The 72,089-nt window shown below is 38.1% G+C and overlaps 2 protein-coding genes across 7 annotated transcripts; both read left to right on the plus strand.

Annotated features, from left to right (window-relative positions):
* Positions 1-9,403: 9,403 nt before the first annotated feature.
* FMR1 (FMRP translational regulator 1) lies at positions 9,404-39,830 on the plus strand. Of its 6 annotated transcripts, none has more exons than XM_040572421.1 (15): positions 9,404-9,791; positions 18,261-18,313; positions 19,335-19,428; positions 20,338-20,409; positions 20,679-20,827; positions 21,976-22,069; positions 22,158-22,274; positions 26,563-26,733; positions 26,814-26,892; positions 30,904-31,013; positions 34,524-34,610; positions 35,138-35,333; positions 36,566-36,745; positions 37,208-37,290; positions 39,279-39,830. In XM_040572421.1, the coding sequence occupies exons 1-15, from the start codon at positions 9,741-9,743 to the stop codon at positions 39,438-39,440; spliced, it is 1,698 nt and encodes a 565-aa protein (XP_040428355.1). In that variant the 5' UTR covers positions 9,404-9,740; the 3' UTR covers positions 39,441-39,830. The 6 variants fall into 6 exon arrangements, with proteins under 6 accessions (XP_040428355.1, XP_040428357.1, XP_040428359.1 ...); XM_040572423.1 differs by having other exon boundaries at positions 9,409-9,791; positions 39,330-39,830; XM_040572425.1 differs by having other exon boundaries at positions 9,419-9,791; positions 39,284-39,830.
* Positions 39,831-44,248: 4,418 nt separating this feature from the next.
* On the plus strand, positions 44,249-55,529 carry FMR1NB (FMR1 neighbor). Its single transcript, XM_040572812.1, has 7 exons — positions 44,249-44,593; positions 45,672-45,749; positions 47,000-47,113; positions 48,592-48,729; positions 51,290-51,386; positions 54,597-54,735; positions 55,406-55,529. The coding sequence occupies exons 2-6, from the start codon at positions 45,674-45,676 to the stop codon at positions 54,697-54,699; spliced, it is 528 nt and encodes a 175-aa protein (XP_040428746.1). The 5' UTR covers positions 44,249-44,593; positions 45,672-45,673; the 3' UTR covers positions 54,700-54,735; positions 55,406-55,529.
* The last annotated feature ends 16,560 nt before the right edge of the window (positions 55,530-72,089 follow it).

Raw genomic sequence — 72,089 nt, forward strand, 5'->3', positions numbered from 1 at the left:
GGGAGCCTTTCAGTTTGGATTTTCAAAGCAAAACTGATGCTCACAGGCTTTTGCTTACAGTAGTATATCTAAATATAGCAATGAATTAGTCAGTGATGTTAGTTTTTGTTCTTATTGGCGAATATGCCATATAAATTTGGTGTTGAATTCCCTTCAGGTACAATACCACAATTTACATAAGAATTTTTGTTTGTTTGTTTGTGAAATTAAGTCCAGCAGTGCTTCTGCTTCCTATCTGTCTTGTACTATAGTGGGAAAAAAAATAAAAAAAAAAAGACTGGTCAATGGAGTCAAATACTTTACTCATATTTACACATACAAAAACCTAGCTTCCTACTAAAATGATAATACATCGGGATGAGAGTATGATTTATGTTAGACCTTCTGGTACTTTGCTATTGAAGAAGTACTGATTAATACCAGATAATCTACCTAAATGTATTTTTGTGGATAAAAGCAGGACTGACTATGGTAGTGATTTATTTAAGCTCAAGCTTAGTCAAATCTAAGCTCAAAGATATGTCATCAATATTTTAAAATACAGATTAAGAGATTTGAGGGAAATATTCTCTATGATACTTTAGTAATTCATACTGATTTTAAGAATACCCAGGTGTTAATATTGAACACAGGCCCAAAGTCTCCAATCATTACATGACCCACAGTGATTCTATAAATCAACACAGAACACTAGCAATATTCCTGATAATTAATTCCTAATTAACTTGATTATCAGTGTAAGTAGAATATTGTCTTCTTTTATAGCATAAGAATGTGACTTATTTTCTGTGAAAAATGTCCTGGTCTTGTCTAATAAGGTCAGGGCCTTGGTCTTATACCACATATATAATATATATAATTATATATTTAATTACATATTATATATTTTATAATAGGAATTTGCCTCTTCTGTAGTCAAAAGTAGAGTATTTTAACAGGTTACTGAAGTTAAGTTTTATGCATATGCTTACTCACCTATGTGTCTTGATTTCAAATTTTCTGAACAGTAAGCAGACCTTAATTTTTCTGTTAGTTTGTAAAAGTAGAGGGTTTTTTACTTGTTGTAAAAAGGTAGTTTAAATGTTTCAGATAAATTTCTGTTCCTTGTTTGATACCTGCCCACACTTTTTTTTTTTTTTTAGGTTAAATTAGAGGGGATGTTCCTTTAGCAGCCTTCCATTTAATATCATGATGGTTTTGCTGAAAATCTCATTTGATTTGGTTCAGAAATACATTACTGAAGGGGAGCTTTTTAAAGAGTAAAGAGTGCAGCACCAAAGTCCTTCCTGTGGAATGAGAACATTTAGTTGATTTTTCATTATAATCCAGTAGAGAGCACAACCTCACCCTCAACTTACAGTACATTTGATTTTCTTTGAAAGTCTGTGAAAATGAAAAAGAACTCTGAGCTGAAAGGGGCAGGACCGTTAAAGTAGAGTAAGTACTATCTAGTTCAAGAGGTCATAAGTGAACTTCAGGATTTGCTTGTGCAAAGCAGTTGATACTCTCCTGCATGATATCCTTATTTCTAAATTGGAGAGACATGGATTTGATGGATGGACCACTCAGTGGGTAAGGAATTGGCTGGATAGTCACACTCAAACAATTGCAGTCAACAGCTCAGTGTCCAGGTGGAAATCAGTGGTGAGTGGTATTCCTCAGGGGTTGGTATTAGGAACAGCACTGTTTAACATCTCTGTCAGTGACATGGACAGTGGGATCAAGTGCACCCTCATCACGTTTGCCGATGACACCAATCTGTGTGGTGCGATCAACGAGTGCTCTCATGAGACCCCACCTGGAGTACTGCATTCAGTTCTGGAGCCCCCAATATAAGAAGGTCATGGACCTCTTAGAACGAGTCCAGAGGAGGGTCACGAGGATGATTAAAGGGCTGGAGCACCTCTCCTATGACAACAGGCTGAGGAGGTTGGGGCTGTTCAGCCTGGAGAAGAGAAGGCTCTGGGGAGACCTTATAGCAGCTTTCCAATACGTAAATGAGGCCTACAAGAAAGCTGGGGAGGGACTCTTTGTCAGGGAGTGTGGCAACAGGACAAGGAGCAATAGTTTTAAACTAAAAGAGGGTATGTTTAGATTAGATAGATATTAGGAGGAATTTCTTCACTCAGAGGGTGATGAAGCACTGGAACAAGTTGCCCAGAGAAATTGTGGATGCCCCATCCCTGGAAGTGTTCAAGGCCAGTTTGGATGGGGTTTTGAGCAAGCTGATCTCGTGGAAGGTGACCCTGCCCATGGCAGGGGGTTGGAACCAGATGGTCTCTTCCAACCCAAGCCATTCTATGATTCTATGCATGTACTACTAAAGTGTTTCATAGTCTTCTCATAAGTGGATGAAAGAAATGGAAGAGCAACCTAGACCATGGTTTAAAGGACAGTTCTCAAAATAAAAATACACCTAGCAATAGTAATAAAAATCCTTACTAAATTTTAACATTTACTACTGTTTTTAATGTTTAATTTGGTTCAAATACAGTTCCTGTTTTTATGTGAAATATTGCTTAACCTGAACTACACTGTAGTCGGTATTTAAGAAACTAAGATGACATCTTCTTTCAAACCAACAGTGAAATTTTCAATCTTAAAACTTAATTAAATATATGGGACACATCAGCATTCTGAAGACAAATTTTCATGATCTCATGGTCATGCTTGAAGACAAATTGTCTTTGGGGGGCCTCTTGTGGTAAGATTCAATTACTGCACTTTAATTCTTCGAGGTGTTCAGAAAATGTTAATCTGTCTTCACACATTATTTTCTGCAACTTGTGAAGCTACAGAAGCAAGTTAATACTGAGTGTTTTTTGTTTTTGTTTTTGTTTTTGAAAACAGATAAAGGAAAAAAAGGTAAAAATACTGCTATACCAAATATATCCAGGATACAAAAATATAAGCATATAAATGATATGTCAAAAACCATCCAAAATAGCAAAGGAAAAAATGTTAGCTACCAAGACCAAAAATGCTAGCTATGTCAGCTGAAAGCAAAACAGTAAGCAAGGCAGAAAGACCATTATTACAGTCTGATTGCTTTTGCTTCTTTCCTCCCCCAAGTCACCTGCTGCCACAGTATAAGATTACAGTGTTGTTTTCTATAACAATTCAGTGGAAAAAATACAAATCTTTTAAGTTATACTTGCTTGTAATAGGGAGTTAAATATCTCAGTCTGTCAAGATTATGACATTTTATACAGGACTTCCATAGCAGTCACCATCAGGGTCATCAGGTCAATACAAATAATGTTAAGGCCATATAAATGTGCTAGCATATATAGCCTTTGAAATATAGACCTATTGCTGCTCAACATCATGGGGAATTCTGCTATGGCTTTGGAAGAGTCGTGTGATCTATTCAGTTTAATCTCAGTGAAAACTGCAGTGTGTTCAAGAGAGGCAATAATCAATCTTCATAAATCTCTATACCAGCTTTAGTATTGAAGTATCCTGCTCTTATGCACAGCAGAATGAATGCACTGCTAGGATCAGTACCTGATGATTGCTCAACTGATTTCCCATGGGTGCTAAAAAAATATGATTGCATTCTGTGTTATAAAATCAGACATGAAATATACTATAAATGTCTATCTATTGTACAAATAACACTAAGTTCTAGATTGACTAGAAATTTAGAACCTCTAAGCTTATGAGTTCCATCTTTGACATTGATGCTGATTAATACTGTCCTTTAATAAATATACAGGAGCTGGCTGAAAAATCCAGTAAAGACTCATAATGTGGACTGAATGTAGATATCTAGAGAGCAGCTGTCTCCACCTGAACTGTTAGCTAAGGCTCTGTTTATAGTCACAAAAGCATAGGGCTGTACTTGCCTCGCACTCAAGATGGTCAGATTAATTACAGCCATTTTGATGCCAGTAAATTTTGCATATGATTCTTAATTCTATGGAACAAAGTTATTCCTGGTGAGTTAACTTCTAATATATCAGTCTTTTATTCTCTAAATGGCAACTTTAATGCGAAGTCATGAGGATCATAGAAGAATAAGTTTTGGATCTTCCAGAGACATCAACTATTATTTACGAGCTGTATGTTCAGAGTACAGTTCACTTAACTGAAATGAGGACTAGTGTACGGATTACCACACAGTATTCATACGTATCTACCCATCATACATATTGTAGGGAAGCATCCATATGTTTATGGTCGTGAATGCTGTCTGACAACAAGACAAGAACTGAACATTTCTCTTGCATTTCATTCTAAACAGTTGTATTCTAGGTTGTCTGTATTTTTTTTTCTGTTTTAATTTGTTCATTTTCAAGACCTACATAATCCAGGGAATCTTTTCACTTTCATCTCAAATGCTACTTGGCAAATGATTAATTTAAAAAAAAAAAAAGTAGCTGCATAAACTGACATGCAGTTTTACATATGAATGCATGTGTCATCTATTAACATGGACCATTTACAACACCAATAACATGCAGGCTTAATGTACTAATAAATGAATTTGTAGAGTTACAAGTGAAATGTATAGAAATTCATGAGCAGGAGACAAAACTGAATAATTAAGCAACAAACCTCTACATGCTGTGCTTTCAAATTCATTATTAACATTGAAAAAGAAGAAAAGAAAATGCATTACTGAAGGTTGTGGACCAACAACAGCACACAGAGAAACTGTTCTGGAAGAATGAAGAAATTAATGTTAATTTTAAATGGGATCTGTTATTCCAAAAATAACATAACATGGAGCAAATAATAAAGAGATTAACCACCAAGACAATTATTTCACAGGTGAATTAAATAACAATGACAATTTTTTTTTTGGATGACAGAACTGAGCCAGAGCTTGATAGCTGTTACACAGAATTTTCAGAATACCTATTTTTAAAAGGCTGCATTTTTGTAAGTCACTGATTTTAATAGCCTTCTGAAGTTTAGATTCCAATATTTACTTTGACTCTTCATTAAACTGGAAAGCTTTTGAATTGCAGGCACAACATAGATTTCAATCCCTTGGGCTTCATTACAGATTCAGGTGAGGAAGATATAGTATACTGTAGAAACTGAAAACCACAACTGGAAACATATATCTACGTTAAAGTGTAATCTGTCACAAAATTAACCTTGGATGCATATCTATTCCTAACTTACTATGTGGAAACCTTTTTTCGTAGGAGAAGGAGGTGGAGTAATGACAGAAAAGAAATAAAGAAACATTCAATTTTAATCAAAGGTCAGCTCAATTAATTATGGTAGAAAATCAATACAGATTAATTGGCTTTTATAGCTAATATATTTTAACAACATTGAAGACAACTACCCACCGGTCTACACAGGTAAAGAAGGATTTGGGGTTTAAATAACTTTACAGTATTTGGTTTTGTCTTTTTGTAATGACAGTTCAGGTGGAAACGGTTAGAGACCTGCTACTCTACCTGGATTGTCGTAAGTCCATAGGGCCAGCTGGGATCCACACAAGGGTGCTGAGGGAGTTCACGGATGTGGTTGCTGGGCCGCTTTCCATCATCTATCAGTGGTCTTGGTCATCCGGAGAGATCCTGGATTACTGGAGACTTGCTAATGTGACACCTATAATGTGACATCTATAAGAAGGGTCGTAAGGAGGACCCAGCGAATAACAGGCCTCTCAGCCTGACCTCGGTGCCAGAAAAGGTGATGGAACAGGTCATCTTGAATGCAATCACGCCATGTATGTGGGACAACCGTGGAATTAGGCCCAGTCAGCATGGGTTCATGAAAGGGAAGTCCTGCCTGACCAACATCATCTCTTTCTATGACCAGGTGACCTGCCTGGTGGATGAGGGAAAGCCTGTTTACCTAGACTTCAGCAAGGCCTTTGACATGGTCTACCATAGTATTCTTCTGGAGAAGCTGGCAGCCCATGGCTTGGACAGGTACACTCTTTGTTGGGTTAAAAACCGGCTGGATGGCCGGGCCCAGAGAGTGGTGGTGAACGGAGTGAAATCCAGCTGGCAACCAGTCACCACTGGTGTTCCCCAGGGGTCAGTGTTGGGGCCCATCCTCTTTAATATCTTTATTGATGACTTGGATGAGGGAATTGAGTGCACCCTCAGTAAGTTTGCAGATGACACCAAGCTAGGGGGAAGTGTCGATCTGCCGGAGGGCAGGAAGGCCCTGCAGAGGGACCTGGACAGGATGGGTCAATGGGCAGAGGCCAATGGGATGAAGTTCAATATGGCCAAGTGCCAGCTCCTGCACTTTGGCCACAACAACCCCATGCAGCGCTACAGGCTTGGGGTAGAATGGCTCAAAAGCTGTGCAGAGAAAAAAGATCTGGGGGTGCTGATTGATGCTCGCCTGAACATGAGCTGGCAGCGTGCCCAGGTGGCCAAGAGGGCCAACGGCATCCTGGCTTGTATCAGGAATAGTGTAGCCAGCAAGACCAGGAAGGTGATCGTCCCCCCTGTAGTCTGCTCTGCTGAGGCCGCACCTCAAGTACTGTCTTCAGTTTTGGGTCCCTCACTACAAGAAAGCCATTGAGGCCCTGGAGCATGTCCAGAGAAGGGCTGAGAAGCTGGTGAAGAGCCTGGGACACAAGTCCTATGAGGAGCAGCTGAGGGAACTGGGGCTGTTCAGTCTGGAGAAGAGGAGGCTCAGGGGAGACCTTATTGCTCTCTACAACTGCCTGAAAGGAAGTTGTGGGGAGCTGGGGGTCAGCCTCTTCTCACAGGTAACTAGTGATAGGACAAGAGAGAATGGCCTCAAGTTGTGCCAGGGGAGGTTTAGGTTAGAAATTAGGAGACATTTCTTCTCAGAAAGAGTAGTCAGACAATGGAATGGGTTGCCCAGGGAAGTGGTGGCATCACTGTCCCTGAGGGTGTCCAAGGAAAAGTTGGACCTGGCACTTAGGGACATGGTTTAGTGGGTGACATTGGTAGTAGGGTGATGGTTGGACCAGATGATCTTGGAGGTCTTTTCCAACCTTAATGATTCTATGATTATACTTTTATTGTTTTTCCACATGAACACTACTTTTCAGAGGATTTTATCAAGACTGACAGATAAAGTTCACATTATCTATTTAAAGAACTGAATGATCAAACATAATATAATCTGATTTCTTGTACGCACACACTAAGACTTGCAAATCTCTGTTTTAGTTCAGCTTCTCTTCAAAAGTTCTGGGAATACCTGCTATTCTATACCATGATTTGGATATGTGTCATTTCTGGGTATCAGTTTAGTCAAGGACAACCTAATAAAAGTGCAATTCTATGGTGATAATCAACCTTCAGGTATTATTGATTAATCATAAAGCAACCTTGTCCAAGAGGTTTTTCATCTTTACATCTCTATTGATTGTAACTCTTTCTTGCAGTTGCTGACCTACTTACTATAACATTACCATTTCACTTAGATTACTGAAAGGCACTTTATTGAGACTACATCATATACCAACAAGAAAAGAAATGTGAACTGCATCAGAATACAGATCTCTTATCAGCTCATTTATCTTTCCTTAATTGTCAGCAGAAGCCTTCCATGCAAGATCTTCATAAAAGAAGCTTCAGTAGTGAGATTCATTTTCCAGTCATACCGTATAAGGGTCTAAATTCGTTGAGTTATAGAGATGATTACAAAATCATACTTTGTCCAGGCAGACACGGCTAGGTGAGGCTGATTAAGTTTAATATCTGGTGTTGGCCGAAAAGTTCCCATTCTTTGTTTCCATACTTTTATGTAAATAAAATAAAATTTAAAAAAAGGCAACGAACCAACCAAAAACAGTGTATGTGTTTTAACTATAAACCTAGATTGTAAATGAAGCACAGCTCAGCTAGTCCAGTGTTCAGACAGGTCATCTGAGGAACATTAACTCCAGCTGGTTTTGAAAGGGATTACAAATTCAGAACTTCAGATGGGAGAAAGGTGTTGATCATGAAAGGGGGTCAGACATGCAGAAGTTTGAAATTTGTGTGGATAAAGATATCAGTAGATATTTTAACACAATTTTTGATGGAAGAAATTTTAAATGGATACGGTATGTATTTAAACATAAGTTAACAAAAATAAATGTGATAGATATAATAATTAATATTAAAATATTTTAATGGAATTACTGAGATCTATTTTTAGTGTCACTGAGTTTCAGATAGGCACATTTAAAAGGATCTGGTAAATCTATGTAGGAACTAGTTAATTAGTGAACATTACATTTCAGAAGGGATGGACAATTCAGTCTGAAATTGTTCAAAGTAAAACAGCAGCAACAGTAAGCAATTTGGAAAATATGAGGAAAGGTTAAGAGTCAATCAGCAGAAAAACAAGAGCGCACTCTGGAAAAACGTAAATTGGTCTCATTAAGTAGACAGGGAGTAGAACATTCACTAGTCAAGACAAAATAAAAAAAAAATGTTGAATTTAAGCAATGGAAATGAAAAAATAAGCATTAGGGAAGATTATACAGTACAGCAGCTTTTAGCTTGGGGGTAAATGGTGAAATCAAAAGTGGAAGTCAGAGCTAAATTAGCCATCCTTATATTGTCTGCTCAGACATAACCTGCCTGTGCGACAGCAGTCTGCTTTACTAATTAGAGAATAATCGTAATAAAGAATGCCAAAAAAATATCAGCTAGCTTTGTTTTAGAAGCAGGCATCATCTCTCCAGGCAGATTGTTGAATGATTTTGTGTTGAACCATTTATACTGTTCCAGTGATGGTTTGTAGTTCAAGCAAATAATAGCGTATGTAATATGGTGAATATTTTTTCCTTTTTTAGCACACATAGAGCTGGCTTGTTGACCAAGGCCTGGCTGTGGTGTTGAGCAGCAGCACACCAGCTGTCCAGGCCTGCTGCTCTGCTCGTCTCGCCGCTGCCTCCTCACGGGGTGTACAGGTCTTTCACCACGACCATGGTGAACCCAATAAAAACTGGCACAACGATTCTGATTCACACTTTATTTTCTGATTCACTCCACTCTTGGTGATCCCCTAGGTGTTACGGGGGTCCCGCAAAGAGCGACAGGCCTACCCCACCCGCCTTGGCGCTCTCCCGCCGCCATGATGCCCCCGCCGCCATGATGCCCCCGCCGCCATTGCCGCGGCCCTTACGGGCCCGCCCACCCACCATGGCCAGACAGAGCGGGCCACGCCCCCTTCCGATAGGTCAGAACGCGAGGCGCACAGCGCAACCCGATTGGCCAGCGGGGCTGTCACTCAACCACGGGGGCGGGCCGCCGGCTTCCGTTGCGTCTCCCCGTTGCGGCTGCGCGGCCGTTAGGCTGTGGGCGCGCAGGCTGCGGCCCGCTCCCCGCTCCGCCCCGGTGCGTCACGTGACGCGGGTTCAGTGTTTACATTCGAAGCGGGCGACCCCGCGCCGCTCCCTCCCCCTCCCACCCCCTCTCTCGGGGCCGCGCGCGCCGCCCGGCGGTGCCCGTTTCGCTTTCACTTCCGGGCGGCCGAGGGCGAGCAGCGGAGGCGCGGAGCCGCCCGCAGCGCCCCCCCGGCACGGCACGGCCCCAGCCCCAGCCCCGGCCCCGGCCCGCCCCTCCGCGGCCCCACCCCCGCAGTGAACTGAGGTTCCCCTTCCCCTCCCCCGCCCGGCGCACACACACACCACACACACACCGAGCCTTCCTCTGCCTACTCCTCCTCCTCTTCTCCCCCCCCCCCCCCCCGTCCTCCTCCTCCTCCTGCGCCGAGGCAGAGAAAGGGAAGGGCAGGGAGGAGGCGCCGGGCCTGGCTCTACCCGCCCCGAGCCGCCGCCGCACAACATGGAGGAGCTGGTGGTGGAGGTGCGGGGCTCCAACGGGGCCTTCTACAAGGTACCGGCTGCTCGCGGCCCGCCCGGGCCTCCGCGGAGGGAGCGGGGCCGGGAGGAGGAGGGGGAGGAGGAGGCGGCGGCTCCTCCCCGCGCTGAGGGAAAGCGGGGGCCCCGGGGCAGGGAGGAGGAGGAGGAGGAGGAAGGAGAGCGGGGCTGGGGGGGAGGCCGCGGCGAGGCCCGCGCCGTGTGCGAGGGGAGGGGGCCGCGGCCGGGGGCTCGGCGGGTCCGGCCCAGGAGGGGGGAGGCCGGGAGAGGCCCCCGGAGGCCGAGGAGGGTGCGGGCCTCCCCTATTGTGGGGAGGGAGGCCCCGCGGCGCCGGGGCGGGGGAGGCCGGGAGGGCCCCGGGCCTGCTCTCCGTGGCGCCGAGGCCGGGCCCGGGCCCGGGACGTTAGCGGTGAGATCCGCTGCCGCCGGGACTCCGGGAGGGCCCCGCTCCGGGCGGGCAGGGGCCCGTTAGGTGCGGAGCCGGGCCCAGAGGCCGGCCGCAGGGCTCAGCGCCGCGGCTGGGGACGTCGCCTGCGGATATTAAAGAGCGTTGCTTGACCGAAAATGCGTGTGCTGAGTCGCTGAGTGCTTTTATTTATCTAACATGCATCTTACTGGGACTACTAGGTAGCATTCCATGTTTATTCCCAAGTCCTTGTGCTGAATAAAGCCATCACTGAGTTCTCCATATATTCCCCGAGCACTTAATGCCTTTATTAATACCGTGTAGTGCTGCTGCGGCTCTGCGTGTGTTGGGGGGTATTAATTAAGGGCCTATTAATTAATAGGGCGTAAGCTGTGCTTTTACGCTGTGCACAGAAAATCAAAGTTTGAACACTGGGTTTGGGCCTACCCTCGCTGGCATGTGCACCTGTTATGAATGTACCAGAAACTGTCGTGGATCAGTTTCTGAAAGTTTACTGTCATTTAGGTGCTGTAGTACTTTAAAATATGGGCCCAGCTATTGCGCGACATCCAATATTTATGTTAGCAATGAAGGCACGGGTAGAATTTCACACTCTGATGGTAGTGTGGCAGTGCAGGTTGGTATCCAAATGGTAGAGTTCCAACACCATTGAGTTGTTGGCTTTCTTCCTTTTTTTGTTTCAAAGAAAACGACGACAATTTTTTTTTTAAATCCATGAGATAATTTCATATTCTGGAAAGATCCTAAGATAAAGAAAAAGATAAGTATGAAAAGTTTGTAAATGTGATACACAGAGCATTCTGTGGGTTTGCAGTGTTGCAGCCACAGTCCTGTATCTATATATTGCTTCCTGGAATTAAATTTATTTAGCACTTACAAAAATCAGTTCTAAATTTTTGAAAATGCAGTATTTGCTCAGGAAGAAACATAAGGCATAATATGTTGCTTGAGAGAACTTCTGACAAGGCTTTTATCAAATTTCATGACTATATTTACACAAAATAGATGATAAAAATGATACTGTACATTCTTTAGTGGTCAATATTGTTAAAGAAACCTGGGGGAAACTGAAAGTTTCTGGAACTTTTTTTTTTTTGTCATGTTCGGTTTTGATATCATGATGTCCTTTTTCCCTGTCCTCCATAATATACCCAACATACTTCTGGTTGTGGTTTAGGTAGCAATCTCAGATGAGCATTTTTATACTCATGGGGATTTATTCATTATGTTTTAGTGTGGTTTAATGTATCCAAGTACACACAGACATTGCTTCCATATTGTATATTATGTTTGCCTTTTAACTTTTAGAAATTCAGATACAAGAATCTTTTTTTTTTTTGGTCTCTTAATCTTATCTAACCATGAGGGTTTGGCTAAATTATCTAAGGGAACTTAAATGGGGCTCTTAACATTTACTATCTGTCTAGATGGAACATCAAACTTCAGATAAATAGAGCAACAGATCTTTTTAAACTAAAAATTAGGAAATCTCATGCAGTAATATTCAGTGTACATCAGCAATTTTCTTCTAGCCTGAATTACTTAAATAAAAGAATCGCAACTGGAATTCATCATAACCTTTGAGTATCACACTCTTAGTAAGTAATTTGTTAGAATGTTTTCTTGTGAGTTTTATGCATGTCTTGCAGATCCGGAATTTGATTATAAAATGGATTGATTGATCCAGCATAACAAGAAGCATTATGATGTTAAATGCAGATTTAATGGCAAGATTTTATTTATTTTTGTTCAAGTTTCTTTAAGCAGCATCCTGAGAAATGTTTAGAGTGTTATTTTTGTAAAACAAATAAAACATTTTTTATTCCGTCTCATGGTTTACTGATACTTAGTTTCGTTGGCTCTGAATCGTTCTGATGATCTTCATTAGAGTATGTACATGTTTTGGAAAAACAGCTCCTACATCTTGGTATTAGGATGTGGAGGGGAAGAATATGATGCTGCTGGAGTTGTGAAGGGACTATGTGATACAAGTAGGTACCTAACAGCCACTTGAGGTTTTCATAGCCTTTTTGTAACTCTCTGATAAGACCCTATGATTTCAAGTCCCTAAACAGTTTAATTTTTGAGTGTTCCCAGCAGCATCTTGATCTTGAAAGTATAAAACCGGTGTCTAATTGGCACCTAGGCTCTACTGAGAGTCATAAACCAGGCTTTTCTCTGCCTGTGTTACCTGTGGGACTTGATCCAGAGCACATGCTGAGATGCATCTGAAGGGATCATGTTCCACACAAAACACAGGAGATGGTTTTGATACCTCAAGAGGCAGAGCATGCATTCAGCGTGTGGAAGATGTTAATTCACATTTCATACTGGTCAGGTGTGCTGTTTCATAGAGTTCTGGAATGCCTTGGTTTGATCCCCGCACTGGAGACTAGTTCTTCATGTAATTATTAATGCATTAATTCAAATATTATTTGGTGAATGCATCACAGTTTCATGAACTTTTTCTCCTTACCCATGTGAACTATTCCATGGAAAGTGCAGTGCAGTCAATAAGCATGATTCAGGAATAGTCAGTAATCTAGTACCTAGAGGTGCTTAGTCATGACTTGGTAGATCGCTTGGCCCAGAATCCCTGGAAAGAAAAGATTAAATCCCCTTATTTATTTTAAGAATAGTCCAACAAACAGCCAGGACTGCAAATCCTAAGGGGAGAGAACTGCCCTTTTGGAGCTCACAGCTAAGTAACTAAATCTTGAAGATGTGTGCCATTAGGGCATATCTTTTCACATCTTGTTGGTTAATATGGTGTGGTAAATGGATTTTTTAAGCTCTTGTTCTCAGAGGACAAAGACAGTCCCTTGTCTAATCTTTTAAGCACTAGCTTTAGATACTTTTTCCCTGTAAAAGGGTATGTGCTGGATGCCTTTCCAGCATGGAATTTTTTACTCTCCCCAGCTTGGGAGTGATTCTCTTGTATCTTCTGCTAGAGATAGAAAGCATCCTCGTTGAGGCAGATTGCTTCAGATACTTGCTGTTAACATTTGTGTGTTCTCTGTAATCAAGTTTTGCCACTTCTTGCTCTATAACCTTGTTACAATACTCAAACTCTTCTGATCCCAGTAGTTTCAGCACTCTGCCATTGTTTCGGTAGTTTTCTAGGTACTTCACTTTTTTCTGTTGAAGCTGCAATTGACAAAATCATTCATCTTAGTTTTTTTACTTCATGTCTATGTTAACAACTGTACTCAGGGCCTCCCTTTGCATTCCATACCAATTTTTTCTTTGCTTTCACTGTTCTACACAGATGTACCCTCAGCAAATAAGTATCTTCAGTCTCTTTGTACATTCTCAATCCTGTCTACTCAGTCCTTCTGAGGATGATAGCCTGTAACATTTTTCCTGATTTTTGTTGAGTGATTTTTGTTCTGTGATTTTTCTTGTTTCCTGGTCTGCTTCTTTGTATGGCGGTACGCCTGTTCTCAGATTTGGTAGCCATCCTTCCTTCCAACAGGTATAAAATGGTACACAGCTGTTATGCAAACAGTAGATGCGCGTTTGTATAAACATAACATTTTCATCTTAGAGCATTTTTTCCCTATTCTCACTTTTAAATTTTATTATCCTCTGTTATTAAAATGTTTGACACTACTTGCATCTAATGTAAGACTTAAAAATATATATATGTATCAAAATACTTAATGGCAGCTAGTGCCTTTTTGTTCCTTTGAAGTTTCTGTCATGCCATTTAGCACAAAAATAACAAATACAATGGAATTTCCAATAATTCTCATTTTGTATCTAATAACTCATACAATTTAGACCACATCTTTAGCATGTAACCGTTCTTACAATACAAATGGTCATATGTGAGAAAGACCATAACATGCCAGTGTTTGATTATAATCTCTTTTACTTAATTATGTCTGAAGCATGGAGATAAATGCTAATAGCTAATGTGACTGAAAGTCAAATTTGGTGTAGGAAACTTACCACATTTGAATCTTTCACATCAGAGAGGAACAAGCAGACTTGGCCATTGTTTCTGTGAACAGAAGCACATTTTGCAAAAGGAAACCTCTCAGTCATTTGGTTTTCTTATGTATTCTTACTTGGTATCGCTGGTAGTGTTAGTGATACCACAGCTGCTGTAGTCATTCAGTGTCCTGTCTTCTCATTTGAGTTTCATCTAATTTCAGTGTGTTTTTAATGTTTTTTTCACGTATGTGTTCACGTTTATCATAGCCAGTGTTCTGTCCCTTCTTGAGTGTGCCTTTCAAGCCCAAATATATGCACCTTTGGGTTTAAACTTCCATGCCCAACTTGTACTCTTTATTTCCAGAAAGCCTGATGAATGCTTGTTGTGCTTTCCATAATACTCAGTGTGAAATCAGTGGCTCTTCTCTGCCTTCAGTGACATCTGGGACCAGCTTGTCCTGTTACTGTGAATTTGCCTTGTGATGTTAATGGTCTATCACTTCGCTTTAGTATTGTGTATAGTATTATGCATATCACAGAATACAAAACACAATTGTGGTAAGTTTTAGTTTTCATAATGCATTAATAGTTGAGGTTTTTTTATAAAAAAGGTTTTTTTTCTTATAAAATTTAGAAATGTTTTGAGGCATTTAAATTCATACTTAGAAATGTAGAAAGGCTTAAGTGTTCAACCTTAAGTGTACAAATTAATTTTACTTACTAGAGATATTAAATTCTTATACCTGTGAAAAATAGAAATAATGCTATATGGACTCAGAAAAATGTTCTGGCCAAGGTGTATCTGAGGTCTTTTTCCTGTGTCACAAGATTGTAACTGCAGAACAAGGAAAACCAGCTTTCTGTGATTAGTTGGGATTAGGCAACAGTATATCTGGGCTATTAATGTATTTTGTCTGGTTAATTGTTTTGTAAGCATAAAATTCATTATGGAAGTAGCAGAAGTGTTGTATACTTGAAATGAGGTACTTTGCAAGGTATCCCTCTCCTTGTAAGATCAGCAAAGCTGGAAAATAAAGAGCAAATAACAGTGTTATGACATCAACTTCTTTGGCCAGGCTGGAGCAAAAGCCGGTGCTTGATCTGTTTCTGAACTCTGTAAACAAAAGAAACTGTTGATTTTATTATATTCACTATTGATAATCTATATTGATGCTACTTCTGTATGGTCAACAGGTATCCTTAGTGTTCCTGGTTCAGGTGTCTTTTTGGTTTTGGGTTGAGACCAAAGCAATGTTGAAGTCATTCTCCTTCCTTAAGAGGAGCTTTTGTAGTAGCTGGAAAGTGATAAAACACTATAATAATAAATTTGTAAACATTTGCACAGTGTTGGAATCATCTTCAGCCTAGTGGAGTCCCTCAGTCCCTGTGTCTGTCACAGTTAAGGAATGATAAAAGCTCTGCACCTGCTGTACTAGACCTTCAGCCTTTAAATTGGGCCATGATGCAAGTTTAAGGCAAGGATTGCCCATAGTTAAATATTCTTTTAATTAGCTGTATTTTACATTTTCCAGATTTTTAAAGTACTATAATGTTTAAAGGTGTTAGGTTAGTCTTCAGTTTGTTAACATTTGTTTGTGTCACCATCTGGTTTGGTTATTAATGGTAGCCTTTAGCATTAATACGCCCATTTGGTTATATTGCTGCACTCAGTAGGGTCTACTCAAGATGGTTTGGATGTTAGGAACTGTGAGGTCAGGAAATGAGGCATAGTCTTGCCTTTTACTGCTGTGCTGGTGCGTTTCTGTCATATCCCATAATTTGTACAGTGTTATTTGGAGCGTCTTTTGGTGTTTTCATTACCATAGAGGGGATGACTTCTCCAAAAGCATCTTTCAGAGAAGCAGCAATTTTTGCTATTTTGTGAATATGAGAAAATTAGGTATGAACAAGTTACTTCTCAAGACGTTGTACTGTGTTACTCCTACCCGTCTTCCCTTGAGGCTATTCAGCGCTCTTGGTGGCATTTCTGTAGGATTTGCTTTGTAAAATAACCTCTGCTTTTGCATACTGGAATGTTACTAATAATACTAAGTCCTGTCTTTTCCATTCCGTGGCGTGAAAGAGTTATGCCAAATATTTGGTAGTGATTACAGTATTTTCTTCAGGTATTAAAGGCATCCATTTCTGCTACATCCATAAGAATAGGTACTTCAGAGCTGCACATGACCAAACATTGGAAGAAATGTGGGAAGAGCCTTTGAAAGTGATGTGTAATGTTTCAAAACAAGTCAGGACTATCTTAGTATCAGTGAAGTGCATATTCTGTTCTGGGATTTTCTTACAGAGGAGACAGCAATATAAAACAGTAGATAAGTGTCTGGGGGTCATAATGATCAACTGGGAGTTCTGTTGCCTTTTTATAGAGAGCATTTCTGTCCTACTGTCAACATAATGCAGAGATACGGTTTTAGATCTACTTTGCATTACATCATTTCATAAAATGCAAACTATGTTTGTAATCCCTTTGGAAGGAATATCTTGGAACTTCAATATAAGTAATTACCTAGGTTTTGTTAAAACCATCCCTAAATCTTAGGGCTTCTTGAATAAATTTCCTTTGGATGCTAGTAGTAATAAACTTTCCTGTAACTTTATTTACAGTATTGAGAGAGATGAGCAAGGTATAAAACACGCTTTTGCTATTGTCCTTGTGACATGGCTTTGACTTCTGCTCAAGATGGCATTAGTTATTTTCAGATTATCAACCAGCACTGCACCTGTTTATTTTATTGCATGTCTCTCAGTGCACTTTAGATGTGTACTTGTGCCCGCATACCGCTTAATTTCATTACATCAGGTACTGCTCTTGTTTGATTCTACAAGTTACTGCTGCAACTTAGCAAATGCTTGGGAATACTTCATAAAGGAAAGTGTTGGTAGAAGTTTTTTAACCACTTAAACTCCATACCTAGAGAATTCTTACCTTCGTGTAAGATGCCAGTTATTTTTGTCTTAGTAACTTGAAATGGGAGGAGAATGAAAAGTTCCATAGTTCAGTAACTACAATTTCTAAAATAAATTAGTTACTGCTAAGTTATTTCCAACTTACTGAGAATTTTTAAATCTGCTAAGACTCATCTCCATTGGTAGAATTTCCATAAACTCTCTTGATAGCGCGTTTTCATCTACCTTGCAAGGGCATATAGAATAATATATAATAATACATTTATGTATGGACAAATACCAGTGGAATGCTCAGCACTTTGCCAGTGCCTGTTTTAGCAGTTTGTAAAGGTATTTTAAAAAGGAACAAACCGCAATCTTTTCAGCCTTGGTTGCTCTGTGACCTCTGTAATTTGAGGCTGTGAAAAATGCTTTCATTAGTGAATCCCAAAGCTCTTCAAGTAGTGTCTCAGTCTTGCTTTTCTGTAGATGGGGAAGTTTGGGCATAAAGATGGGAGTTGATCAAAGGTCGATCAGTTGAGTAGCATAAGTGTGGAAAAGCACTTGGGGTTGAGTCTTAGTTCTGTATTCTGCTTCGTGGTTGTGTGGGAGACAGCACAACTGCTGTCCATTACCCAGAAGGAAAGCGAAGGAAGGCTGCAGGGCATTTAACTTACGTTTGTGTGCTAAGGAAGCTGAGTGTGATGAAACTAATACTGGGAGAATTGTGCTGGAATGGATGTCGGCAAACTTTGCTAGTGTGATATTTAAGCTTACCTTGAAGTAAAAGAGAAAAGAGGCAGGATTGTTTTCTAGGAGTATTTGTTTTATTTCTATACCATAGTTTCCCTGGCAGAAAGCACAAAATGTTCATTATAAAATCAAATATGTTAAAATCAAGTTATAACTCACTATTCAGAATGATCTTGCCATTTGATAGTGACCTTTCTACTTTTTATAAGTAATGGGAGAGAATGTGTGTATGGCTTGGACATTGTGTCTGTACACTGGCAGATATGAATTCAAGGTTATCAACTTTCAGTATGCATTTTATATAGGACTATTGCAGAATTAAAAAGGCTGAGTCAACACCATACTTACGTTTTGAGTTCTGCTAATATCTCTGAAAGGAAAAAAAAAAAGAAAGTTTTAAAATTATTTTTTTAAAAAAATATGGACAGGCAGACCATAATTATATCTTTCTTTTCTTCACAGGCATTCGTAAAGGATGTCCATGAAGATTCTATTACAGTTGTATTTGAAAACAAGTAAGTATATTGCTGATGTTATACCTAGAAACGTGGCAGAGTTCCCATCTTGAATTTGATTAACCTAAATATAATTTAATAATGATGGACATTGGCATCTTTTAGATACTGTAGGCTTGCTGCTAGTGTGTTTTAGAATTGTGTTTGAGGTGTTTATTATGTTGTGACATTTTCATGTAAATGCTTTTATTTGTTTAAATATTTTTTAAGTACAAAACTACATTGGTGTGAGATTTCTTAGAAAGATGAGCATATTATTGAACTTACATAATTGCAACCAATATAAGTAAGCAGTGGTATCATGACTGCTTCTGTCTCATGGGAATATCTTATTTTAATTTACCGAATTACGTTAATACAAAATGTGTTTTATAGATAAGTGATAAATGCCAGTTTTCTTAGCTCTAATTTTCCTCATCATTTAAGGGCATTACAAGTTGACCTTCCATTATACTGTTCAGCTCAGGTTTTCTTTCCTTCAGGAGGGAAACAACATGCTGCTGTGTACTTTTTCCTGTCAATCTTCATGGCATCGTCTGTGGTTTTGGAAATTGTTTTCCTATTTCTCTAAAAATAAGTTATTTTTGTCATACTCATTTTATTCAGTCTCTGTTAAAGAACCTGAAAATTCAAACTGAATTCAGACTAAATCCGGATCATGTTTTCATGAGCTATAGGTAGAACCAAAGAAATAAGACTTCTTTTGAATGAAGAGTTCAAAAGGGTTATAAAACTTTTTAGTCTGTGTTTCTGATGTTAGGAGTAAAACCTATAACTGTAAACAGAAATCTTCCAGCAGTAGTTTGTACAAAACAGTGCAGGTGGCATCAAGCTATCGTTTAAGCTGCTTAATGATCACTTAATGAGTGTTTCTTCCAAACATTAATTTACCTTTTCTATAGATGTTTGCGTGCACAAGCTCTGCAAAACTCAAAAATTGATGGATTTTGAAAGCAGTAAAGTTTCTTTTTTAAAAAAAAAAAAAATGTGAATAGGCCATTCAGTGTATTTTTATTTGCAGCTGGCAACCAGAGAGACAAATACCATTCCACGATGTGAGGTTTCCTCCACCTGCAGGCTATAATAAGGATATAAATGAAAGCGATGAAGTAGAGGTACGTATGCTCCATTCTCAGAATTTGATTTGAGAAGTGAGAGAACTTGGGGTGGAAAAAATGTCAGCCTAGCCAGTTGTAAGGCTTGCCTCCCTGTTGCATGGCATCACTTCTTTAATCCCAAGTACTACGTAGAATATGATGTCATGCATGTCATCAAAAGAGATTTTTGCTGTGTTAGCCTGGACTGTACTTCTTTGACTACATTTAATTTTTAACTCTTTAACTACGCAGATGTTTAATAACATCTATATGTTAATAAAACTTAAAGCTGAATGAGGAAGATTGTGTTATGTGTGTATGTATACAAAATACATTTAAATATAAAAATATATATGTAAATACTGATGTATATGTAGAGGGAGTCTGACTTAAATATGGCATATTCCTAAAACTTGCCCACTTTATGAAAAAATATTTTTATAATTATTATTATTAAGAAAGTGAGAACTTGCAGCATTTATATTTTGGTTGCATGTTATTTAAGTTTATTTTGATTTGAAAAATAAGAAAATGGCAATTTTTTTCTGTAGATGTGGCCAGTATCATGTATGTGCTAAAGTAGTATAGATATACGTCCCCTCCTATCTTCACCCCCACTTGTAAAACCTCTTTGGACTTGTACACAATAAGCGTTGTTGATTGAATATTAACGTATTTAAGCACTGAAGCGATTATTACTGGTAAATCTTAGGTACAATATTATTTATGATATAATACACATAAGTTTATATCCTACCTGTACTTGCAGTAGATACTGCTGTGCAGTGCCTAGGTTGGAGACTTTAAGTATCAGTATATCTTGCTGGTTTTCACACATAACAGAGCTGATGATTATACTAATCAATATCAGCTTTTGTGATGTCTTTTAAGAATGCTACAAATATGTAATATATATATTTTATTTAGGTTTATTCCAGGGCAAATGAAAAAGAACCCTGCTGCTGGTGGTTGGCTAAAGTGAGAATGATAAAGGGTGAGGTAGGAATATGCATATGTACATATTTATTTACTTATATAAACTATTTTTTGTGTTGATTTCTTTTATATTGATGTGCAGTAACATAAGCTTTCCCCTCTTCACTTTCAAATAACTTCTTGATTAGGACTGTTGCAATTGCCATTAACATCAATGTAAAAAGTTCGAATTTGACTTTTAGAGTTAACGAAAGCACCTTTCACTTAATAGTGTAAGTCTTACTCTTGTCATAAGATGTGTGTCTTGGATGATTTTATTATTTTTATATCAGTTTTACGTAATAGAATATGCAGCCTGTGATGCTACGTACAATGAAATTGTCACAATTGAGCGTTTGAGATCTGTGAACCCCAATAAACCTGCAACAAAAGATACTTTTCATAAAATCAAACTGGAAGTTCCAGAGGATTTAAGGCAAATGTAAGTGCAAGAATTTCTTTATAACTTGTTTCAAAACATGGGTAACTTCTTGAGTGTGAGAAAAGAAGGAATAAAAATGCTTCTTACTGTTTGAAAGTAACTTCTACAGTTTTCATGTAAGAATGTAGAAAATAAAAATGTGAATGTGATCAGAAGTATAAAAATGATCTTTGAAATACAACTTAGTCTTGCAGGAAGAAATACTTCCTTTAAGGTTTTATGGCTTACGTGCAGCATAGATTAAGATTTTTATTCAGTACAATATGTATTCTTATTTGTATTCTTGTTCAGTGATGTACACAAATTAATATGAATCCATTCTTGGTCAACTTTATTGATAATTTGCAAATGGTCACTCTATCAGTGAAAGAGTATTTGACAATCTATCCAAGTTGGTATTTAATGACAATAGAAAACGTTGCCCTATATTGTAGGGCATAAGGTATTTTGGTGATAGCTCTGGAAATAGTTGTGCAGTAACAAAACCTCCCATAATATGGTACAGAAACAATTGGTTTTCTCCTTTAATGCTGTCATGTCTTTTTCTTCAAAATATAGCTCTAAAACCACGGATTAATACCATCTCCCCTTCTTTAGCTTCAAATAAATTCTTGCTTTTTTGAGATGCATTTTATTACCCCAACGTGAAATAAGCTATAAACTCAGATTAAACTCAGAGTTTCTCAAGTTAATGTTATAGTAAACAAGTTCACTAAGTAATGAGTATACAGAAGAAGGCTGGAGAAGCAAAACGGTGCATGAGATGACCATAAGGTCATTAGAATGCTGCAGTGGATGCAGTGAAGCTGCATATACTGGTTCATGGTGTGTTTGAAACTCAAATTTGCTGGATGTGACAATCCTAGCTTTTTTTAATGTGAAGTTTTCCTTATCTGGTTTGTCATTTCTTAGATGTGCATACAGATAAATTTTCTGAAAAAAAACTCTTTCTACTATTGTGAAAACCACTGGAAGTAAACGGAGTAAAGTAAATGACGTCAGAATGAAGCAATACCTGCATTAAAAGGGAGGACTTGGATACATGATTTTTTTAAGATTCATTGTATTAAGAAAAGAATCTTTTTTTAGCTGTGAACCATAAATGCAGCAATTATTATTTTTAAATATGTCGCATTTTTATTCTTTAGGTGTGCCAAAGAGTCTGCACATAAGGACTTCAAAAAGGCAGTTGGAGCTTTTTCTGTAACATATGATTCTGAAAACCATCAGCTTATTATTTTAGTAAGTATGAACAGTTAACTATACCAAATACAGTGTTTTGTTTGAAAGGTGCATATGTAAAATGCTGTTTTCTTTGTTAATAATTTAGTCAATCAATGATGTAACAACAAAGCGGGCAAATATGCTGATTGATATGCACTTTCGAAGTCTTCGTACCAAGTTATCCCTGATTTTGAGGAATGAAGAAGCTAGCAAACAGCTGGAGGTACGTTGTTTTTCTCTGAAGTATTTTTTTTAAAAGAAAACACGGGCACTTACTAGCTGTTAGGATTTGTATGGGGAAGAAAGTAATTATATACTGATGCTATTCTTAGTGTTAAAAAGAGGCAGATGAAGATGTAACCCTAACAAAGAGGCTCATAGTTACAGGGCCTCTTCTTACAAATAATCATTTTTATCCAACCTTATATCCAGTCCTGCCCATCAAGCAGGATCTTGTGTTAAATACAAATATGTATAAACATGCATTTATTTTGCATTTTGAACCATGGAATAGTCACTACGGCATGAATAGTGCCACATATTAAATAGCTTTTAGTAACTGTTTTTAAAAATAGCTGGAGTGAATATGGCTTGATAGTGAGATGGACTAGAACTGAATCTTTCAAAACAAACATAGTGAAAATGAGAGGTGGATCTATAGGAAGGGGTGAGACTGATGTTGGTAGGATGTACAGAGGGATTGGTTTGTCTCTAGATAAAATGTTAGGAAATTGTCTTACAGCAGGTACAGCTTCTGATATTCCTGTAACTGGAGAGTGGGTGTTGACTGGCAAGAAGTTTGACTCATATTTGTCCATGGAAAAAAAGGAGTAGGCTAAGAAATCAGGGGATCTTTGTACAGTAGAATTAACATATCTTTATGTTTTTACTCCTATCTACAAATTGGAAAAAAATAGCAACATTTCAAAAAAACTTTCTTTTTAGATTCATCAGCAAGAACTAGAAGTACCACCAAAACTATTGTTGTTAAAGTTTTACGTTGGGTGAATACCAGCTCTGTTATTTTGGAGCCAGATTTTGTTATTCCCACCCCACGACCCCAACAGGGATTAGACCAGTTTTGGTTTTAGCTTGAAATGGGATGTGGTGTAGTCATTCAGGACTCTTGTAAGCAGCTGTGTGTGTACCTACTGTATACAAGAAGTTCTTCCATTATTCTCATTAGTCTTTTGATTTCTGTATTTGAGAGGTGCGATCCAAGTTTCTTTGGGTCTTGGTCTCTTCCTGATCTTGAGAAAACTAGTCTCTTCTCATTGGTGTTCCTTCTTGAGTACAATCCATTCTTCTGTCTTCCTCCAGAACTGACAATTGTGTGGGCAGTTTACCTCTTGAAGTGCAAAGTATTATTTTGGAGGTGGGAAGAACAACAGCCTTTTTAGAGCTAATTCTCTGTACATGCTCCCACAAATGCATGCAGCAGCAGCTGCTGTAATTGATTCCTTTCCCAAACTAATGTGGGATTCTTGCTCTCATTCTAAGACTGAACGTTTTTTTTTTCCTGCTGTGAAAGACTGGACAACTTGATTTGATTCTGACTTGAAGGCCTTTATTCTACATAAGCAGTACTTAAATTAAGGTTGTTGTGAGAAAAATATATATGGTTATAATTAGCGTGACAAAAGTTGGGAGACATTTTTCATGTTGGCATTTGTTTCCTGTACGTCAAGAACTATGAAGTCAATTTCAGCTAAATTTGAAAAACTTCAGATACTAAAAATCATACTCGGAATTTCTGTTGAAACACTAATTGACATACAGACTGCACACGTCCATCTGCAGAGGAAACGCTTAGTGAATGCTTTGGGCTTTTACTGCATTATTATTTGATGGAAACAATGAACCATTAATAAACTCATTTTCATGCCTTGTACTCTTAATCTATAAGAGTACTCTTAATCTAAGCTATAATCACTACACCAGCTTTTTTCCTCTCTTCCCTTTGTTGTATTTTGTACCTTCTTTTCTGCATATTAGCTTCTTGACTTGCATGGCCTTCCTTCTCAAATATGGCTTTTAGAGCATCAAGTAAAACAACCAGTTATTTTTTGTTTGCATCCCTTCCTAGTAGGTGTGTCTTAGTTGTGCTTTTAATATTTAAAAAAAAAAAAGCCCAAATTTGGAAATGTGTTTTTGCATTCTGGTTTGTATCTTATTCTCTCTGAATGCAATTAAGACATGACCTCTATCTAGGTATTAAAACACTATTTGCATAATCGTTTCTCATTAATCTGCCAAAGAAAATAGATAAAGATTTTGCTGTGTTTAGATGCAGTACATCTTGTAATATATAATTTCCAGAAAAGCTAATGATATTTTAGTACATGCTATATAACTGCATCGCGACCATCATAGTCAAGGTCCCTAGGAATGATGTAGTTTCGTATTTTCTGTGTATCGTAGGTAGCTGTGTAAAGGACTGATTGACACCATCGTCCTGTTCTCTACTCTTCATTTGGTGGTCTGTAACATATCAAATAGTAAATCAGTTTTTGTATTATCAGTTGAAATGTAGATCTGTAAGCATTGCAGTCGGTGCTTGCTTTCTGAGTTGTCTGTAATCCAGTTAAAGAACTGCTTGATAGAGGTCCCCAAGCTTGTGAAGTATTTCATGACACTTGGATACTTTATGATTTATCCATTTTAGCAGATTCTGTCTGACAGTGATTTTCCACAGGGTATTTATCATCATCTTTAAGCTGATGAGGTTGGATAACAGTAGCGGTTCATATGGGACAGAGTAGACCATTACGTGTGCATTTCCATCATGTTTTTTCAACCTCTGTAGGGTTTCATGTTGCTGAGGTTAAACTGCTGTTAGTACCCAAACTAACTTAAAGTGCACCTGTGTACATCTTCACCACTTTGATTGCAATGCAGAAAAATGCACAGTTATATTTTGGCTTGGAAAAGATAATACAGAGCTTTCACTTTATTTTCTTGCAAAACATTCTTTCCATTTTACTTAATACAGACTTTCCATCTGTGATAATGTATCTTCCATAGATGCATTAAGCTGTTACTTTCCTGTGGTCTGTTACACGGTCTTGTGCTCAGACATTAGTGGATGGCACATGCATTTGTACATAGTTTTACTCATTGTGGTAATCCATGACTTTTTTACGTACTTCATATTTGCTTTTCTCTGTAGGTTTAAGTACTGTAACTTTGTTTAAATGTATGACAACTTCATTGTCATAAACAATGTCTGTGTTATTCTGTGTATTCGTCTCTTATTGGTTTCTCTCCATATGCTTCTTCTAGTTCTCATGGTAACCAAACTTAGTGGTCTTCCCATTTCATATAGCACAGGCATCCTTTAAGAAAACTGTTTTTTGATAGTATGAAGAGGATATGTAGGATAAATTTATCAGCCATTGTTTTAGTCTTTATAAACAAGTAATTTTTATGGTGTTTTTTTCTGTTTAGAAATAAGTCACCATTTATGTTTAGTGGCTTCCCTGCTTGCTTGGTGGGTTGCTGTATGCAATGCAGCACTTCCCAAGTATTTTTCTTTGTACCCACAAGGTCTGCTCATGCTAATAATCTGAGGTACCTGGGATGGGCAGAGGTTGTTCACATCAATACAGGATTGTATGATTCTGCCAAAATCTAGCTTTCCTACATGTTTGAGTACTTTCAACATGATCCATCTCTACAACGTGCTGCAAGATACTTCTCAAAAGCTTCCCTCTGTTCTCAGTTCTTTTCTGCATGCATGCTGTTTGACGGAAGCTTCATACAATTAGGAAAACATTGAAACTGTTTTATGTATGGGCATGTTTATGCATAATCCTGTAAGTTGGAGCTCAGTAACATAGCTTTCTTGAAAGCTTGGGGCTGCTTTACAGAATTGTTTACTGTGGTCAGTAAAGGTATCTTTAACCTGTTCCTTTCATTATTTTTGCACGTTTTATCCAGATTTTTAGCAATACTTTTTCAAAGCTATTTTGAATTATTTTTTTCTTGGTATCTTATTTCATATAGAAGATCCTCATTAAAATTCTGTAAGCCATTTTGTATTGTTCAACTACATCATAACAGCCTCATGCGAAGGTGATGAGAGTTGCAAAACCAGGTGCTTGAGATTACCCAAGCTTCAAAAATGATTGAGAGTTGTTATAATGGTATAGTTTTTAGTAACTCTTATTGACTTGGTGAAGCAGGGGATTTTCTTAGTAGCATGAATCTGAAGTTCTCAGGTTGATCCTTCTGTATGGGTAGAAGTGATTCTAGTATGTTTTTAGTGTGTTCTCTGGATCCAAACAGTGTATTGCAGTTACACCTTAATTTTGTGTTGTCTTGCATGGACAGATTTCTCATTTTATTTCTTTTATGCACAGTAGATACCTATATAGTTAACATTTTCTCTGTCTCTTTGTGCCTATTAACTGAGTTATTGTTCTTTCCCGTTAACAGTTGAAATGAGTGTGTTTTTCTGCCAGAGATCATGGGATTTGCTGTAATAATCTATATAAATGTATCCTTTTCAGAGTTCCAGACAACTTGCATCACGATTTCATGAACAGTTTGTTGTACGTGAAGACCTAATGGGTTTGGCCATTGGCACTCATGGTGCTAATATTCAGCAAGCCAGAAAAGTCCCTGGAGTGACTGCTATTGATCTTGATGAAGATACTTGTACATTCCATATTTACGGAGAGGTAAGTTCGCTTCTTTACCCTTTCAGCAGAGAATACAATAGGAGAATTTATCTCATTTCTCTCATATACTTGTGTTTTAGGATCAAGATGCAGTGAAAAAGGCAAGAAGTTACCTTGAATTTGCTGAAGATGTCATACAAGTCCCAAGAAACTTAGTAGGTATGTCAATTCTGGAGGATGTGATATTAAAGAAAAATGCCTTTAGAGAACAAGTTTTTACTTTTAGAATTAAAAAGAAAAAAAATGAAGTTTTCTTTGAATAGTTCATAGGTGGTACAAAGCTTGGGGTTTGTTTTTTTTCAAGCTCTGCTGAGTTTTCCAGTTTACACTAAGGAATTACCTACTGGTTTGCGGTTCAGAAAGATCTTCAACTAGAAGCAGTATGCTTATACTTAAATACGAAGTAGTAAAAGTAGTTTCTAGATTGAGCCAAAGAATTAAATTATTTCCTCCAAAGATGTGAAGAGATTTGTTCAGCTGTACAACAGATGAGTCATTATTGTTCTGACTTGTATTTGTCTTTTCTCCTGTGCTTTTACTTCTGAAATATTGTTTGTTTAGAAGCAGCAGTGTGGGATGAACTGAAGGCCTGGTTAAGGCACTCAAAGGTCAAGAAAACACTCAAAAGACAATTTAATGACTTCCATTATCAAGTATATCAAGACAGTCCACAAGAATGCATGCAGCACTTGTTGGTGTGTGTGTGTGTAAAATACTTTTAATGAGCTTCTGTTGCTATAAAGCAACATTAAAAATACATAGTGTAACCCAGTAGATAAGAGAAGGGAAAATATCATACACTGTAATGTACTTTGAAAGGTAGGTAATTTTAATAGCTTGTGAAGCAGTATATGAAATTTGGTGTGGAAGCAATGTGGAGTTCTGCAATGGGACAAGTACTTTTGAATGTGGCACCTCAGCTCTGGAGTTGATATAAAAACAGTAGCTTTTAGGGTAAGTTCTCCATCCCACTTCCTCACATTTCTGATGGTGGTAAGTGAAATGATAGGCTGCCATCATTATTTTAACTTGAAGTTTTATTTTCTTTGTTTCTATTCTATGTTTAGATCTCTGAACTTACTTCCGGTTTTGGCAGCTTTGCATTTCTAGTCTGTTTCTTGGCCTAGATCCCTCCTAATATAAAATTAGACCAACCATATGTAGTATCCAAAATAAGCAATGTTTCGTAATTTACTTTCTAACTTCTAATGATTTGCCAGAAAACTAAATAATTTTCATTAAAAAGGCAAAAGGCCCTTTTCCTACATTTCTGAAATGTTTGCATTTTCTTTAGGTAAAACAAAATTCAGCATCTGTTTTTTCTACTTAATTATCCTTTAAAAAAAAATCAAGCAACATAAAAAGTTTGTCTTTTTAAAGGCTGCATGAAAATTAATAACCTGAAATGTAGGTTACAAAATGTATGCATGCAGTCCATAATTTTTAATGAATGTTGTGTATGTTGATGAATTCTACCTAAAAATAAATACTAAATATTTTTTCATTGGCACAAACAATTTAATGTTCATTTTAGTGTTTTGGTTTACTTGACATTTTTATATACCACCAAGGCTTTTCAATATTTATTAGCAAGCTGTTATATTTACTGAAGGTGTGTAAGGGAATAAAGTATTCCAAATCAGCTTTTGACTCTCTGAGCAGGCCTTTGTGATCAAGGAAGAGCTTACTGTCCATCTTTTGTCATGTTTTCTACAAATGTGACGGATTTAAAAGTTCATGGTAGAAAAACTGAAATGCAGAAGTGAAACTTTATTTAGCTTTGAATAGTAGGTGTCCTGTGCGACTAAAAGAGGGTTATAATTTGCTCTCCAGGGATTAATTGTACCAACAAAACAGTAGCAGTCCTGTAGTCGGTATTTTCTGCCCTTATTTAAGTAATGTGCCTGCAAAAATGTTACATCCTAAGCTTTTCAGCAGTTTTGTTTAAGATTCTGTATTCCTGTTCTATGCAGATAACATCTTTGATATCACTCTTCTAAGCTTTTCTTTCTTCCTGTGATTGCAAGATACGGCCTTTCCTTACTCACCTCCCAAGCAGCTCATTTATCCTGTATATTTTCAGACAACAAGCTAGTTTGTTCAAGTTGGACAAAGCTAAACTTTTTATTGTTTCAAATGAGAATGTGGTTCCGAAGATAAATGTAGGCATTGCAGACATTAGAGTATAATTTTTCTGTTTTTAATCTGACTTTTTAATGAATTATAGCTTATTTTCAACTATCTCCAAAGAAAAGCTCAGTTTCTAAGAGAATCTATAATATAGGAAAACCTTAGCTAATTTTTTAACAAACTAACCAATGGTTTGGTTTTGTTCTCTACCTGAAAAGTAATGAAACATCAAATGTAGGTCATTGTAAAAGTTTAAAAAAATATGTAACCAACGAAGTTTCTTAAATGACTCTGAAGTTAATTTAAACATATCAAAGCAAAGCCAAATAAGCATGCAAGATAGTGAATAGTTCTGTAACTAAGATCATAGAATCATAGAATAGCTTGGCTTGGAAGGGATCTTACAGATCCAGTTCCACCAACCCCCCTGCCATGGGCAGGGATGCCACCCACCCGACCAGGCTGCCCAAAGCCCCAGCTATCCTGGCCTTGAACACCTCCAGGGATGGCATCCACAGCTTCTCTGGGCAACCTTTTCCAGTGCCTCACCACCCTCTGAGTGAAGATTTTCCTCCTAACTTCTAATCTAAATCTTTCTTTTAGTTAAAAAACTATTTCCCCTTCCTGATAGTCCTAACACTATCAGTCTGTGTAAAAAGTCACTATATGTTTTTTTTTATAAGCCCCACTTTAAGTACTGAAAGGCCACAGTGACATTTCCCTGGAGCCATCCCTTCTCCAGGCTGAACAGCCCCAGCTCTCTCAGCCATTCTTCATAGGAGGGGTGCCCCAGCCCCCGATCAGCTTTGTGGCCATTGTCTGGACTCACTGTAACAGCTCCACATCCTTGTGCTGGGGGCTCCAGGTGGGGCCTCAAGAGGGCAGAGCAGAGGAGGGCAATCCCTTCCCTCGACCTGCTGGCCACCCCTCTGTTGATGCAGCCCAGGATGCGGTTGGCCTTCTGGACTGCAAGCACCCACCGCTGGCTCATGTTGAGCTTTTCGTCCACCAGAGCTCCCAAGTCCTTCTCTGCAGGGCTGCTCTTAGTGAGTTCTTCTTCCAGTCTGTGCTCATGTCTGGGATTGCCCTGACCCACGTGCAGCACTTCGTTCTTGGACTTGTTGAACCTTGTTAGGTTTGCATGGGCGCGCTTCTCAAGCTTGTCCAGGTGCCTGTGGAAGTCATCCCTTCCTTCTGGTGTGTCAACTACACCACTCAGCTTGGTGTCATCTGCAGACTCACTGAGGATGCGCTTGATCCCACTGTCTGTGTCATTGATAAAGGTATTAAGCAGCACTGGTCCAAAGATGGACACCATTTGTCACCAGCCTCCACCTGGAGCAACTCTCTGGGTGTTGCCATCCTGCCAATTCCTTATCCACCAGATAGTCCACCCTTCTTATCTCTCCAGTTTAGAGATAAGGATGTTGTATGAGACTGTCAAAGACCTTACACAAGTCCAGGTAGATGACTTCGGTTGGTTTTTCCTTGTTGACTGACATTTACTCCGTCATAGGCTACTGGAAGGCATGATTTGCCCCTGGTGAAGCTGTGTTGGCTGTCTCAGATCACCTCCTTGCCTTAACATTGCTTCTAGGAGGATCTGTTATATGATCTTCCCAGGCATAGAGGTGAGGCTCACCAGTCTGTAGTTCCCCAGGTCTTCCTTTCTACCCTTTTTCAAAATGGGATTGATGATTTAATACAGAAGTACAGAATTGTGATTCATTTCCTTTGTTCTCTGTAGAAGCTTTGAAAAGGAAGGGAACTATACTCAGTTATGAACCTTCATAATAAAGTACCTCTCTTCCTGTATGCTGCAGTGATTGCTTTGGAACATTACCAAAGTTAACGTCCCAGGCTGCCTTAGACATTATAGTTCATAGCTCATTGACTAAATCTTTGTTGTGGAGTATTAAGTCATTTTGACAAGTTCTTGCACTGTTACTGAATGGTTGTGTTTAACTAGAATATAGTAATGCTCTCAGGTTTTAGGGGAAAAACCCTGAAAATGGAATGTTTTGTATGTTCTTTCTGTAGGAAAAGTAATAGGAAAAAATGGAAAACTGATTCAGGAGATAGTGGACAAATCTGGTGTTGTAAGAGTGAGAATTGAGGCTGAAAATGATAAAAATATTCCACAAGAAGAGGTATGTTCTTAGTTCATGTGATTTCTATGTATGTTAACTGATGGTTATATTCTACCCAGTGCTAAAATGAAATTTTCTTTGTATTTTCATAGTGGTAAGATAAAGTTCTGATTACTCTTCTTTTTCCTTATGGAATTGTATTTCCCCGTTAATGCTAAAGGGGCATTTCTATGTAAATTAGACTTGTTGTTTTTGTTTTTTAAAATGCTGTATGAAACTTTGTGATGCACCTTCTTAGAGATTTCATGTTATTCCTGTTAGAAGCAGTGATACTGTTTCTCGGCATGTGCTAAGCTGTAAATAACTATATGCAAATCTTCCTGTTCCCATTCATTAATTTGCCTCGAGACTGATTTCTTGGGGTTTTACCTGCTTTCAATTTTACTTACATTCTTACATACTTACATACAGTCCTTACATTGTAAGGAAAAGTTTGTGTTCTGTGTATAAACCCCTAAACCCTCTTTTTAAACATGATCTGAATTCACAGTAGCATGTGAATTGTAACTTAAAGGAAAAACAACCATGAACAATGTGAAATGGCATGTTTGCACAGAAAGGCTATCTAAAATGGGTTTTTTCTACCTACCAGCCTTGTAGAAGGCTTTAATGAAGTCTTGAACTTTGTAATTTAACAACTTAAGGCACTTCTGTGTGGGGTTATGTTGTGGGGGAAAGTTTACAGGTTTGAAAGTAAAGCTTTAAGCAAAAAGGTTTTAACATCTCAATTCACGAAAAGTCCCTGCACTTCAAATGTGAAATGTGCTTGAATTTTAAAGATCAAACTCTCTTACCCAAAAATTTTTATATGTACTCATTAAATAACCTTTGAATAAGACATGAAATAGATTTCTAGAACACTTATGTTCTTGCTTCAGTAGTTTTTCATCTTTTGTATCATCATGATTAAATTATTACAGAAGACCCACATTTCAATTTCTTTCCGTAAAAAGTGGCTAAGCAATTATGTAAGTTTTTTTTACTTCATTACTACTTTTACATCTGTTTGAAAAGGTAAGAAAGTCAACTCAGTGTTTAGATTTAAAAGATTCACTTCTATTTCAATTATTATTTCTAATAAACTTACAACTCTAAAATTCTTGAGCTGTCTTAATAAGCAAGAGGGTGCTGCTTTTGCTGCAAGCTAAAACTTTCAAAGTTTTTGATGTTGCCTACAGAAGAAAATTTGGGTAAAAGAATAAGTCATGGCTCCAGTTGGATTTCAGGTTTTTTCATTCTTCTGTCTTAAAAAAAAATAATTTGATGTCCTTCAATCCAAAATACATCTTTTAAAGATGAAAGCCTTTTCACCTGCCAAGCTCTGCATTCCTTTTTCTGTTTTTTCCTGATAATGACATTGCTAACACTGGCATTCCTTATGCTGCTTTAGGTGTTAGTTGTGTTATGTTTTATACCAGGAGAAATCGAAGAAATTGATGTCAAAACTTGGCAGGTAAAAGTTAGTACCTGTAAGCTTATTTCTGTCATATTTAAAATGAATGTGTAGGAATCTTCCAGTGTGTAGACACATACATTGCAGACTTTCTTTTTGTGAAGAACAGTAGGTTGCTTTTAATTCAGTATTGGGTTCTTTCTGTTAAGACTGAGATCTCAAAATCCTGCCCATAAAATTTGGGTGTGGTTCCATAACTCCCATAATTTTATATGAGGTCTCCAGGCTTTTCATCTTTTAAAATAGGTTTTATTTCTTATAGTAGTATATGTTATTTTTATTTCTAAATTTCTGAGCAGATGACGTGTATGGGCATAAGAATTCACTACTGAAACTAAGTTGAAGATTGGCGCTTCTGCTTTGAAGGCAGAAATAAGCCTCAATAAATAAGCGCTTTGGAGTTTTTGTAGGGGAGTTTTGGAGTTTGGAGTTTTTGTAGGGCTAACATTGCTTCACATTGCTACTAGCTCAAATTCCTAAGAGTTGGCATTCTTATGCCTAGAGTTCACTGCTGAAAGTGACAAGCATCTACCTCTTCCTTACATGCTATTTTAAGTCAGTTGTCTTTTAAAAATTGATACTATATACTAGTTAATGCCAGTTTAGTGTAAAAGTAATTACTCTTCATCAAGTCGTATTAAATATTTATGAAACAAAATGACGCAGGTAATAAGATAATATATTTCAGTGGACCACACCAGTGGATAAAAGATTTCTGAAGCTCATAAGATCAGAAGCTTAGAGTTAGTGTAGCGTTTCCTTAGGATTAAAGGACTGAATATTATTTTAATATTACACATTTTAATATGTGTAAGATATAACAAGTCATTTGTTCGTACTCCACTTACCACCCCACCCCACCCCTAAAAAAAGGGGCAAAAAAAAAAAGGACAAATTACAGGCATGTCACTTCGTTGTTGCTTTTAAGGAACTTCACCCTACTGTGAATATATTTTTCTCTTTTTGAGAGATTATCCTCAATTGTTTCACTCTTGGGGGTTGCTGGGGGCGGGTGGAGGGACAAAAAAAAATCTTTTGGATGCAATCCCGTAAAGAGTATGTGTGCAGCGAGAGTTAAGGGTGTTCAGAGCTCATGATGAGATACCCTAATATAATAACTTTAAAAAAAGTTATCAGTTCAGTTAGGGGTAGTTGAGCTCTGTCTGCCCATGCATGGGTTTCAGCAGCTGAATGTTTACAAGACTTAGGTTGACTTCTGCAGTTTACAGTGAAGCTTGTACTGCTGTGGTGAGGCTTCAGCTGGTACAAAAATCAGGTAGTTTAGTTCATTAGGTTTGTGTGGGCAATAGTCCCACCTCTTGAATTGATGCTTAGCCCAGTTTTAGTCTGGAGTTATCCTTGTGGAAATTATTTTTGTATCTGCTAAAGGTTAGCTGTTTTCAGCACTTGGGGCTCTTTTAGGTAGGTTTCTTAGACCACTTTTCACCACTGAAGTTAGTCTTTAGATATCTTATCTGTAAGGGTCATAATTTCAGGCATTAGAATTTGATCAACTCCAGGCCTACGTTTCGCAGGTAACTAACGAAACACTTAATGTTTGAAAGGTAATAGGCATGTAAGCTAGTAGTTGTTGCCTGATGTACTAACTTACGTGCCTTTTACCATTTGAGAGAACCTTAAGGAAGATAAGCTTTGCTATGTGACAGTGTTAATTTGACTTTTCAAAAAAGCTCAAAGGCTTCTTTACTGACGTGCAGCATAAAAGTAGCTAGTGTGAGAGAGTAGACATAATCAGCAAAGGTGGTATTAGTTTTGAAGGAAAGGAGGAAACCTGAAGTGTTTTGAATGTTTTACTTGATGGGAATAATAAATGTTGATATTGATGTCTGAATTTTTTTAAACAAGATTATCTTTTTGTGGAAAAGGGTAATTCCCTTTAGTCAGCATCAAAAATTAAATATAGTATTGTTTCATTTTTGAATTTGTGCTTATGCATGTTATAAAAATTGTTTATTTTAAATTTATAATAATGTTTGGTTCTCTTCAGTATTTGATGCCTAATCAGTAATCATAGGTTTAATGTTACTGTGTTGTAGGGAATGGTACCATTTGTATTTGTGGGAACCAAGGATAGCATCACTAATGCAACTGTTCTTCTGGATTATCATCTTAATTATTTAAAGGTGAGGAGAATGATGCTACTCTACCACTGAAATTTGTCTAACAATACTTAATAAGGTAACAACAGGATGATGAACAAAATCTTTTCAGGCCCAAAAGGCTGTTGAAAAGTGGCTGTTACACAATCTACAATCTACATTAAAGGCTTCTTGTAAAAGTTTTACTACTTTGATTCTTAAATGGCTTCTAACATGGGAGCGGAAGGTGCTCAATAGCCCAGAATTTTTTTCTTAGATTCTTCAATTCATAGTTAATTCAGTTGATTTTTTTTGTGCTGTACTAACCTTTCTGAACAGAAGGTCATATAACAGCACTCACCTGTCTGTGTAACTACTGGAGAGCTTGCTAACTGTGCAGCAGTTTTAAACATTAAAAGGGTTTTTTGGTAAACAAATTATTCTCAAAGCTGACTTACGAAGTATTAAATACATTATCAACAGCAATACGTTAGTTTTTTTTCTTTTTCCTGAGAAATGCATCTGTACATTCACATATGTTTACATCACCTGCAATGCTTGTGTTTGAGTAGGAAGTGGACCAGCTACGTTTGGAAAGACTGCAAATAGATGAGCAGCTTCGACAGATCGGAGCTACTTCTAGGCCACCACCAAATCGTACAGATAAGGAAAAAGGATATATGACTGATGATGGTCCAGGACTTGGACGAGGTAGTCGACCTTACAGAAACAGAGGGCACAGCAGACGTGGTCCAGGCTACGCTTCGGGTAGGTAACTAGAAGAAGCATGCTTACAGTTTTAATAGAAGCCTATTGGATGCTGCTTTGGTCTCTTGCTTTCTTGAATACCATTCTGTTAGTAGTTAACACTTAAGGATTGGCTATTGTGGGAACTTGAAAAACAGATGTTCAAACAGAAATTCAATTAAGTACTAATATTTGGAGATTAGTTAGAGCTTTATGCTGTAAAAAATATTCTGAATGACAATAGGTTAGATTACATTAGCGCTATTTTACTGCAGCTTCTGTCTCTTACAGTATAGCCTGTCTTCTATATCATGAACTACTAAGGGCAAGGATTGTTAATTTATCTGTATTTTGAACGGCTCTTAATAAAACCTGGTTTTCATTTGACCCTGTAAGAGGCTATCTTAGTATAAATACTTGCAGGTGAAAGTAAGATGTTTACCTCATGAAGTTGAACTTGGGTGCTTTTGCTAGAAGAGCACAGTCAATGACATACTGTTCTTTTAAATCTTGTATAATTTATTTATGAATAGTTCTAAGGAACGTGTTTCTTTAGAGCAATCTGTTACCTCAGTATCCAGAGTATAGGCCAGCTGATGTTTGCACTTATTGAATTGTCTGTGTGAGCTTGATGACATGCACACAATGTCATACAGAATTGATGTTATTCTGGTGAAGCCCTTTTATGATTTTTAGAAGACACGAGTTCACCTGGCTAATAACGGGTATAGGAAAATGAAAATTTGGAAAAAGAATGAACTTTTATCAGCAAAAGTGATCTGTTAACTACAAAAGTTATGTAATGGACAATTATTTTGAATCTGATACATTTACAGCATTCTGACTTCAGTTTCTGCTTCTGTAGTGTGTGTTACAGGCTGTTTCATGGTGGGTTGAGGGGAGGCAGGACAAGTTAAATTCAGGAATTTCAGTTTTTTAAATGTGACTAGATGTGATTTTTACGAACTGCATTTGCACAATAAATTCAATAATGGATAGTAATAATACTAACTATAAAAGTGTGGCAGATAATTTAACCTGAAACATACTTCTAACTTACAATGTCTATATCGACTTTTTTGAAGAAGTAATGCATATTATACGCATCTCTGCATTATGTATAGAGGCAAAAATTTCAAAACTGTTTTAAAAAGAGAAATCTCTAAGTGTACAGATGTATTTTCCGTTCTACTGTAATATTTTCATGCTTAGCTACACTGGCACGTTTTGGATTTTTTTTATCCTCTTGATAGGAACTAATTCTGAAGCATCAAATGCTTCTGAAACAGAATCTGATCACAGAGATGAACTTAGCGATTGGTCATTAGCCCCAGCAGAAGAGGAGCGAGACAACTACCTACGTAGAGGAGATGGGCGAAGACGTGGAGGTGGTGCAAGAGGACAAGGAGGACGGGGTCGTGGAGGATTCAAAGGTAAATCTAGACTTCTCTTTGAAGAAGAGAAGGTTAGCAGTGTTATCCTTAAGCAAACTCAGTTTCCTCAGCCTCTTGTCTTAAAACATGCTTTAGCCTACTAGCCATCCTGGAAAGATCTGTAAATATGTTAAAGCTTACCAAAGTTGACTGCGCTTTTCTCTCCTGTGGTTGATGGTTTTGAGAGACGTTTGTCTCCTGAGGGCAACTAAAAGTCTTTCTTAAACTATACTGGATTTAAATGGTGGTTTTGTCTACTGTGATTTACTGCATGAAAAGATTTTCTGTGATGGTACTTGGGCCATAGTTTGAACATTGTTGTTATGTTATCAAGGGTATTTGTTTAATGTCCCTTAGGATGAAAATTTACAAGTAATTAACTGTTATGCTTGTGCACTTCTTGAATACAAGAAAATTCTATGTTCTTACTGGAAAAATCTAGTTGATTAATTCTTTCTGCAGGAAACGATGAACAGTCACGAACAGATAACCGTCAGCGTAATTCAAGAGATGCAAAAGGGAGAACAGCAGATGGATCTCTTCAGGTAATTTTTCTTCTTCTTAGAACTCTGCACTGTTTAAAGATGCATAAGTGTTAGTGTTTATGTACTAACATGGGATTCTTCAAAACTGCAGCTGACAAAGTAGCCTTCTGGTTCCTTGTTACCTAATCATGTTTAGAGGAATAGCACAGTTCTGTATTGTTTTGTATTCTATACACAGGAATCTTGATATCTCAAGTTGTGTAAAGATGCAGCTTCCTAATGTGGAACTGACAACTTTGTTTTGCTGACAGTTTTTAAAAGTTCAGAGTAGTGCAGTTTAATTTTAATTTTTGAGGTGAATTGAGATGAGAAACTTGTCTTCTGAAGCTAGCTCAGACTGACCCCAACTCAAATTACAGGATAGAGCTTATTTCTGGAACTTAGCTCTTTCCCTTGAGTTAGAACACTGATTCTAAGGTTTTACTAGACAGCTGTATTTGATTCTTTGTTCTAATTAGCTTTTTTTATTTTTCACTTTCCCTTGTCATAGCATTTTCTGCTCTTGTTTTTTCATTTCAAAATGAAGCAGCATAACTGAGCAAAAAGAATACTTAATGCTTTAAATAAAAGGGGTCGGGGGTGCTTGTATTGTAGCCAAACTCTCCAGAGTGAAAAAGTTTACACTTTTAAATGCACCTTTATTACTAAATGTTTGCAATTCAAAGCTATGCAATCTAGAAAGCAAGTTAAGAATATAAATGGAGAAACAGTTCAATATTGGCCTTATAGATTTTTATAAATATACCGATAGAGATTTTTCAAGTGTTTTCTTGGGTGAAGTTATTCATGATGATATTTTATGTATATATGTTAAGTTTCCCCAAATGGAAATGCTTTGTGTTAATGTGCAGACCTACCATTTCTTACCACATAGGATGGGCTGTGTTAGGTGGGAGGAATAATGAGCATCTGTAGCTGCCACCTTCTATATGGTGTTACAAGGAGTCATGGATCTGGAGGGAGATTCAGATGATTCTCAATGTCTTGGTTTAGGCTGTTTTAAAAAAAAAAAAAAAATTTGGAGCATGTGACCAAACGCTTTGTTTTTGAAGTGGGAGTGCTAAACTTGAGGATGTAAATACATACCTGGAACAAATAGCATGCAAAAAAAAAATACATGCACGTACATGGCCACACAACTTTTACTGTTAGTCAGCAATTCACTTGCAAAATTTGAAGTAAAGGAGGATGAAGCAGATAAAGGAGAATGTTGATGTTAGACGGGGAAAAAAAAAACTAAGGAGAACTTAACCAAAGTCATGGGTTTTGTCTGTTACTCTGAGATTTGGAGGAGATGATACTCTTTCTACATTAAAATAAGTACTTACATATGATTGAAACCTGACTGATCAAGTCGTAATAAATTTTTGTAATATTTCAAGGAATAAGCCAGAAATGAGTTTGAGCTTACCCCCTACAAGCATAAAAATCTTGCTTTCAAAATGCTCCCTTGAACATTTTTAGTGCCATTTATAAAAGCCATGTAAGTTTTTGGTGGATTATAAGAAATCTTTTTTGGGTTTCCTAGGTGGCTGAGAAGATTTTTGGGGTGTTAGTATCACTTCATGATTTGTGTTTATTTTTTCAAAAATAAATATTTCTATACAACAACTAGGAACTTGCAGTAAAAGTGAAACAATGTTTCAAACTTCCATGTGCTATAAGTTCTTCAACTTGATCTTGCACAAATACAGTATGTTTTTGCTTTGGTGAGGAAGCAGAGCTTTCCAAGACTAGGTAGACTGGAGTGTTTATGGGGGTTTGTTTGTTCTTTTATGGCCAAAAGTATGTGGCATTTTCAAACAGAAAAAGAATCAGACATGCTCCATTTTAGCTAGTTACCTTTAACAGAGCCTTAAGGGTGTGTTACTATTTTGTGTCTTCTGATGATTTAATAAACAGCACTCCTGCCAAGCTGCAAAGGTAATGAATGCATAAGGGGTGGATGAAAGGAGGAGAATGCTTTATATAACTCTGACTTGTTCCAGATCAGAATTGACTGCAATAATGAAAGGAGTGTCCACACTAAAACATTACAGAATACCTCCAATGAAGGTAGTCGGCTGCGCACGGGTAAAGAACGTAATCAGAAGAAAGAGAAAGCGGACAGCGCAGATGGTCAACAGCCGTTGGTGAATGGAGTACCCTAAACTGCATAATTCTGAAGTCATATTTCCTATACTGTTTCAGTAATTCCTATTCCACATTAGAGAAACTTGTTAGGCCAAAGACAAATAGTAGGCAAGATGGCGCAGGGCATGAAATGAACATATGTTCTCTGTTAGCCTTTTTTAACATCAACAGTATGCAGTTGTTTTCAGAATAAGAAGTTATTCAAATATTTGCATAAAAATATCTGAATTTCCGAAAATCGCTTTCAAGTACATATTGCACTTCAAACAATGAAAGAATCTTTTTGTTTGTTTTAAAAATACTGAGCTGTGCATTGGTAAACTTTCTGTTCAGTTGTACCATTTTAACGCATCGGGTCAAAATCACTGCTCAATTTCAATTTTCAGAATAAATAGTGTTTGCAGTAATCAAATTGGCTTCTGTTTTCAATCTAACTTACAAGTTCTTCATGAAATGCTATGTCGTTTTATGTCCTGTGTCAGTTCACATTCTGGTCCACCTTTTTCAGTATTTTAGTGGACCCTGAAAAATGTGTGATGTAACAATTGTCATTTTCATTAGCAAAAAAGTTGTATGATCTGTGCCTTTTTTATATCTTGGCAGGTAGGAATACTATATTTGGATGCAGAAATCAGGGAAGATGAGTTGGTAACACTAAATGTAAAATATATGTAGCAATCCTTGTCAGACGTTAGTACTTTATAGACAAGTGCATGCTTTCCATAATTTTTTCCTTACATAAGCATTGGGTTAGGCAGTTATAAGAATAGGAAATTTTGCACTGAAGATTTGGCAAATAGTGTTATTGAAAAAGGGGTGTAACTTTTTCTTTGTAGGCAGTACAGATTTTTTTTATAAAAAGAAAAAAAAACTTTCCATTGTGGAAAACTAAAAAACTCATTGTTACTGAGGGAACAAATGTAACTCGTTCACAAGCTAGTAATGTGTGCCTGCTATTTGGCCGGATGACCAGTTTAAAGCGCTAATGTTCTTCATCGTCCCAAAAGTTTTGAATTTCTATTTTAATTTGGGGACTATTTCAGGAGAGGTAGGAAGAAAACCACCACTCTGAAAAGTTCAGGTGTACTAACTGGAGATACTGGGGGTAGAACAAATCCATCGTATTTTGAGGTACAAGGTCTGAATTACCAGCCCATTGGAAGGCGATGCAGAATCTGATCTAAAGTACAGTCATACACCAGGTAAAGGTGGGAAGTGGTGGGAGGAGCTGTGCTTTCTTTTATTTTTGATCATGCATTAAACTCACTGGGCAAAGCTGTATAAGGACCTCCATTTTAATCCATTTTATTCAAATTACTCCAGAAGGAGAGCCACTGATTGTGTACAGAATTGTACAAACTTGACCTTGCCTCTGATGTATTTTGTGAGTTTTGTTTCTTTTGCTTTCTTCATTCTTTGTTTTCCTTGCATACAGGTGAGCATACTAAAAATGGCAACAAACTGCACATGATTTAACAAATATAAAAATGTCTTAAAAAGTATTGCCAAACATTAATGTTGATTTCTAGTTATTTATTTTGGGAATGTATAGTATTTGAAAACAGAAATTGGTACCTTGCACACATCATCTGTAAGCTGTTTGGTTTAAAATACTGTAGATAATTAACCAAGGTAGACTGACCTTGTAATGTAACTGCTCTTGGGCAATATTCTCTGTACATATTAGCTACAACAGATTGGATTTTATGTTGACATTTGTTTGGTTATAGTGCAATATATTTTGTATGCAAGCAGTTTCAATAAAGTTTGATCTTCCTCTGCTAACTGATGTTGATGCAATCCTTATAAATGATTGCTTTAAAAATCTCAAAACAAGTAGAGAAAATATTTCTGTTTAGACTTTAACTGTAGTCATTGTTACTTACACATTCTAGAAAACTTCTAAAATATTACCAGTTTTCGAAAAATATGGCACATAATGCTCAAGAAACAATCTCATTATGAAATGGTACAATACCTGTTGAGTTGTCACATTATGCACTATATTTCTTACATTCAGTGGTTGAGTTTACTAAGGTGCTAACTAGGTTAAATGTGAAATTACTAAACTACTACAGTCTTGACTAATTAGTTGCATTCCATTCTCAAGTGCATTTTGGGATTATGACCTTTCAGTATTTGTGTGCTTAACATGTATCCCTTTCAATTCAAATTCCAGTGTTTTTTAAATGTTATTAAATTTCAACAAATTAAACTGTGAATCTAAATGTACAGTTTTATTTTGAAAAATCATGTGTTGTTTAAAAAAACTTGAAAGTGCAACCAATGTCTGATGCTTGAGTTCAGGTCCGTCCTATTGGTAACTTATAAAGTATGGTCTAATGAATTAAAGTTATTTTAAAAATAAAGTTCTTTAAAAAGAATGAGAGGTATTTGTGAATGATGCCAAAGTTTAAATTCAGTAGGGTTAACATCAAAGCCTATAAATTAACAGATGCTTATGAAAATAGAAAGTGTTTCCTTTCTTTACTGAATGCGTTTATGTTTAACGATGGTAACTTTTCAGAGTTGGTATAAAATCTTGTCAAGAAAAGACCTCTATTTATATGGCTTGTTTGAAATTTTTTTTCTGATGATGAGCATTCATGAGTTCAGGAATCAAATCAGTTTAGTTCTTGTGTACAGAAACTTTTAATGGCCTAGCTATAAATTATCTTTCTGCTATTTGCTGTCTCTAAAATCAAATGTGTACCATGCTTGTTTCTTTCAACAAGCCAGAAACAAATTTAATAGTCCAAGTATGATATTGACTGTACACTCTGCGTTCTTTGTAGGAGTGCTTATTAGGAAAGGTAACTTCCTGAGTTGCAACATTTTTCTTCAGAACTCTTCAGTATTGAATATTAAAAGGGAATAGATTAGCTTCCAGTGAGTATTCCTCAGTCACTTCAAGAACCCTTCTTTATGGTTCTGGTAAGTGGCATTCTGTATTAATCTGCAAGATTTTTAATTTTTTTTATCATCCTGTGTATTGTTGAAGACTTTCTCAAAACAGTAACACCTGTAATGGTAGACCAGCGTGTGTTTGTTTTGATACTGGTTCTATTACCTGATGTAGGTTTTTGCAGTAGCATGTAATGAGCTTATCATCCACTTGAACATAACACTACTTAGGTTTTCATCTTAAAAGATGCTGGCCAAACAGCCTTCTCCGGCTATATTCACATCCATGAAAATCACAATGGCTGGAAGAATTCTAATACCTTCAAGTATAATGCAGCTTTATATATGTTATGAAAGCTTACATGAGTTTTTGAGTTAAATGTTCTGAACAGATTCCAGTCTGATCTGCAGGATTCTCCTTACAAGAGTTTTGCTAGGCTTAGTTATTTGCAGTTTAGTTTTCATGTGACATTTTTATACTGTATTTACTGCTGAAAGGGTTAGACTTACTGCATCAACTTTTGACTTCAGAAGTATTAGTCTTTCATCAGCAGCCTGTGGATCTTGTGCCCACATCAGGGGACGAACCTTTTTCTACTCCTAACAATCTTTTTTATATGTATCCCATGTCTGTCACTCCTGCTTGCATGTTATGAAGACTATTGATCTTGAGCAGTTCCTGATGGAGATAATTGCTACTAAACTATGAGTATAAACTAGTTGTTACTGTTTTTTTCCTTTTGTTTGCCTATTGTAAAGAATTTCAAAAGTAGTAATTTGAGTGCTGTATGAAAATGCATCATAAAAACAAAAAATAGATGAAAGCCTTGTGTTTCTACTGAGGGTTCAATAAGACATGACTTTTTTTTCTCTGAATAAAAGAAACATTTACAATAAAAGCAGTTAATTTAAACAAAAAGCATCCCATGGATGTGATGTAGTCTCTATAAATGACGAGGAACTTGACCATTGCAGAAATAGTATAATGAGGTTGGGGTCATATGGCATGTTAGATGGCCTTTTTTTGGCTGGTGGATTTAGCTTGAGTCTTAGGTACAGACTACAGTTACAATAACAAGAGTCAACAGTCCTGAATTTAATAACAACAAAAATCAATGAAGCAGTCACCATAAAATGTGTAGGCAATTTTCTCAGGTTCTAGCAGTCTGAATCAGACTCTCATATTTGTACATCATAAATGCATCATATCATATATGTAGTGTTCCATGAAAGAAATCAATGCAGAAATCACAATTGCATGTGAAATCAAATGCTTCAGAAAGTGAAGAATGTTTGTTCCATATTAGATGTTTCGAAGTGTCTCCTTATTTTTAGTATTGGGAGTGGCTGTGTGTAGTGTGTGCAGAATGAAAGAAACAAACCGAGGATGCTGTATATTTATATTAGAAAGCTAATGCTGCCTACAAACACAGGTTTAAAAAAAATACCCTTTAAAGTCATTACTTAACTAACTAAAATGCCAAAAAAAAAAAAAAAAGAAAAGCTTTTGCATGTGAATATGTATATAACTTTTTCAAGACAATTACCTGCTTAGGTGGCTGTTGTATGCATCCTCGCTTGCCCTCCCTTCCCTAAAGCATAACAGACTAGAGAACTGCTGGTTTTTTATTTTTGAATTTTTCGGTGGGTAAGATGGGATGATGGTCAACATTTACTTAGGTTTCTGTCTTTTTTTAAAAAAAAATGTTCTTAACCTATTCAAAGAACGTCTCATTTAATAAAAGGAATGGACATTTCTAAGAAAAAGGAAGGTTGAGGTTAGACTTTACTTTTGCTTCAAACATAGAGAGATTTGATGAATTCATGGGAAAATCTTATTATAAAATGAGTTTATTGGAATTATTGAGAAATCTGACTTGGGCACTCTGCCCAAACTTTGTTTTGAGGAGTGTATTTTGATGGCTTGAGGTATCTATTACCTGGTCTGCACTACTGTCTATTAGGCCATGTTCCTGCATTGCATATTGGTAATGACACAAATGTGGCCTTAACTTAGTGAATTAAAGACTGAGGCTTTTAACAGTCTGCTCTGTGGGAGGTTGACTTTTTCAAACTGCATATGCAACTTTTTTTCTGGTCCCTCACACAGTAGGTAGATACAGTTACACATCTGTTCTGAGCTACATCATAGGTGACGGGCAGCCCATTGTGATGAGCCTTGCTTCCGCGCTGTCCTGCATAACGTGCCTGAGGTCGCTGTACTCAGGGTAGCTGTGATCTGCCTGTTCCAACAGTAACAGAGAAGGTATGGAAAAAGAAGCGTGTAAGGGGCAGGGGAGGGCTAGATTTTTCTATATCTCCTTTGTTTTTCCTGCTCCCAGGAAATGTTTCGCTCCTCCCAATTTGTCCTGAATGGCATTAGATTTTAATAGGTGTCTTGGAAAATGTGATTCCTGCCCTCTTAAAGAATTTTGCGCTTACCTGCCAAAGTGAAGTTTCTCTTTGGGACAGAGAATGTATTTGTATATTACTCCATGAAACAGGCACACTTGAATTGCAGGAAAGCTTCGTTCATTTAGCAGCAGGAGTGCAGAGAGAACAGATCCTTCAAGGGACAATACTTGTATAAAATGCAATCTTTTCTCTGTACAACACTTAAGAAAATGGGGTTCTGCCACCTTACCAATGCTAAGAAATATGTCTAGTTTAAGCTCTTAATATATGTTGTAATAATTGAAAAAGATCCTTTTAGAATAGAAGCAGCAGGCAAAATGAAATATAGCATCTGGCAAAGCAGTCTTCAGGGGGTGGTTGGAGGTGTAAAACCCAACTTAAACCTGCTGTTTAATTGCTATGAATGACTCAGGGATTTTTAAAAGTATTTTTTATCCATAATACCCTTTTTGGACCAACTTTTCAAAATGTTTTTTTTTTCAAAGCATCTTTCTTTGATGTTAGAAGGACTGAAGAACTCAGTAAGCCAAAGTAGAGTTCTATTGAAAACTTCCAAAAAATTTTAATTCTTCAGTCCTGATTCTGTCCACTATACCTGGATTAAAACACTCACTTAAGTGCTCCTTCAAGGTGTTAAGTATCCAGCTCTGGGACACTTAAGAGGTTGTATTTATATACTTTTTTGGCTAGTCTGTTAACAAGATGCATCTCTTTATGCTCTCTTAAATGAGTAGTTCCTTCAAAGTAACATTGCCAAAATGTTTTACTGGGTTTGGCTGCCTCCTTAATTAGGGGGAGAGGGAGCAGAGCATTTGCTCTGTGCAGCAATCTACTGTCATGTTTCTTCTAATCTATAAATACAAAGTTAAAGGAGTGATAGAAGTTTCTGCGTGTACTCGCATACCTTATCACTGTTGGTTTTATTACAGTAATGCTGCAAGAAGTAATTGGCGTTCATCTAGTACGGAACTATGTGATATTGATACTGCTTCATAGCATCAATTCAAGTGAGTTTTGCAAGGAGAAAAGCATTTTCATAGAAGAAGCAAGTAATTTTCCTAGCAGGAATTAAAGTTACAAATTTTGTTGTCTTGCAGTGATTGAAAAATACTGAAAAACATTAATTTTTTTCACTGGAGCAGGTGGGGAGACAGTGATGTAACTGCTAGTGTGAGCTTTGCTGGTCACACTCCTGTTATGCGTTAATATGAGTACCTGTTTTGACGTGAATTTGGTTCAGCCTTCTCAAATGCTTCTTTTCTGCAGAGAAGACGTGGCACTGAAAAACCAAGTTCTGCTCCAGGAGAAATGGTGGATTTACGTACTTGGGGTTCTTGTTGCTCCCAGGTGGAGCATTGCCCCAAAAAATGAAGTTGTTTGAATACCCTAGTTTTTGGTTAGGCTATGGTCTCACTCGTGTTCACAAGGAATTATAAAATCATGAAATGTCTTTTAATAAACTCTGCCACTGAAAGTTATTAAAGAGAGTTCCTTTGGCTAAGTTTCCCCTAAAAGAAAAAGGCAAGAAAACTGGAATTCTGAGTTTTTTGTGCATTATGGAATGGTTGATTGCCAGGGAGTCCCACTGTGATTTGCACTTGTGCTTTAATGAAAAAGAGGTAGAGTGAGACAACAAGGCTTACGGATAATACATTCTTCAGACTAGTGTAGATGAAAGACGATTGAGAAGTCCCACAGCAACAAATCACTAGTTTAGGAAAATACTCCACTAGTGTTATATTCATGGGTGTTTTGCTCTTTTCTATGCATCCACCACTATCTGAAACGAGATAATAGGATAGATGCCTGTCTGGTTGTACCTGATAAAGCTGCCATCTGTAATTTTTTTTTTCCTGTGTTTTGGCTGGGATCTGATCTTGATCTAAAGGCCAAAAGTTCTGCTTGCATACAGGAGAGAAATACATCTACAGCTATAACATAGAATTTTCCCATAACCTGCACCTTCTATCTGAACAGTAGTGCTTTTTCTCTTGACAATTTCCGCATGAATTGATTCCTTAATTTAAATTTCACAGCTTTAGTTCTTTACTCATTGTGGTTCATAAAGCAATTTGAAGTAATATAATTGACTACAACAAAAAGACATCTATGCTTAACCTTGCTAGCCATCAGTAGTCACAATTCATAATGACTATAAATGCCTTCATAATGAAAGATAATCAGTATGAAAATGTCATTCCATTTAATTAATTATGGATATTTTGATGGTAATGAGCTAATCATTATGAGCTTTCAGGTTTTACATCACCAACTCATCAAGTTTTAGAAAAAAGTGAAGTGGTGCCCAGCAAACTTAAAATGAAACTGAAAGATGCATCTGAAGCTATTTTAAATTTCTTCAGGCCAGTGAGTAAGTGCCACTTCGTCACTGTAGCACTACTTCCCTCTTCCTCTACTACTGATTTGCTTCCACTACAGCCTCCCACCCCCTTACCTATCAGCATTTAGTGTATTTAAAACCGCCAGTTTGACACTGTAAAACTCACCAGGTCTCATCAAAAAAATATTAAATGCCCCTTTGGAATGATCATAAATTTGCTTCCATTGCATTGCCTATAAAAACCATTCATCATCAGTGTTGTGCACTTTGGAGCATCCACCTTCCCTACCCTTTTCGCATCCAATGTGAACTACTTTTTTTTCTCCTTGTGTAAACACGAGAATAAATGTTCTGTATGTCCTAAGCGGGAGATGGATTTTACTCAGTAATAGTCTTTTCCACTCCTGGCTCAGGAAGAATTCAGGGCCATTAGCTTAGGCTGAACAGCTCACCTTTTGGACTGCTGAAGTTAATTAACGAGAGCTTCATTATTTGAGAAAATTATTGAGAAGGAAATCAAAATGGAATATATTCATTAATATCACCAAAAAAGATAAAATCCGTGATTACAGAGAGAGCTTGGCATGTACAAAAATTAAGTCAAGCCTGACTCCATAATTGTTTCATGGACAAATAGAAGGCAGAGATACCACTCTTCACTTAATATATAGCTGATTAGTAATAACGATGAAGATACACTGTTGTTACTAACTAGGCCTAAATAAACACAGGTCTTTTGAAGTGCCTGACCCCACATTTAATTAAATCTGACTACCAGTGATGTCTATGATAAAAGTGCGACTGACAGTGCAGCCAATCTTGGGAGTGGTGTTGGAAGCAAATGATGTTTTGCAGCTTCTGTGACAGTGTCACATCAGAGTTGTAATACCAAGTTTTACAGGTGTTACTGTTTTTGTTTATAAGTGTTTTAAAATATAGCCCTTCCCACAGAAGATCTCATGATTATTAATAAATCTATTATTAAATAGAAAGCTTTAAATATTGTATGCTGTGTTCAATAACTGGACTGGATATATTAGGTTTTTGTTCCTAATAGCTGCTTTTAGAAACATGCAATTAGTGCTAAACAGAGAGATGGCTAACTGTAATACATTGTATGCTGAGCCCTTCAGAAAACACAAGGTATTTTAATGTCTGTGTGTTTTTCTTAAATTAGAAACAGTCCATTCAGAAAACAGTTTCTTTCCCCTTTACAAACCTAAATACAAAAAAAAGGCACAATGTAGTTAACAAACATTTACAAAAACTGATTGTAACTGAAATAAAGCCAATTATTTAAGATCTCGTATGACATGATTTTAGCTTTTCTCTTGGTTTTAATATAAAGGCTGATTAACTTCTGTGAGCAAATTTCCATGAAAGTCAATGACGCTACTTTTCTAGCAGACTTACTCTTTCAAAACATACTAGGGACATAAAAATTATAACCTTCCTTTACCTGCATATAGTTCCTGGAACAGAAATCTCACATTTTACTTCTTTTAAAGCCTGCCGTCACAAAGAAAAAGGCACCTTGGTTCCTTGTGCTGTAGGAGGGAGCATTAACAGAACTGAGTGCTTGGAAAATAAATGTTGCCCTTCCAAAGACAGACATGAACTGGCATGTTATGTCCCATTTAAAGACAGTAAGTATACTTCTGTAAATTGTTGCCTCATAGCCATATGCTTCTTCTAGTCAAACAATGTGATTTTCATTTGTTTCTTCCTTTAGTTTTTCAGGTCACCAATCTCTTCAAAGTAAGTGTGAGCTAGCATTTATTTCTGCATATAAATGCAGAAAACAATTCATTGATAAAGAATTGTCTGAATTGTTTGTCAACCTCAACACAAGCAAAGAACATAAGATGAAATACAAACAGATATAACTATGTAGGTTAGTACAAAGAACGGAGTGAAGGCTTTATTTGTGGAAAGGGTGTGTGAGGAGTTTAATCCAAAGAAGCGACTCGATGAAAGTGCTATGAAGAAAAGTTGAAGGAACTGTATGTACTTAATCTGCTGAAGAGGAGGCTAGATGGTTGTTTAATAGCTATAAAGACTGTTTTGAAGGGCAATAACTAAGATGAGGGAGCCAATCTCTTTGGTAGATGATGTAACATGGGGGAATTGTCACTAATTGATGCTTGGAAAATTCACCTTGTGTACTAGGGAAAAAAAAATCATTACAACAGTAGTGAACCTCTAGAACAAGTCATCAGAAAGATGATGGGGTCACCTTCCTTTAAGGTTTTTCAGGGTTGGCCAAAGACACAGGTTACTTGACATAACAGTGATGATAATCCTGTATTAATCTTATTATGGATCCCACCTTTGCACATAACTCCATGGTAAACTCTGCTTCACTAAAAGGGTTGAATCCAACTTGAATTTTAGTCATTTTTTTCCTGTTTGTACAGCTTTTTAGAAACTGTTGTTGCTTTTCATTGCGAATTTGCTTCAATAAACTGAAAGATGTGGAAAGTTAGAGGCTCTTGTTAGACACAATCAGTGAGTTTGGAAGGGACCTATCAAGATCATACAGCTCCAACTGCCCCTGCTCAAGGAAGGTCAGCTACAGCAGGTTTCCAGGAAACCTCGAATTTTGTCTACCCAAACACTGAATATGTCCAAGGATGGAGACTTCACAGCCCCTGTGGGCAACCTGTTCCTGTGTGTACTTTTAGAATCCTCACAATTAAAAATAAATAAAAATTCCATCTTGTGCTCAGATGGAATTTTGTGTTTTAATTTGTCCTTTGTCTCTTGTCCTGACACTAGACACATCCCACATCCTACAGTTTTCAGTTAAGAACAATGACAAAACAATGTCAAAATATTCAAATGATCCTTGCATACTTTTTAGAGACTTTAACAAGAACAGAGATAAATGTTATCTCATTTTTCCAACATAGCAATTCCTTTTATTTTGTTTTATTTTCTCCTATTTAGGAGAAATTTCTTTCTCCTAAAGAAAAAGTAGTTAGGCATTGGAGCAGGTTTCCCAGGGAGGTGGTGGAGTCACCATCCCTGGGGGTATTTAAGGAAAGGTTGGGTGTGGTACTTAGGGACATGGTTTATAGGGTAATATTAGGGGTAGGGGGACGGTTGGACCAGATGATCGTGGAGGTCTTTTCCAACCTTAATGATTCTATGATATATGAAATCCTAAGAATTCTCTTTCTGCTTGTTTGCACTTGCCCAGAAGCAAGCAGAGGTAAGGACTAAACTTTGAAATTTCTCCTGTAGTTGAACAGCACCATGTTCCAGTGCTAGGGCAGCTGTAACTATTATGCTACTTTTGATAGAAGAAAGTACCACTGAGTGTGAGGCCATCAGAATCTGTTAGGAGCACACTAAAGGAAAAAAATGTTTTAATAATCATTTCTCAGCTGGGCTTTTATATTATGTATAAAAGACTCTTAACTACAGTGAGAAGAAAAACTATACAGTGAAAATTGTAGTTGTTTTACTCATAGTTAAGACATACTCGAGCAAATTGTAAAGTTGGATCTCCTTATTCAGTTGTGACTGCTTGATTCCCCATTCCACTTGAGCTTTTATGGTTTGGAAGTAAACATCAAGGACTGACTATTTTACCAAATTATTTGTTCATAGATTAATTAGCTACTTGAATGCTCCAGGATGTACAACATATGTCCAAAGAAAATACAAACATTTACTGCCCTGGGAGCACATGCTGTTTGCCTCATAGCAATCTGTTGACAAAATAGGAGCACTTAACAGACATTAGACTCATGGCTGTTGCATTTCTGTTAGATGGTTACAGGCTACACACTTGAATGGTTCTTATTTGGGAATCTTGTCTTGAACTTCAGTAGGAATAAAAGGAGGCTTTTAGAAAATGCTACAAAAGGTTTGAAATGAAATAAATAGCCTTAATTTGCATGATTTTGTCTCCATTTTTTTAAAAAGCTCTGTAGTCCTATAAAGGACTCTGATTTTGCACACCCTGGGGTTACTCAACACTTGCTTCTGAACTAATCAAATAGTTGGGCTGCTTGAACTCCGGTGGTCAAATTTAAGAGTTGATCTTTCCTATGTCAATGCATTTCTAGGACCTGCTGTTTTCTGTTAAGTTGCTGGCTGAAATACATTTGTGACTGTCTTAGAGGCTAATCTCTGTCATTTCTCTCAGTATATTATCTTGCAATGATTTATAATTAATGAAAACTTCTGACTCTACAGATCTGCAACTGACATTTCGACTGTTTGTGCTTGGGGCAGTAGGATTTTTTATTTTGGGGTGTCTGCCATCGTGTTGCTGTGTCTGTTTGCAAAGGAGGTAAGCATTAGTGCACGACCAAACCAAATTTATGATATATCACCTCTAAAGGCAGAAAACATGGACGACTGACATGTTTAAAGCCAGTGAGGGGAGAAAAAAAATGGAGGAAAAAGGCAAGAAGCTAATGTGCCAACATAAAAAGTCCTATTCTGAAGCTACATAAAACATAGTTGATTTGGCTTGAGGAAAAGAAGTGTGCTAGTGTCCCAGTAGTCCTTCTAAAGATCAAGTTATAAAGAACTTGGACTTGATCTTACTTCCCTTGCCTGGGAAGCTGCATGTAGGACATGAAAGCATGCTGCCTTCAGGCTTACAGAGAAGCTTCCACTTCAAGGCCCGAATGGGGCGGGACTTCAGCAGTAGGGCCTGAACCTGAGTGCCTGTAGGAAGTGGATCCCAGCCTGGGCAGATATGCTGAGGTATGGAAGGCCAGGCTTTTGCTCCCTTTCTTCTCCAATTTTCTGTACAGTCTCTCTCTCTCAGTCATTCATCTCTTTGGCAGGAAGGGAACACCAACTACCAGTTGCAATCAAAAAAGGTGGTAAATGAGATTGAAGAGCAAAGAAAGCTATAGGGCTGCTTACGACGCTATATCCTGTGCTACCCAAAATATGTTCCAAAACCAAGAACATCAATTAAAATAAAAAAGGGGGAAAGATTTGAGGAAAAGTTCATCTCACTTCATACCATAGATTTAAACAGAAACAAATGAGAACTTCCAGCCACTTGCCAGCTCTCTAAACCACAGGGGAAAGGGAGACAAAAATTGTTCTTACCGCTATCTCCAAAGATATTTCTTCAAGAGTGACATTGTGTCTGGGATACAATTGACTGCTACAGAGGGAATGACATGTACAGGGGTTAATTATCTGAAAGATAATAGGGAAGAAATTAATGAGAAAAGGCAACTTGTAAAGAACAAGAAGTATAAATACGTTTCTGTGTGGGTTTAACACAGAACTATGCAGTAAGATGGAGTAACATGATGGAGGGACAAAATAGTAGGCCTTAGCAGACAGAGAGATGGGCGAGGGGTATTCTTCAGATAAAAGTGAGTGAATGGTCTGTAATGCTGCCAGCATGCAGTGAGGTGGTGCTGGTTGTCTTTTTTCATTGATGTGTAGGGCACATTACAGCCCATATGTACTATGCAAGCAGTTCAGTGTTTGATTCTGCACAGAGTTTTGGCATGCATATACACTCTTACAATAATGGGGGGAACATAAACTCCACAGTATCAAAATCCTTAAACTGAGATGGAATGTATTAACATAATTGTGCTTTACTTTTCTAAAGTGGTGGTTCATATTGTATGGCTAATGCTATAGCTTGGTTAATATGACAGAATTGTCTTTTTCTGTGAAGGTGTTTTTTTTTTTTTTTCCCCCAAGTGTTAAATTTTTGCTTTACTGAGATGTTAGTAGGCTGTGTGGGATCACGTACATGCACGTACACACACACACAGACTTTACTAATGCGGCTGCTTAGCAGATGGCTATTTGCTATGGAGTTCCACATTTAGACAAAGCCTGCTGTGAAAATCTCCACGTTACATCTTACCCTGTGCTCAACAGCTGATGTTCAGCATACAGATAGCTACACTGAGTCATCAGTGACTCTGAAAACGAGAGGCAAAGAATTAACATGAAATTATCATAAATTTTCTGGAAAACAAATTAATATGTATTTGTTTTTAGAGAATTTACATTAATGTTTAAATGATGATTTCTGTGTTTTTTCATAGCCAGTGAAACTAGGAATATTGCTGTTCTGCTATGACTTGTTTATTGTTTTGTTGTTTTTTTAATGCGGTGATTAACCAGATGCTAAATGGTTTTAATTTCCAACATCATATATTTGAGTTGTAGGAAAGAAGCAGTCCTATAACATGGTAACTTTGATCAGGTTTTACCAGTTTTAGGGTGATAGAAGATGTGGCTTTGAAAAGGATTTGGTTAAAGAGCATAGAACCTTTTGTGTGAATGGAAATTCTTTTGTTTTCATTAACAATGCTGGATGGTCATTGTTGAGAGGCTCCTAAGTACAATGCAAAAATTGTTCTGCAATGAGCATGCACAAGAGTACAAAGTGCTCTCTAGAATTACCAAGAAATAAGAGGTCTTTTGCTAATAAAACATATGATTGATTAATTCCACTGTGCTGCTTGTAGAGCAAATTCCAAGGTTTCACATACGAGTTTGTATTGAGAGGGAGAGAAAGAGAGGCAAAAGAGCGAGACTCCAATCTGGGGTGACTATCTATGGAAGGTCTTTGCAGGCATCTGTGCTGTGTTGCTAGAGGTGGCTTTGTCTAGAGATGCCCAGGACTAGATGTGGCAAGGCTAAGAGAACCTATATGTAGGAACATAGAATTCCTGTAAAATTTTGAAGGGAACTACTAATTTTCTTTCCAAGGCTGAGTTACAATAGCAAAGTTTTGTGGCTAATGGCAGTCTGAATACTCCTCCCTTTGCCACAGCCCTGGTAAATTCCCAAATTAGCAAGGCTGGGTTACTTACATATCCTCACTGATGACCTGTGTATTTTGTCTCTTTTCAGTGTTATTTTTTATACAGAAAGCAGTATCTACATGAGCTAATTCTGCTCGTGCCCTGGCAGTTCCTCGTGTGTTATCAGCATAATGGCTCTTGACACATTCTCTGATGTTTTTGCTATGCCTGTAACTGTATTATCCTATCTTCTTTCTCTGTTCTGTCAGTATCTTTTTTCATTAACATCCACAAGCCATGATGAGTACTATAAGATAGAGAAGGGAAGGAAAAGATGTGCACTTAACTGATGCTGTATTTGAGTAATATTGTGTAGCTTTTTAAAACAGAGTAAGATTTATTAAAGTCTTCATTTTCTTCTGCTGAAATTCCCTAGTACAGCTGTGGGAAGCAGGCTTTTGATTTTGGTTGATTACTTACTTGAGAATTTTCTGGTAATGGTTGCATTGTTAGGAATCAGCAGGTCAACTGAAATTCATGAAGAAAATGTCGGAGATAGGAAAAACTTATCAAAGTGCTTTTCCTAGCCTTTTCACTGTACATTCTATTTGTGAAATCTTGTGATGGCCCCTGAAATCAACTGTATTTGACTTTTTCGTCACTGGAGGTAGAATTTTGCAGCTAAAGTCTAGGTGATCTTCTCTAAATTCTTTCTGTGGAAGTCAACCAATTTCTGCTGTTGTTTTAATATGTTGCAGTCCATGTGTCAATCCTTTACGAAGGGCAAACAAAAAAATAGAGAAAATTGTGCAGAAGAAAAGAGCACGTAGTGAAGATATGCATAGGTTGTTACCGGATTAACTTAAAGACTCTGAGGACCATAAACACAAGAAAAAGGTAAACTAAATTTGGTGTGTTTCTTTGTTCTTTCAGTTTAGTATTGTTATCTGCCTATCGATTCTATATAGAGTACTAGATGTGCAGAACTAAATGCCTGCTAGCTTCCCAGTCTAGTAGACTGTCAAAAAGGCAGTGTTTATCAGGGGTCACCCTCGGTTTCTGTTGCGGGACAAGTAATGAAGCTGCAGGAATTTGATTCCTGTCCTAGGATGCTGAATGAGAGCAGAGCAAGTGATGAACAATATTACAGTCCTAGGTCAAAGTCCTAGCAGACTGTGTTGCTGGAGACAAGGATCCATTTGCAGGCACTGAGAAATCTTTCCTATGGAAAGGGGTATTTTATGCTGACTTTTTCACATAGTTTTGCATCCTACCATTATTACTTAACGCTGAACTGCAGTTGACTGCTGAAATAAATGTAATCTGGGAATTAAATGCTATTTACTGTTCCAAACAGTAGCCTGCTGAAAGTGACAATCAAATTTAAAAAAAAAAAAAAGTGTCAATGAGGTCATTAGGTAGTTAAGGAAATATTTCAGTGAGATTTGACTGAATTCATTTGGCATTGATTTAACAAAATTGTAAAGATGTCCATAAATCCAGTAATCTAGTTATACTGATATATAGGTTTCTTTTTTATTGTTTTTTTTGCTCTCTTTTGGTGTAGAGGAGCACCCACCTGATTTTAAAGACCTCAAGCAGGAGAAGGACACCAGGATTACTTGAGTATGCTCTAGAAAATGAGATGCTTTGTTTTAGTATCAAAGTAATACAATGTTGTCAACCCTTGATAATGCTATTGATTTTGTATTAGAAGTTGTTCATTTCTATTTCTTCATATTCATTCCATATCTCCTGTATGAAAAATATGTTAATACTGAAAGGCAAAAAGTGCTCGTGGCAATTCCTGAATGCCACTCTTCTCTTATTAATACAACATCCCTATGGAGGGATATGAAGATACCAGTTAAGTGCCTGTCATAGTTTAGAGGTCAGTCTTAGAGTATTATCTGGATTAAGAAGAGACAGTCGTCATTCATTAATTCGGTACTGAGTGGCAAGCTTACTGTGTTCCAATATTGGATACCATTGTAGCACAGCAATGCTACTCTTACTGAGGAGAACAACTAATTATTTACCAGGCTGCAGAGGATTTAGGAAATCTGTGGTTGGGCAGTTCCTTTAAAGACATACTGGGCAAAAATGTGAAGAACTTCAGGAAACTGTAGTAGCATTTCTGCTGGCATTTTCTGCCCCTGGCATATCACTGCACCACAGAACTTCCTTTGATCTTCAGGTGACTTGTCTCCCAAGGTAGGTGACTTCAAAATGTAATTTTGAAAATTACTCCCTGTAGAGTAACACACACAAATTAAACACCCCCCCCCCCCCCCCCCCCCCCCCCCCCCCCCCCCCCCCCCCCAAAAAAAAATAACAGTTTTGAACAGATGAGTATAAAATAAGAGTAAGCATCTAAAATGTCAACAGGAATCAGTATCACAACAGTAATGCAGTCACTGGTCCCTTTTCCTTGGGTCTGTGAAATCCGTGCAGTAGAATTTCCAAGAGCTACAACTGTGAGGAATGGATCTTTACTCATAAGCTGGAGAATAAATGCTATTAGTGATTCTCATGAACTATGTACTTACAGAATTCCCTATTTCATAACATTTTTAGTTTTGTTAAATAAAAAAAAAAAAAGACCACTTAAAACCCAAGCATAATAGAGGTGGAGTATGCATATGGGCAGTCTCGTGAAATTGTCAGAGCACATACTGATGATCAGACATAACCATATGCAGGAGCTTTAAAGCCTGATACTGCAACCATTGCCAGTAACACTGTATTAGAGATGATTGGATATAATTTGTAAGCAAAAGAATTATGATGTTTTTGATTTGGAGCAGCAGAAGGATGGGGACTGAAAAGGGCTATGTTTTGCCTTCCAAATCTGATGTGTTTGCTGTTTCTTGATGTTATTTTCATGAATTGTGTAGTATGTCTACAGATATTTTGTCAAAGATAAAAGCAATTTCCTTCTGCCTGAATTTAGGGGCACTGTTGCAGCTGAAATGCGCATGTGGCAAACCACATAGATCCTCATGGCTGATGGTGACTGAGAGAGAGTTGTGCTCCGGAGAAAGTCAGGCTTTCGTATGGTGCTTCATGATTTTGATTTGTAGGTTGATAAATTCCTTTTGTTTACATGTCATTGACAGCACAGATGCTTTCAACATCACATAACTTTCTGACAAAGGGACACGTAAAACAACAGTATGCAATCAACACATCTGCAGTAACCGAATCTGGCAGAACCAGAACAAAACGAGCATAAGCAAAATATATGCATTGTAAGAGTAGAGCATGAGATGGAAAAGACCCAACAAAGCTTATATTCCCCTATTGGGGCAGTAGTTAAGAGTACAGTGTTAAGAGTAAAGATGTTCTTAAAGCTGACAACTTTGCTTTTTGGTTGGAGAAGACAAAGGCTGTAAATTTAAGTTGTAATTTCTATACTGGTTTGACAGTTCATTGAATCAACAGCTGTCCAGCATGAGTATTGCAGAAATAACTGCTATCTCTGCCTAAAATGTCATAATATCTATTTCGTTATTACTGGGGGGTCAAAGTTATCACATTAAGGTCACATCACAAATATTCTTTCATGGATTAGTGATGCTAACCACACTGACACCATCACATACAAGTGGATGTTTTGATCAGCTGCTTACTTCCACCAGTAAATAGAGGAATTAAAATTTCTGAACAATTGCTTTGATAATGATTTCATAGAATCACAATTTTATCTTCTTTGTTCTGTACTCCTGGACTTTAGTGTACTACAGAAAAAAGTCAATAGGGAGTTGACCTAGACCTACCTGAACATGTCTTTTCCCAAGTGCCTAAACTGTTGACATGTTTCTTGTATACCAAGCTGCACGTTGCTGAGCCAAATTCATTTTTTTTTGACTTTTCTGTTCCTCCGAAGAACTGGGTTAGCGACCCAGTCGGCTAGAAGAAGGCACAAACACTTTTACAAGGCTGGCAGTGCCTCTGTGGTCAGTGAAAGCAGCTGCTCAACGCTGTGCACTGCTTCCAAGGCTGCCAGGGCAGACTGTCTGCCTTCCAGGCACTAGGGGAGGGAGATACCTTTCGTACTAAAACTGAGGACCACAAGATGGTGCTGCAGGAAAACATTTTTCCCTCAGTGGTTTGGTTTCTGGAGAACTTTATTGATTTCTGCCTTTCACAATGTGGTTCATCAAGTCACAAGAAGGCGGATAGTGTACAATAGAGCAATGGTCACTCAGTAAAAAAGACAACATAATACAGCATATGATGACAAGGCTTTAGGAGACTTACAAGATATACAAACCATTGCTGGTGGCTTTAGATCTGCTCTCCCTCCTATTGAACTGATACAGAATGAAACAAAAGAGCATTCAGTGGAACATCCCTCCTTATCTTCACAAAGATTAAATAAATACAAAGCTGAACGACCTGACTTACTGCAAAATAGCAATGTCCAAGAGTGGATGCTGCTACCATAGAGGTAGGAGCTATGAAAAGACTTCAACAGCAGTACAGCTCTTTTAGCGCATCGCCCTGCGCCTGCGAGAGGTCTGGTGACAAAGGGTGTGTCTCAGCCTTCCCTCAGAAACCTAACCCACACCTTTAACCGCCTTCTGTAACAGGAAGAGGTAGAGTTGAGATGATTTTTTGAAAGTTTTAGAGCAGTATGAATTGACTGCATCATGCTACAGGCAACTGTGGAAATGTCTGGTACTTCTCTCCTTCTGACCTTCAGACAGCTTTCAAGGTCATGAGAATTGAACTTAAATTCTGTGGCATGAGCGGATTGAGAGAATGGATTTGAACTGTGTAAAGCTCAAAAATCCAAAGCCAAATTGAAATCTATTTAAACAAAATCCCTGTGATTGGGGAACTTGTCTCATATTTTTAAGGCTTGAGGTTCAAGTTTGAGACCTGTTTTACCTCGCTGGGATTCATGCAATGCCAAGTAGTGCAGATGTAGCAGGAGAATGTATTTCATTGCTCAAAAATATTTTTCCAGCTTGTCTCCATGTAAGAGATGCAATTTTGAAATGATAGGAGTCTTCTGATCCTTTGCCGGCCTAGGCTTGGATGCACACCAAAAACGAAGTGCAAAGGTCTCCCTGGAAAGAGTGTTTCATGTTCTCCTCTAAGGTCCCAGTGGAGTGAGTGGCTCCGTCCAACTGTTTCGCTTCTGATCTTTCTGCTCCAAACTTTTTTGTTCTCACAAAACACTGGAAAAAAAATGGTTTCAGTTGAAATGAAAGTGGAAAAACTGTCCGCAGCTGTGCTATTTTAGTCTTCTGAGATTCATTGTACTTATTCCAAGTTCTTTCACAAAAGGCATGCTTCCTACAGCACTGCTTCCTTGCAGAATCCACTATCCTACATACATCTTCCATCCAAGCTGATAAATCTTTGAGCCGATGTGTTTGTTCTGTTCTGTGTAACAGGTAAGTGGCATAGAGCTTCACTCTGCGACAGCTTTTTCTCTGCAGTACCAACCACCATCAGATCCTGGAAGCTTTGTGAGTTTGGCAGTCAGCTGAAAATTGGATGATATTGGGAAGGTGATGGCAATTCTATCTAGAGCTGCCATCTAAAAGACAGCATGGCTACACATGTTGTATTCCTACAACATCCTTATCTCCTTGATTTTTCAAATATTTGATTTTCAGTCTATAAGGCTGGAGCTGCTCAATATACTACTTACTATGTAGACCATCAGTTGAATTGAAGTGAAATAATTAAAATATCTTTCCTTTAGAAATTAATTTTCTGAGGCATCTATTTGTCCTGCCATTTAGCACTACACTTTTGCCCAGGTTCTAGTTGAGGTTTTTACTGGCTCTCCAAGCTTTTTTCCATTTTCTTAGTTAAGGTACTAGATCTAGCACTAACATGCAAGATCTAAATGTGGTGTGGAGGAACTAAACCAACTAACAGGACAGATAACCTCCTGTGCTTAGGACTTACTGCACAGCTCGGAGATCAGGGGAAGGAGCACGCTTCCACAAAAAGCTCTTCCATACCCTTCCTAGTAGGAAATCCCTGCTTCACTGAGATGCACCAGGTAGGTGGCAGCATTACTGAAAGGCAATTTCTTCAATCAAACATGGCCTTATGAATTGCAGTAACTAAGCATATAAAAAAAGAATGGCAGTTGGTTATGTGATCCAACCTTATCGGTCTTCTTCAAGGCACAGCAGGAAAAACTTAATTCTCATTCCTAAAATGGGGTGCTGTGTGCATTGTCAGCTGATATTTCAGGTTCTCAAGTTATATTTCTCAGATACCAAGCCAGTAGCTGTAAAGAATGGCAGAGCTCAGCTTGAAGAGAGAGATCTCTTATCAAAGCTGCTCTGTATGAACAACTGTCAAAGGCAAGGAAACCTGAGAGCCTGGGGAAAAGCATTTACTAGCTTGGTGTTGACCAGTTATCTTGATGACACAGTAGGTGACTGAGATCTAGCTCTTGAACAGTGGATAAGCATGGCAAATTACTGTTTTGGCTCCCCTCTTTCACAACAGTCCTAGAATGCTATAAAATGACTGTGGTTAAACTGTGAAACATCTGGGCTGGGGGCATGTCAACTAAAGATTAGGCTGTGCCAGCTAGAAAGGAAGAGAAGGAATATCAAGGGAAAAATAACCGTGTGAAAAATGATGTGGAGAGTGCCGCAGGATCTCGTTCCAATTTGGCTTTTAAAATCTATTTTTGTTACTGTGGTCACATAAAAAGGTCTGTCACATCAAATGCTACATACATTAATCATTTTTTTTTATCAACAGTTGCACTATAAACAAAAACAGCACAACTACAATTAATCACAGCTCATCAGTGCAGCTAGCAAGAAAAAGGTTAACAGCAAATTCTGTTTTACTGGTTAAAGATGCTACTATAGCAGCATTTGCTCAAATGGTTGTTTTACACATGCAGTGGCGTCATCCAGTTTAAATCCTGCTGTGTTTCTTTGCCAACAACTGCTAGTGAACATTTGCCCACCTTCCCTGCTGCTGAGTAGTATCAGGATTAGATGCAGGGAGGCGAGCAGGCTTACAACTTCATCTGTTGGCACTGCAGGAATGCAGGAGCAGAACAGCATGGCAGTAGAGAAAACTTTCAAAATCATCAATTTTAAGGTCTTACCTCGAAATGGCTATTTCCTGGCTGGGGGGAAGGGGATCTTTCCACAACCGTGCTCCCCCCATCATTACCCACCAGCCTCCCCCCCCCCCCCCCACTCCCCCCCCCAAAACAAACAAACAAACAAAAAAAAAAAGGTGGCACAGCAAGAAAATCTTTCTCAAATAAAGACACGATGGACATTTATTTATTGTCCACCCTAGCAGGCAAGTGGATGTCTGCAAAACTGTGCTGGGAAGTAGATTTTGACATGGGAGCAATGCCTGTGAAGAAAACACTGGTCTTATCTGGCTCTGTTGGGAATAAAAATTTAGGGAGCTTAGTACATCTTAGACTTTAAGATGATGGATAGCTTGCAGCAACAGGCATTTTTCTCCCCTCGCCAAAGGAAGCCACTTTTCTGTCAGTACTTAGCAAAAGTCTGCTTGAATGACGTGATTGTAAAGAATCATGTTTTGAGCAAAGAGTGAGAGACAGAGGTTGGTTTTCTGAACATTTTGTATTAGTTCTTGCCTGCACTAAGAGCAGCTAGAAATGTGCTTTCTGAACTCTATGCATTTCTTAAATGCAAAGTTGTGCCCCATAACCAGCTTTGTAAACCATTCGTCTGTACTTACAAAGCAGAGGAGAAGGAAAGTGAAGTGTCAAAGGGCCACAGCACGGGAAAAGGACATGGTGTTATTGTTCTTCCTGTTGAGATACCACGATGTAAACTTTGTGTGTTGGTTAGATCCAACCAGTTTGCTGCAATGGATGAACTGGGCAGCACCTTCTTTCCCAGCTGGCTCACCAGCAGCAGTTGAGCAGGGAAGGGATGAGTAGCAAGCAGCTACTGCCTCTTAACTATAAACATAACCTTAAGGATTCCTTCTAGTCTTCTAACTAGCTGAGGACAGAGTTAAACAGAGTAATAATCTGTCACCCATCCTCTCTCTTCTCATTGTTTGTCCTCTGAAAAGGATGGCAATATGGCAGGTATCTCCGTTATTAACTTTGAATTTGATTCCCCTGTGACCCATCTGAAGATAGTGATGTCTGTTTCTCATAGTTGCTTTAGTACTTCACCTCCCATGCTCAAACAGTGCCCAGCTATGACACCGAGCAATCAGTTTAAATTGTCCATTGGCAGCTACAAAGTAATTGAGATTTTTTTCAGATTAAAATAGATTGTGACATACTAGGCTGACACCTCCAAAGTAGCTGTCATGGTTTGTAGCAGTGATGCTGCACTTTAAGAGCTCTTGACCACATATTCATGTAATGAACCTAGTGGCTCAAAATTAGATGTTATGAACTATCACTTAAGTAATAAATATTGTTATGAATGCAAAGATAAACCCAAAGGAATTCTGGTGATGTGCTGCAACAACTTTCTTATTCTTTTACTTCAATAAGCTTTCTTTTTTTCCTTTAAACAGTTGTTTTTTCTACTTGATACACTGCTAATAAGAAGCATGCAGCCAATACTGAATGACACACTTAAAATTTGCAAAGCCTGCACAAAATGCTAAGGTAAGTTGAAAGCTTCACCTGTAGTTCATCTTGACAGGTGATGGTAGTTAAAGAATAAATCTCATATATATGCAATTATTTGGAGGAGCAGCAAGGGTATAACAAGCAACTGAATTTTCCTTGTTCTATGGGTATATCTTTACTATCCAGAGCAGCATTTACAGAACTGCAATCTCTATGCTGGCTGATATTCAGATCCTAGCACCAGCTAGTGTTATCTTTGTGAGTAGAGTAACTACTCTAATACTTACCTACTCCAGCTGTTTTGCTGTTTCAGCACAACTTGTAGTTTGGAGCTCAGCTGGTGCTATCTGGAAGACCTCTCCTTGGGGTTTCCAAATTTTTTTTATTGTACTCTCCTGTCATTAAAAAATAATAATAATAATAGAAACAGAGCTCTTGTCTCCAGTATATTCTACTTTAAGGAGAATTTGCTGTTTGCCAATGAATGGGAACAGCCCTTGCTTGAGCCAGGTATTGTGCTGGCAGGCATCATATAGCTCTCCAACGTGTGTCTTTCACATGCTCACCTAGCTGTTAATTGTCTTCTGATGTGTGAACTACATTGTCTGATCCAACATTTTGCATCTCACCGAATGTTGGCCTCTTCCTAGCTGTTGCCTTCCTGAGCTCAATGAGTTCAGATAAATGAAAGTACTGCAGTGCCTAAGAGACCTGTGTTTTCCATCACAGGCAAAAGTAAAGAGAGGTCAAGCTTTTCCTACAGCCAAGGCTCCTAAAGTGGCAAAGAGCCACCCAGACATGTTTTACCCATATTTTCTACTGCTGAGCAAGGAGAGAAATGTGCCAATCTGGCTGAGTTTAACCTCAGAGGAAAGAATAATTATTTTTTTGATTCATTCAGACGACCAGCTGAGAAAGGTTCCATTTCAGACAACTGGCAGAAAAAGGTTTTGTCTCTTTACAAGTTTGATTGTCTCCTTACAAATCCTGTGGACCTGCTGAGAGCGTTGTAAGCAAACCTACTATTAATACAATACTCTGAGTTTGTGATAGCTTCCTCCTTCTTTGTCTGTTGTGGTTTGACAGATTGGAAGTGTACAGTTTGAAAGGGGTTCTTTGGAGGAAAGGACACCATGAGCCAGCTGCAGGAAAGGTTACTATTGAATTATGGAATGCTGTGGAATTTCTGGGTAACTCTTCCATTCATAAGTTACTCATTATATACTTCATTTTTGCTTTCTTTCTGAATGTAAAAGGCTTGGATTTTCTGTATTAATGCTTGGTACCATGACCAATGTCTTTGAAGGTATGCTGATTGTGTGTGTGTGTGATATATATATATTAATTAATTAATTATTTTTTTGAAAGAAGAGATTTTAAGAAATACCTTGCAGGAAAAGATTGAGATAGCTGCATGGAAAACATTTGGTGGCTGATCCAGGTGAAAGCAGGCGAACCTAATGATTAGGCCACTGGGCCTGAGTAAAAGGAAGATAAACATGACACCTGAGAGGCAGAAACAGTGTGGATTGTGTAGAGTTGTAAGGAAGACAAGTAACAGAAAGTGAAGGTCAAGGTAAATCGATAAAATAAATTGATCTAGAGAGTTGATAGTAATATGTTCTTCTGTGTCTCCTAAAATTTGAAGCCTATGTTTAGCCTGTAAAAGGCTATGTGGAGCCTGTAGAAGTGGATGCATCATGGCTGATGAAGAGGGGAGTAAATAGGGCTTTTGCCTGCTTTATTATTAGTCTGTAACAAGGAGGAGAGTAAACTGGGTGAGCTGGTATTGCCTGGTTTAGCCATGTGCTTCCCCATAGTCTCTCTAGTATGGTGCAGGTTTGTGACATAGGCTGTTACTTGCTTAATCTTTCATCCCTTCACAGAAAGGGAAGGGTAGCTTGGTTAGTGTTACCTTGTTTGTGTGACTGACAGAGCAAGTAACAGTGGGAAGAAAATTACTCTTGGGGCGAAGAGTGAGACAGCCTCTCTTGCTGGAGGCTGTGGCCAGGCAAGAGGTGTACAAGGACATGCAGAGGATGGATTATTGTGGTGTCAGCATACCTGGGAGGACGGATTTCTTGGTTTCCTTGCATGGAAAGGTGGAGCATTAGGTCTACATTATAGAGGACTCTTGTGGGTAAAAGGGGAATGTTGACTGTGTGTCAGGAGAGCTATGAGCTGAACTGAGGGTGCCTGGGCTTCAACTCTTGGTCCCTTGAATGAGTCTGTGAGCCCCATGGCAAAACACAAACAAGTTTGTAAGTGTGGCAAACAGGGATTAGGAAACTCAGCTGTTCTCATCTGTGGTTTGGGATTTCTTACCATCTCTGTAAGAGGCTTGCCAAGGTCCCTGATACTTCCCAGATTATGATGTGTAGCTCTGAGACTAAAATCAGCTGAGGAAAAAAATCTGAGAAAATATGATATTGGGGGAAGGGGGGGGGAATATTGGCATTTCTATCATAATCTGAGCAAAAAATAGTATAGTCATGTCCTTTCTCTTGTAGGTAAAGGTTGTAGGTATGTTTTTGCTATTAGCCATTACCATCGGTTCCTTTGTTTAAAGAGAAGGGGTGAGGGCTCCGAGACCCCAAGAGTCTGTGTTCAAATTGTGTGAATGACTCACCAGTATCATCCTGAATTATTAACTTTGTAATAACAAGTCATTTATCTAACTGGGAGAGGGTTTTGTAAAGACTATTTTTCTGTATGATTCCATGGGGGGAGGCGGAGGAGGGTGCAGGGAAATGTAGACCATCGAAGCTGTGCAATTGGGGTTTGGCTCTAGATCCAAAATATTATGAATTGACACTGATGGTGTAAGCCTTTTATGAAACATTTATTCTCAAATTTGATTACTGAAAAACGTCATTTACCGAAGAAATAAGTTATGAAGGAATCGAATTTCCTACAAGAGACCCTGGAAAACAAGACCACAAATGACAAAACATGCTATTTAGAGCCCAGATGGCTGCATAAAATAAATAGCCGTTTCCTCAGTGGAAGCATAGGCAATTTGGCCTGTGTGAAGCTCCAATTCCCAGCAGAGATCCTTGAAACAGATGTTGATATTGCTTGTGCATGGTAACTCTAGTAAAAAGCAAGATGTTCAGGTAACATGAATGTATGACTGACAACCTCAGATTTCTTTGTCTGGAGATTACATGCACTTAAAACCAAAATGTGACTGTGGTAGAGCCTGGAACACAAGTATCTTTCTGCAGGTATTTTATGATAAGCTAAAACATGTGGCTGGCTAAGGGACCTTGAGACTTTTGGTAATTTTCCTTTGTCTGTAACTGGTAGCCAGTGGAATATTTCAAAACCAAGAAGAAAATGTAAGTTGAGCCTAAATACAGATAGATAGGGATATATAGGTTGAAATAGCTAGAAAGGTATCATGTTTTTAACCGTACAGAGAAGAAAGAAGAAATGAATCACCTTCATGTCAGGTTAACAACAACAAAAATCTGCCCTATATTAATGTGTTTTTCTTTTACGAGTTTGTTATCATTTCTGATACACCTGGTCAGGCTAAGTAATCTTCTGACTTTGGTAAGAGGAGGGCCACTACTCATCTTTTCCTTAGGTGGTTACATTCTTGACTCAAGCTGATCCTGAGAAATTGAATGCCAGAAGTACATTTTCTGGAGGGCAGTTCTGAGAGTTTCTCAGTGGAAAACATTTCTTTTGGATAATAAGTGGTAAAGTAGTCATTTTGGAAGAAAAAAAAAAATCCAGTTTTTCTAAAGCCCTCATGGTTTGTATTTAGTAAATGGGGTATAATCTCCTGATTGACAGTAGCAAAGCATGCCTCTATGGTTTGCATTTTTGCAAAAATTTCTTGGTTGAGCCAGTTGAATCCTCTTCCATGGAGACCCTTAATACGGAATTTGTGCAATGACTTAGTTGTGGCTAATGGGAATACTGTCATTAGCTCCAGTGCGTACAAGATCAGGTTGTAAGGTTCTTGCTTTGAAGCAGTAATGAATTGCAGAGCTTGCAACACCTACTGACCTGAGCAAAAAAACTTAATATGGTTACATTAATACCTCTGGGACTCAGGAAAGACTCCATAAATTGACTCTATAAATGTTGGGTGAGCTGTTTGGAGACCAGTGGGTGGTGAAGAAGTCTGACGGTGGGTTGTTTTTTGCTTTCCTCTTTGAAAACAAACCCAGAAGGATGGCATCAAGGTAGAGGGGTTTACACAACAGTCAGTGGGCAGAGCACGTACCTAGACTGAGAGATTTGCATTCAGTTTCTTGCTCAGCCCAGGGTGATTCAGCTCCCAGCAGGCTCTTCTGAAACATGGGTGTTCTGAGGAAAGTCATCATCTGCACAGATCTATTCACAATTTGATGAGGAAATACTGGAGTTCATTGCAGTAGGGTCAGCATTTATGCTAATGTCATTAAAAGATGGCCTACTCTAAGGTTTAGTCAGTGAGAATTTAGTGTTCTTGGAAGGGAAGAAAACTATTTCCACAGGAAGCTGTGGTATTCATGCCAGTAGCTCAGTAAGATCAGTGTCGTGGATGTCCAAGGCTTTCTCTTGTTCTCCCAAGACTTGGGCTGATCTCAAGAGGTCTGTGAGGCAAAGCAAATGCAAAGCATTTCACAGTTCTTTGGGTAAGACAGGAGATTCCACTCTCCTCCTCTACAAATTTTGAGTCATCTATACTGGAACAATTTCACTAGGAGACAATTTTGTATTTACTATGTGGTTCAAAGCAGCAGATTTGTTACTTGAGCATGTTTACTGACATCAAGATGCTCTAGTAATCTCTCACATTAGACTGATCTAATTTGTCAAAAGGGAAGAAAGAGGAAATGTTCTGTTAAGAGCTCTTCAGGTATCAAGGTCCTTTTACCATTAACCTTAATAGAGTATGTAAAGCCATTGCAAGGCTTGATTTGATAAGATGTATGGCAGAGAGTTACTCTTACCTCTGCGGGATGGTATTGGAAAAGTTCAACCTGAAACCATATCCTCGATTGTATGTGCTGAGTAGTCTCTCCTCTGATCAAGCAGTAGACTTGTACTCTTTTGACAAAGAAGGTTCTGGGTTTTTTCCCCAAGTCTTACAGTCTGGTTCCTACTCATCTCCTGGTTCAGCTCAGTGACAATGACTGAGCTCTAAAAGGATACTGCTTATTGCAACAGTTAAAAGCCTTTGTCTTCCAAGGCTTAGTGCCTTTTGGTTAGAGTGGGAGGATGGAATAGAGAATCACAATTCAGAGTCCTAAATCATTCACTTGGCCATTCTCCTCCTGAGTACCTCGTCTCTGTGACATTTTCTCTATCTGTAATAACAGACATATGCTTGTCTTTTAGCTGAAGATATCAGTTTCCTGAACTAGTATAAAATACATTTTCTAAGAAAGCATCAGAAGTCTTTCCCAAAAGAAATAGCTTTACTTTATGCTAAATTGCAGTGCCTTTACTGTCATATGATACCACTCATCTAACACACCTAAGTCAGCTGAGTCAACAAGCTAAACACCACGCATCCCAGCATTAATTTCAGCAGTCTTGACACCTCTGTATCGTAGTGTTACACTTCTTAACTCAGCTGTCAGCCTGTGGTACATGTGATGGTACTGTCAGCCCACACAGACTAGGGCTTAGTATCACAAGGAGAGTGTTTGTATGCTCACGGAGATTCCATTTTTAGACTCTTTCTACACTTACACTAACAATGGGTTGGGTTTGCCACTCTTACCAATTAACGTCTGGTGCTAATACTGTAATAACAAACATTGCTTTGCTGATTTATGCTCTCCAAAGATTCCCTTTGATTGATACAGAACCAAAAAACGTCTGAAGTTCTTTCAGTTTCAGTGGAGGTGTCCTGTGGTGACTCTTGCAGTTGGGACACCTGTTCGTCTGACCAATGAGACAATAAAATCAGACTCAAATTGCTTTATTCAGTAAAGATAAGTAGATAGAATCACAGAAAATAAAGTCAGAGCAAAGTAAATTCTTGCTCCATTCACAGCTGTTAGCTTAATGGAATTGCCTCTCTCATGAAAAGCACAGCTGCTCCAGCCCTGCCTGCAGCAGGCGTGCCTGCATGGGCCGGGAGGGGGCTCTGGAGCTGGAGCAAGGCTTGTCCTGGGCAGCCAGGGTGGCCTGCAGAAGCGACCTTAGTTGAAATGTGCGTGTAGAAGAACTTAAGCAAGCTGCTGAGCATTCTGCCAAGCCACACTGGCACCTGTTTGGTTGGAAGCTCAGCTGAGGACTTGATTTGCAAATTGCTCAGCATGTGTTTGCTGACGGACTGCTGTCTTTCAGGCTGTAGTGGATCCTGTGCAACTTTCTGTGTTCTGCCCCTTAGTAACACGAGTACATTTCCCATTACAAGTGAGCATGTGTCCTCACAAGCTGGTAGAGCTTTGCAAACCAGACTGTTACCCTTGGTGCACAAGTGCTATTGGCAACTTGTATGCAGATAGTGGGGCCTGTATCTTTGCAGGTTCGATTAATTCTGTATAGAAATGCAGAATTAGAAACGGATTCAATTCCCTGATTTCTGAGTGTGATCAGTAGTTAAACATAGTGGGCCATTTCTTTTTTTTCCCCTGCACTATTCACTTGGCTTATACTGTACAACTCCTCTTTTAGCTTATGCCACACACACAATAGGACTCTATGCCTTAGTTTGCCATTTCTAAGTGAGAATAATAAACCCCCTCATCTTGCAGGGAAACTGTGAAAATAAGTCAATTAGTGTATTGGAAATGGTCCGATACTGCACTGGCAAACACAAAGAAACAACACTGGTTTTAGAAGTTAGTCTAAATAATATGCAAAAAAAATAAGGCTCTAGACCAGTAATGAACAGTGACAGAAGGAGAAATTATTGAATCGTTGCTCATTTAGTGAACGTGATTCCTGCTGTGCACTGGATGAAATTGGCCCTGTGGGAAAAATAGCGAGACTAGGATAATTCTTACAAAGAGAGGAATGACTTATGGTTGCAGAAGCAAGCTTAAATTTAGCATTTTTTCACTTTTGAGTATTAAGTGTGGCCATCCAAAGATATTTCAGAAAATTGCGTAAGGATATTTGATTAAGGTGATTTTATAGCTTTTGAAAAGAGAGCGGAATATGTAGCAATTCTGTCCCGAGGCATTGTCCTAATACCCGCTGGAGGTATCAGTAGATTGAAAGTACTGAAATGCCTAAATCCACAGAGATCTCCTTCACTTCAGCTAAGAGAAGCTGCCCAGACAGTATGCTGTCCTCCTGCACAGGGAGACAGGAACTTTCTCAGGAGCAAATGGAAATCCTAACCTGGTAGGAGAGGGAGCCTGCAGTGGAAGTCATTGTATCTGGGTGGGTGATCCGCATTATTCCCATCCTCGTTCTTACTTTTAGGTTCATGCAATCCAGGAGTAAAGCTTAAAGACTTAGCCCGCCTTTGAATACATTGGTCTGTGAAAAGCAGGATGGAATATAACATACTAAATGCCGATGGATTTTCATAGGGTCAGTGTGAAGGGCCGTTCTCTTAGATTTCAAACCTTTTCCTTTTTTTTTTTTGTGGGTTGTGTTTTTTTAATGGATAAATTTAGTTTTTTATGTTCAAGAAGCAATTGCTAGAACTTCTTGCCACAAATACTTTATATTCCCTATCACTTTCTTGGAAAAGGCAGAAACACTTTGGCTTAAAAATCTCTAAAATGCCCACTGTGAAACCTTCATCCCAAATAGTTATAATTTCGATAAATTCTAAACAATTGAAAACAGAATCTTCTAATGAGAAACATCAAGGAATATTAATGATAGATGTTATTTCCAGCCATGCCTGTAATAATACATGATAGGATATTTAAGGTAAAGAGCTGTAAGCCCAAAGTGAAGCAAATGTATGTAGTCATCTTTTACATTTTAATGGAACTAATTAATGAGGCTGGCATGCTGTTGAAAATGCTTCAATTTATTCTTTGATTAAAAAGTAGAAGTCTCTCATTAGTGCAAAAATTAATTTCTGAGTTATACTTCTGGAGTGTATAAAACAGATCAGTGCTGATGTAAACTGGGAATTTCAAAATTATTGTTTACATTGCATACTATTTCAGCATCATTCACTGTGGATTTACATCATAATTAGTTTGCTCTGTTTTCCCTGCAGTGAGCTTGACTTGAAATGGGAAACTCCTCTGGATTTAACTGTTGCACCTGATTGCTTTTCTACTTTCAGACACTGGCCGTAAGGCATTTGTGTGTGTGTATTTCTATGAGAAACAGAAAAAAAAAAATTCTGCTCCTGTATTTGATTTATCAAATGACTTCTTTTCAGTTTTGCTCAGTTTTATGTAAGGTGACCTTTGCATTTGTGGAATGGTATTTTGATTATAAAACGCTCCTTTGTCTAGCTCAGAATTTTGTGCATATACCTTAAATTATATTTTTCCTCTGCAGACCTCATTTAGGGAAAACAGTTCTAGTACAAGGCAGTTCCTTTTTTTTTTTTTTTTTTTAAAGCCAGGTTCTGTAATTAGTATCTACCTCCTACTTAATATTTTATCAAAATCGTGAGTAAATAGTGTGAGTGTGTGTGTAGGATTGGTTGGAGAGTGTTTCCTTAGCTGAAGCTGCAGTTGTGGAAATAGGAGGAATGGTGAATATGATTTCACCTTTGGATAAACACACGATACCAATACTTGTCTGCCTCGCCTTGGTGGATGAAATTCTCTTCAGGCCAGAGGGTTTAGGAGATTTTTACATTGCTACAACATCCCTGAGCTAAGGCTAAAATCCTGCCATCTTCCAAGATTTTTGTCTGGATAATAAAGAATTCTGATGTCTTACGTGGGCACGGAGCTGCCCTGTAGCTCCTCCATCAGCCCCTGCCCTTCTGCAGGTTGTCCCGTCACAGCAGGGCTGGCCTCCAGCTGCAGCTTCCTTCCCGTTGTAGCCTTGTTCACTCGCCAGCCCTGTGCAAAGCAGTGAGGAGGGGGATATCAGGGTGTAGGCTGAAGGAATCCTGCTTTCTGCCAGCCCACTTCGGTTCTGCACATTGTCCTTTCTTCTATCCCTTGAAACTGGAAAAAATAAAAAAAAAAACTAGGAGGATAGTGGTGTGGTTACCCACTATGGAGCGCTGAGCTCAACCTCAAAGCAGCTGAAACTCCCACAAAGCAAGCAGTGGCTTATTACTTTTAGGCAGTCCTTTGTCATTTCTGCTACAAAAGGTTGAGGCTGTGAAGCTGCACCCTTCCCCGCCCTTGCTCTGTCCCCATTGTGGGCTGGGAGGTGGTTGCTCTAAGGGAGGAAGATTTTCCTTCTTGGAAGGCAGGGTGGGATCCGGAGCATCTCGTTGGCGAAGCAGAACAGATGGGACGCACACCGCTCTGCCCTCCACAGCAGGTTGGAATCTGGCCGCTTGTGTGTGAGATTTAATGTGGATAGGTAATAATAGAAGAGAAAGAGAAATATTTGCACAAAACAGAGCTCACAGAATGATGTGCTCTATTGATAAATCAGTCCAAAAATACTTCCTCATCAAGACTCACTTCTCACTTCTCAGATCCTTTGACAGTATCTAGCGTCCCAGTTTGAAGGACTGTCTGTGGATTTCACTCCCATTATCCCTGCCTTTCCTGGCAACATTATGCCTCCCAGTTTTACTAATACAAAGCTCTTCCTCTTGTAAGGAAAA

The sequence above is a fragment of the Cygnus olor genome, chromosome 13 (assembly GCF_009769625.2).
Source record: "Cygnus olor isolate bCygOlo1 chromosome 13, bCygOlo1.pri.v2, whole genome shotgun sequence".
Classification (NCBI taxonomy): domain Eukaryota; kingdom Metazoa; phylum Chordata; class Aves; order Anseriformes; family Anatidae; genus Cygnus; species Cygnus olor.

Excerpts from the sequence above, each read along its gene's own strand:
- FMR1 (XM_040572421.1), top strand. The coding sequence starts at position 9,741 with ATGGAGGAGCTGGTGGTGGAGGTGCGGGGCTCCAACGGGGCCTTCTAC. Across the intron at positions 22,275-26,562 it reads AAGCTAGCAAACAGCTGGAG|AGTTCCAGACAACTTGCATC; the intron begins GTACGTTGTTTT and ends TATCCTTTTCAG. Across the intron at positions 35,334-36,565 it reads TGGTCCAGGCTACGCTTCGG|GAACTAATTCTGAAGCATCA; the intron begins GTAGGTAACTAG and ends TCCTCTTGATAG.
- FMR1NB (XM_040572812.1), top strand. The coding sequence starts at position 45,674 with ATGCTGCAAGAAGTAATTGGCGTTCATCTAGTACGGAACTATGTGATA. Across the intron at positions 45,750-46,999 it reads GCTTCATAGCATCAATTCAA|GTTTTACATCACCAACTCAT; the intron begins GTGAGTTTTGCA and ends ATGAGCTTTCAG. Across the intron at positions 47,114-48,591 it reads AAATTTCTTCAGGCCAGTGA|CCTGCCGTCACAAAGAAAAA; the intron begins GTAAGTGCCACT and ends CTTCTTTTAAAG.